The following is a 69,550-nucleotide window of genomic DNA, read 5'->3' as shown; positions in this document are numbered from 1 at the left end:
ATGGCTCTGTATAATGTATAGGGCCCATCTTAGGTTGTGTTTTCACTGTTGTACTGCTATATATATATATTCTATAATATATATTTAATATATTCTCATTCTCATTTTATATTCAAGTTTATATTTTATATTTAAGTATCTTTTTTTAGGTTATGAGTAAGAACATTTCTCGTGGCTAAGTGCAATCATTGATGACCAATGTCCTCTGTGCAATATATATTTTTTACTCTATTTATTGTTACTATAAGCTGCTAAGATGAGATTGCTTCAACAGAATTTCGTTTTATGAATGCATGTAAATGTCTGTCAACCTGTTAATGTGTGTCATGGATCAGTATCCTTGAATGTCTTAGTTACAGTATGTAGGCCGAATTGAGACCTATACCTGAACAGAGACATACTCCACTTCTATATGATCACTTTCTCTCACATGCTAGCTTTGTTTACAAAGACACATGGTGTGGGACACTGCTGCCTCTGTGAGAACTCGCTGTGTTTAAAAAGGTTTGTCTTTGGCATTCTGGACAACCTAGACATGAATGACATAACCACCATATATGGTTGAATATTCCTGTACTGCTATCCCATCTACTTCCTCCAATGGCATAGCAATCATATGTCATGGTAAATTCTACCTGGTCTTATCAGTTATGTACCAGCAGATAAGCAGTGTTATCTTAGGTCGTAACAGTCCTTTCTTTCAAGTATATGTGATGTAGTGAAACCTTCCGACCAGACCTAACTTAATCCTTACTTTCTTTTTCTTTCTTCTTTTCCAGCTGGTACGACACGGGAGCATCTTGGACTTGCCATGGCCTTGAAGGTGCCCATCTTCATTGTCATCAGTAAGGTGGACTTGTGTACGCGGGCCACAGTGGAGCGCACTGTGCGGCAGCTGGAGCGCGTCCTCAAGCAGCCGGGCTGCAACAAGGTGCCCATGGTCATTGGCAGTACGGACGATGCCGTAACTGCAGCACAGCAGTTTGCCCAGTCGCCCAAGTATGAGACCACTACATAATACACGATTGAATGAATGCATGAACAATTTAATGTTTCCCATTTGATGTTTTATAGTTACTCGGGTGCTCCCTCTATAATTTAGAACCCTTATAACAGTAGAAGGTAGAAACTAGCCAGTGATGTCTGTGTGTCCTGATCACGTGCCTGCGCTCTCCCCGGCAGCATCACACCCATCTTCACCTTGTCCAGTGTGTCTGGAGAGAGTCTAGACTTGCTGAAGGTCTTCTTCAATATCATTCCTCCTCTCAGCAACAGCAAGGAGCAGGAAGAGCTTATGCAACAGCTAACTGAGTTTCAGGTAGGTCTTAGATGAAATTTGTGTGTGCATGAGAGTGACCTGTCTGGCACATACACACTCTTTCAGATTACACACAATTTTGATGTGATTGACAGCAGTGTGCATTATTACAGGTGGATGAGATCTACACAGTGCCAGAGGTGGGGACTGTGGTGGGAGGTACTCTGTACAGGTCAGCGAGTTGTAATATTCACTTCATGTTCTTCCATTCAACAAGCATTTTTATTTTTGTTTTGTTTAGCATGGACTCTTTCTGACCCACTAATGTCTTTGATTGTGCAGTGGTATTTGCCGTGAGGGAGATAATCTTGTAGTTGGGCCCACGGACTTGGGCCATTTCCACAAGTTGACCATTGGCAGCATCCAAAGGAACCGCTCTGCATGCAGGGTACTCAGGGCCGGCCAGGCTGCCACACTCGCTCTGGGTGACTTCGACCGGTCGCTGCTACGCAAGGTCAGACACTTAAAGGGCAACTACACACCCACCCAAATTCTGCTAGCTCCCTCCCTCCTAGCATATTTAAAAGACAGAGCAGAGGACTGCACAGGACGACCACTGTAGGGGGTGTGGCCTTGTGGCATTTAGTGTGTGATGCAGGAGGTAAGGAGACACCGACCATAGTGAGCAACACTCTGACAGATTGACCATCGCCCAGTGTAGCAGGAACAGCCATATGGAGCTGGTAGTCAGAGCTAACCAGCCATGAGCAGCTGCTATCATTCATTGCCGTTTGTAAAGGTTTTAGCTGTGTTGTAGTGTCAGTACATAGCCGTAGCCCTGCTGTTTATCATGGGATCATCATCAAGAGAATCAGTGCTTCCAGTGGTGCTTCTACAGCCCTCAAAAGCACAAGTCAGAACCAGTGTGTCAAAATATAAAATACTAAGTAGAGGGTTAGCCAAAAATACTGCAAACTCCTGTGAATGATGTGTCTCAAACAGCATATATTTGAAAATGAATGTGTATTCACAGATCCCCACTCAAGGACGGGAGCTGTGGGGATGTGGGCCTTCCACCTCTGATTAGAGGGCATTGATATTTGTTTTTTTTTAAATATAAATTTCATGCAACGCCCAAACAGTTGACTCTATGTAAGCATTGGTGTGCGAGGTTCAGGATGATTTAAAGACAGTAGATGGCGTGTTGAGTCATTTTCAAACCATGAAATGGCGATTTTTTATAAATGTGGTCAGAAATGTCAATGTTAAAACCACTTTTATGTGTTTAATCACAGTACAGTCATATGCTTTAGTTTACAGCTCAAAAACATGTTTAAGTGTGCAGCACCTCTTTAATGTGTGTGCCAAATTTGTCTCTTACTTTTCCCTTTACTGTTTGTCTGTCTCTGTATTTAGAGGGAGCGTGTGTTCCTCATTTTTTTATGAAAATAAAAATGTCTGATTTGATTTTTTTTTTTTTTTATCGTGTGTGCAATGACCATGTGTTTTCTACTTACAGGGTATGGTGATGGTGAGTCCAGAGATGGATCCTACCATCTGCTGGATGTTTGAAGCTGAGATTGTGCTGCTCTTCCATGCAAAGACCTTCCACAAGGGCTTCCAGGTTACTGTGCACATTGGCAATGTGAGACAGACCGCCACCGTGGAAGCTGTGTATGGCAAGGTTAGTTCATCCTCTGAGCTACAACTGCTCCTGTCTGAAAGTTATATCTCGCTGTGTTACCTTCAGCAGATTATTTCACTCTTCTTGAATTTGGTTTACTCTTAAGGCTGTCTCTCTTTTCATTCTATATTTATGATGCATTGCTGTACCACAGGAGGAGCTGAGGACGGGCGAGAAAGCAGTGGTTCTCTTCAAGTTCATCAAGCACCCAGAATACCTGAAGGTGGGAGCTAAGGTGCTCTTCAGAGAGGGCGTGACCAAAGGTATCGGCCACGTCACCAAGTTGCAGCCCATCGCCCAGTACCGGTCATCCCAAAGCGAGGACGATGAAGCCTAAAGTTTCTCGGAGAACCACAACAGAGAACACCGTCCCACCCAAAAACAAGGTGTTTTTTTTTAAACAACCTCCTGCTTTCTCCAAAGGCCGCCCTGCCCTGTTCCCTGCTCAGTAAATCCCTAACACGGGGTTTTGTTGTTTTATCACCCTGTTCCAAAGCCTTGTCACCATCCTCCTCATTTGTCCCCTTCAGCCTTTTAAATAACTGTTGACGTTTTAGTCTCCTTTGTGGTGTTGGGTGTTGCTCTTTATGGCACTGATGAGAGGATCCCTCTCTGTAACACATTCACTTAGCAACATCTACCGAAGTGTTACTGACTGTCAAGAACACAGAGTTGCAATGGACAGATAAATAAGTGGTAACTAGGAAATTGCTTTCTCACGCCAACGTTGAAGTGCTACTTACACAGTTTACACCTAAATGCACTCCTAACACACCCTTCGAAACAGACTCACGAATACACTTGCACTGAAACATAAACGCCAGTGTTGATATACCTTTGGCAGATAATCGTTTACAAACTCAACAGCTGCAACTTGTATGAGATGCTCGGACATTCAGGTGTAAACCTATCACATCACCGATGTCATTCCTGTCACCACCCTCATGGCAGCTTGTCTGTGTTACCAGCATAATGCCTGAATGAAAAGGACAAGCCTCTGATATCACTGCATTTGAATACTCTTCAATCATACCCCTTTCTTAGTAAGCGCTAATGAATTATGTGAGACAGTAGTAAAAGTATTGAGATACCTTCACAGCTTGTCAGTTGTATACAAGCTAAACCATCTTTCTTCAGGCTATAGTGCCGACAAGGGCATTGCAAGGTATGCAAAGATAGAACTTGACTCAGTTTGTATGTCAGCCTGCCAAGAAAATTCACACTGACAAATCCCTTTGTAACTGGTTTTATGTCACATATGTCTGTGAGAATTCAGTTTCTTTATCCACAAATAATGCCTCACGATAGTGCAGTGAGATGGCAATGATCTTGCTGCCTACGTTTTAAGTGCTTTAGTTACTCAGGTCAGGTGTAGATATCTTATTAGACAGCATTCCACTCTCACATAACTACTCCATTGGAGGTTTCTGTTGCCGACTTAGGGGGCAATGTTTGAGGGACAAAAAGATAAGGGTGTTTCTCCCAAAGAGTATGTGAAGCTACGTACTAAGGCACTTTTGTTTAAAAGCAATTATGTTTGGGGTACTTGATGTCGTCCCTTCACTTAAGTTACTGATGCTACTAACTATTGAAGGGGTTTAACACAGTGCCTCATGGAACTACTGTTTGAGTGGCCTTCCATTACACCCCAGAGTTTTACAACTTGGTAGGTCTAATTAAGGTGGTGCTACTCCTTGAAACAGCTTTTATTTTATATTAAGATGACTTTGAAATTGATTGTTAATCGCTACTCTGTTCAAGGCTGCTGTTGGTCTTATCATGTCTTATAGCATATTGATGTGATTTATACATTGACTGTTGTCCCACTGACTCATATAGCAAGGATATAGAGGACAACGGAAATGTGTGCCCCGTTTAGATGCACCCACGTTGTTGTTATGCACAGTTCGTATGCAAGAGAGGAAAAACTAAGACCACATTTCAACCAAAATATTTTGTAGCCTTTATGAAGAGTTCTATCAGGTGTTTGTTTTAATGCATCTGAGAAGTATTTTATAGCTTTCTTGTAGTTCCAGATTTTACATCATTCAGTTTTCACTGGTTTCGCAGTCTTCTTAATGATTTTTTGAAATCACATTTATGACCCGTTTTCCTTTTTAACTGAAAGTGTACAATTTTGATTAGTTGGGTGAAATGCAATATTTATGTACAGATCTAATTTGTGTATCATGATGTACATGAATAAAACTTTTATTGTGTCTTTCGCAGGTGTTTCATTTTGTTGTCCTTTAACTAAAATATAAAATTGTGCAATGTTTTCAACCATGCACCCAGTGTTCAGTCTGCTGGCTCGCGTGTCAGAGCCAAGACTCACTACACAAAAATGTGTTTTAAAGGTCTTTTGTCGTTTTTATTTCCTGGTACTGCTCCTCAGCTGACAGAAGACAACGCAAGACTAATTTCCTCATTCAGCTTCTTTAGACACTCACACTATGTAACACTACTGTAGTATCACCATTGTAGAAACGTGTAAACAAAACAGGATGACTCAGCTCATACTGGCAATGAGTATGTCAAATATAAACTTGTGTCTTAGAAAAGAAACAATTTCTGTATCTGTGTTCACAAGAACACTTCATAATATTGACACTCAAGTGAGGATTCCTGCTCTTTATTCAACTGGCGCATCAGAGTGCTATAACATAATGTCCACTACTAAAAAATGTAAAAAGTATTAAATATACTCTGGTTTACTAAATTATTGCCTTTCACTTTATAATAAAATGCATGTTAAACAAATTACATATAAAAACTTCCTTTAATTTGTACACATTCTTATTCTTATCATATAAAGCCCAATAACATTGATCATTAGGACATATATTCAATTAAAAAATTCACACGTCTTCATGTCCTCTTGAAAAAAGAATCCAGAGTGCCCGTACTTCCACCCTGGGAGCGATGCCTTTTCGGTTGGGGTCCTGACTGGCCTCTGGTTTTTGTCTTTCCCCGGGAGGACTGGGCTGTGCCTGCTGCTCCTGCTCTGAGAGGAGTTAGAGAGACACTGGAGGAAGATGAAGAGATGTTTGCTGAACCAGCGGATGAAGAGAAGGAATTCTGGAGGTCCAGCGCAAAATGATAGTCATTGTGTTCAGGCATTTCCCAAACAGACACCTCCTGGCCACAACGTTCACAGTTTAACAAGTCTTCTCTGGCCACTATGGAAGGATGGGGATTGACCTCGGGATCAATGTCCAGTTCATCCCCTGACACAGCAGCAACAGTGTCTACAGATTCTTCTTCATTGACAGGCCCAGGTCCTGTTTCAGGCTTGTCCTGAAAGCTTCTTTCAAGAGTCTTCTTGTGGAAGAAAGAGGATAAGCCAGAATGGGGGCTGGCTGAACCATTTTTAGAGTGAAAATGAGTAACGGAAGAAACAGGGAAATTGGTATCTGTCTCCAACTGAGTGTCAGAAGCAGATGTTTTGTGAGAGGAGGAAGATGGGAGAATTCCTGTGCAGCCTACATCATCTTCATCCTCCTCGTCTACGTCATTAGTAACCTTCAGTCTTTGTTTCTCGGCTGCCTTTTGAAAGAAGGACTGGATGGTGCCGGGCTGTTTGCATGTGGAGTCATTTTTCGGTTCAGAGGATGGCTGGGTGGAGGACTGAGTGGCAGAGAAAAGGCACTGGGTTGAACTGACATCACTGGAAAGAAAGCCAGCAATCCCCCCTGCTGATGGAGCGTCGCTAAATTTGCTAGCTGAGAGGTGGAGCAGGGTGAGGGGTGGAGTCCTGGGGACATGATGCAAGACGGGGTGGTAATCACACAGGATTCCTTCAGCCAATGACTTTAAATAGTAAGTGTTATTATGTTTCAATTACCATGCTGCCTGGTGGTTTCCTGCCATGTTGAGGCTCTTGATAATGGCAAAGCTGTCACTTGCTAGTTTGGCTGCGTCGTACCGCACTAAAGCACAGCAGCGAGAGAAGCTACTCGGCCTCTTATCCCCAAGCTGACGTACGCCAACAGTCAACAACTTAGCCGTGCGACCATTCTGTAATGTGGTGAGAAATGGCAGGCACTGACATGAAACCACCTTATATATACTGCATACGGCAACAACAGTGAAACCCAGTGGAGGAAATACTGCTGTAATAAGGGAAAAGAAACAAATTACACAGCCACACATAGCTTTTTCTCACCACTTCTCTGTCCTTGGTCAGTCTCTCCTCCAGCTCAAGGGCCAGTTGATGAAGCCAGTACTGTACCTACACAGAGGTTATTTGTAAATGACAAGGAAATGAAGTAAATGATAACATTACAAGAAAGTGTCTAATACCAGCTTCTTTACACAGCTAGAGGGATCAGCTAGTCTCTCAGAGTTTCAACCCCTTTCAGTCAGTATGAGACTAAAAATAAAAGACAGATTGAGTAATACTTTTCATACCCTGGTGTAACAGTGGGGAAACAGAGACTGATGGCCTGTACCTGCTCTTTTGTAGCCAGTGATGTCTTCCCAGGGAAGTTTTTACTGCACCCGATGGACTTAGGAAGCTGTCTGGGTTTCACTGGTTCAAACTCAATCCCCCGACACAAGTCAAACAGCCACTGGCTGCAAAGTATAGAGGTCCAATGGTAAATGTGCTTGGTAATAAAGTATAGATAAAATGCCCAGAGATCAAGTTTGCTAGTCATCTTATGACACTTTTGACTTTTAAATTAATATTTGTTTTGTCTTACCCTGTCTTTTCTCCAAAGTGCTGTCCCAGCTGGGCCTGAGAGAAGCGAGTAACGTCTCCCATGTTCTCTATTCCCAGAGTTTCTGTGATGGAAGCACCCAGCTTACCCCCCAGGTTACGACTGCACAGGTGAAATAAGCAATACAAGAGTGCATTGTTGGTCGACTTCTGAGTGTATTTTGTGATGAGCAGTGGTGGACGAAGTAGTCAGATGTAACGTAAATACCACACTGTAAAAAATACTCAAGTCATGCACTGAAAATGTTACAACAGTAAAAGTATGTAAGTATAATCAGGAATATGTACTTACTTACTAAAGTATTAAAAGTACTCCTTGCAGGAAGAAAAATGTCCTGTGATTATTATATTATACTTTTAAGTTAGGTTATTATTATTCCTCATGCATTAATGTAAACCAGGGTTTTGCTGTTGTATTTTTTGAAGGGGGGACTCATTTTAACTATTTTGTATCTGAGTGCAGTTGATCATCTTCATTACGGATGAATTATTTTCTCTATTAATTGATTTTTAAAATTCTGAAAATAGTGAAAAACACCGTCACAATTACCCAGAGCCCAAAGTGACACCGTCACAAAGTTTGCTTTGTCTAACAAACAGTACAAAGCTCAAAATTATTATAAATAAATTAAAATAATTAAAAGAAAAAGAAGCAAATCTTCACATGAGTGAAGTATTTTTACATGAAAGATGTCTTAAATGATCAAAGTTGTTGTCAGTTAATATCAATGTTAATCTAATAATGGTGTCAGCAGTACTTGTTTAAAATGTTGATTAGTTTAATTTATATATTTTGTGTGTAGAAATCTCACTTTGTAAAGTAACTAGTAACTGAAGCTGTCAGATAAATGCAGTGAAGTAAAAAGTACAATATTTCCCTCTGAGATGGAAGTAGAAAGTGGTATGAAAAGAAAATACTCAAGTACCATAATTACTGTCCACCACCGGTGATGAGTAATTCTTTATGGCAAAGTAGTACTCACATCTTGCTGATGGGCAGAGAACTGAAAAGTTCTGTCACAGAGTCCAAAGGCAGAACAGTTTGTCGGTTAGGTTTGTTCAGACCACAGGCTAGTTTGGCCAACACCTGGAGAAAGCAGACAGTAAACTATGACTATAGCAACATTCATTACTGCTCTTTAAAGTATCGCACCAGCATTATATTTATAGGAATACAACAGAGAGAGGTCTTTCCTACCTTATTGTGAGATATCCCCGCCGAACAGCGGAAACCTGTGTGTTCCTCCACGGCTGCCCTCATTTCCTCGACAATGAGGGCCCCCACAGTTAGCTGCAGTTCTGCAGAGTTCTGCTCCCCTAATGGAGGGACGGGTAAGGATGCCAGCCACTCCTGGAGACCTCTGGACCTCTGCTCCTCTGTGGACAAACATGGAGCAGTTAGGGACATACATCCTACCATTATTCTTGCCGTTTTTGTCACTTTTCAACCCCAGCTTCCTGTGTCCAGTGCTGAAACAGTTAGTTGAGTGATCGACTGGTCAAAGTTTGGTTACAGCTTACCCTTATCCATGGCAGCATCCTCAGCAGATGCTTCGTGCTCAGGGGAACTTTGTGGGTAGCCCTGGATGTAGGTAGTCCTCAGCAGGCGAGGGTCAATTTCTTTGTCGGTTATGTTTTTCAGCCGCTGCTGGATTGCAGCAGTCAGATCCATGTAGGCCTCATCAATGCTGGCTCTCTCAATCACGGCAAAGCGAGACATCACCTCAATGACCTCCACACTGGCCTCCCTGTAACTACACAGGTGAGTAGGTTTACTTTACAACTGTGGTATTAAAACAACACATTTACTGATCATCTTTTGGGAGGGGGGGGACAACATCCCAGGAACTGTGAATAGGTATAGATCACCAGCACTTACAATGTCAGGTCTGCCTTGCCATGAGACTCGCGCACCCGTGCCACCTGGAGATCAGGGCACCGATTCTTTGCATCATCCACCCACATGTTCCTGGTGACACCTTGGGCCCTGGCCTCGTAGCTCACAGCTATGATACTAACAGAGGATGATATTTAACTGAGAACTGCATAGTTAGATCATGTTTACAAACCGTGAGAATATATGTTTGCAGAAAGTCCAAGGTGGTTATCTGTAGGAGATGTAAGCGGGTGAGTTGCCAACACAAAGACAGCTATTTAAATGGCCCGTGCAACTGAAAAGACACAGTCTATCGATCCAATCCAACAAGTGAGAGAGGGGTTTAGGATCCCCTCTGAGGTCCATACTTAGGTAATGTGATGAGGAAGACTTTGAGATAACTGAAAGGTGTGGGGAAGCTAAGTGAACACTGAGTTTTTCAGTCCAAGGATGAACTTTAACGCTAGTCTTCTCATTCTGGTCAGTTATTTCCTGTAGTGATATTTTAATATCATTTAGGTTCATTTGTCAACTGTATTTTAGGGTAATAAGGGTCGCTATGATCATAACAGTCGAGCCTCAGTGAACTTAGCTGAGAAAAAGAAGTTAGGTTTTTTTTTTTACTTAACTGCACTGCTGTCTCAAGAAGCAGAATAAATAAGCTAACAGGGTAAAAGTACTGTGGAAAACCTACAAACAGAAGGCCAGAAGGCCAGAAGGCTTGACTTCAATGTTAAACCTTCTTTGTGAGGAAGTCTCCTCGTTGTCGCTTTCAGTTGCACTAGCCATAAAAAAAACAACGTCTCTGTGTCAGAAACTCACCTGCCTCCTTTCCACGTCTTGTACTGGGCCACCACACAGGGAGTGTTCCTCAGAGCCGGATTGAGCCTCTGCTCCACCTGCACGTAAAAGCAGTCCATGTCTACTAACGCCACCACTCTCTCCTTCCCGTACTCCATCACCGAAGGGGTGGTCGGATAAAATATAAAACCACTGGTGTATATTTCTCACCAAAGCTCGGGACGGTCACTAAAGTTAAACAGGGTAAATTCCTGTCGCTTTGTATTTCGCGCAGCTATCCGAGATTACATAAAAACGTCAATGAAAGTCGACGAAGACGTCAAGTCCTGCCGCTCTGCTCTGCCTCTGTTGGCAATAACGCGGGTAAAAAGTCTTTTTTGCTTAGGAAGGTTCCTAAGGTTCCTAACCATAGACAGTCTATTACTGGACGAAGCCGCCCCGCAGATTTGAATGGAGAGCAGTGAAGCCAGTTTTGGACCAATAAAATACTACTACAGGGCCACTTCCTATTGGCACTAGCGTCTCCTGCGCATGATCGCGTAGCATAACCGTGGTTTAATGACGTAGAACAACTGCAGAAACACCGTAGCTGTATAAATGCGCCAACAAAAAGTTTCATGGCTCAGTGTGTTTGTCTGACTCGGATCGTCACTGTTTAATCAGCCCACCTACAAGGTTCACCTGTCAAACACCAAAGAAGCGTCTCTGATTGCATGGATCCCTCCATGCAGGCTTTGGGCTGCGTTCTAAAAGTCTTTTTTGCTCAGGAAGGTTCCTAACTGAGTGAAGTGACCCGGAAGTATTTCAGTGGCAGCCATGATAAGAGCTGTTCGAATTCTCTGAAAGCTAAGGAAAGGAGCCTCAATGCTTCCTTTCATATCTCCTTTAGCATAGGGTACACCGGACCATCCTTTACGAAAGGAAAGGAGAGAATGCCGTCCCACAATTCCTTGCGGCGGCAGCATTTAAAGCAGCGCACATTCTCAAACGATAAAATCCATCAACCACATTTAGCAAGGTCCTTGCAATACAGACGCACATTATGATACTTTAATAAGACTCACAATTACCTTCTTTCTTTAGGTTTGTTTTTTTTTTACTTTTTTGTAATCTAATACTGTTTCAACACCGTTTTATGTTTCGGGTTGTTGAAATAAGCCATTTGGTGTGTTTCTAGGATAAAAATAAATAAATCACCAACCATGCCGGATAAAGGAGGTTGATAACCATGTAAGTTACCATTGGCTATTAAGATTTTTCTCTCTTATGCCATAATTTGCTAATATGCATATAGGCCTATCTTACACTGTCAACAATAACTGAGAGCCATGCGAGCTGCCACTAGTCTTGTAACGTGATCGAAGTGAGGATAATGTTGCAGCGTGTAGGCTCACATTATGTTCTGCAGCCTTCAGCAAATTAATTTTACTTCAGTCACAGATGCTGACACCCTCGCCTTAATAAAGGCACAGATAAAGCTTGATAACCTCTACAGTAGGCGTTTCCCACACTAATTTATTTATTTATTTATTTTCGATTGATTTGGTTACTATTTAAAAAGGGTAAAATCGTATTTGATGACAGAGCGCTGCACAGCATTTATTCTCTCAGCATCTCCTCTCACCCCGTCGCACCCTTTCTCTCTCTCAGCACAGTTACGCTGTCATTCTGTGGGAAACACTTTATTTACATACCATTGGGATTCATGTTGATAAATACGCCTATAGGTGGAAAGGAGGGTGAGTGTGAGCAAGCATTCTCAGTGTGACAACCCTGTCCGTTATTTAGTGGTAGGCTACCTTATCTGCCTTTTTGCTATCTTGGTTATTAAGTAATATATTCCACCGTGTTGTCCACCTTCTTAGACGGCCTGCATTACAACAACATGAGGCGCAGTGTCGAAGATGCGCTTTTTGTCCATTTTCAGAACACTGTAGTTTCATCACGGCAGGTCACGTCAGTAAAATCCCCCGTCGCATAATTATGTCGCTTAGAAAAGAGCAGTCGGATTCCTTAGACCCGCTGTCCTCTTTTCCTAAGTCCGTACGGATTCTCCTTCACATCTTTCCTTGACCTCATGACGTTTTCCACCGAGGTCAAGGAAAGGTGGTTAGGAAAGGAGATTTTTTTGACTTTTCGGATTTGTGAGCAGAGTGATACAGAAGCTGTTTCACGTTAAACAAACAAACAAAAAAAGGTATATATCTGTAGGGATTCTTTCCATAATGTTGTCAGACACTTAAGCTATAATAACAATTTTCGATTTCAAAATGGCTTTATTGGCATGAATAATGTTCATGAATATTGCCAAAGCAACAGCATATCAATACATACAAACAAAAGAAATAAACAAACAATATAACAACCATAACGGTAATAACATCTGATCCTGTCAGTGGCAATAACAAACTCGCACTCCCTCAATGCTGGACTTAATTCAAAACATTTTTGTCCCCATTTACAGAAATATGGGCCAAGTTATAGTCCCAAAGTTCCCCTTCAAATTTCCTGCTTTGTTTTTATTCAGATGTAAGGCACAATTGCACCATATTGAACATAAATATTTTTGTATTTATGAATGTGGTACCAGACAAAACTTGAAGCTAATTTTCATCTGCAGTCCCTTTTCAGCAGTACACTGATAAGTCCTGGACAATGTTTAACTAATGTGTCACCAAGAAGTAAATAGAACAATAAATATTTATGAAATGTACTGCAAAATAAACAATTCCCTGTTTTAAAGCTAAAAAAACTGTGAGTAGATTTACAGCCCACTGCTCCCTTCAGGGATGGGTTAAATGCAGAGGATGAACTAAGTGTTGAAGGTTCTCATAAGCATTGATGCAGGTATGCTTTTCCATATATTCCTCTCCTAATACTCACCGGGCTCATGGGTAAGTCAGCTAAGGCTTAATAAGAATGCTATGCACAAATAATAGGATTATAATTAGAAGAATCTTGCTGGTACTCAGTGCAGTTGAGTAATAATAACATTTTGTCTTACACTTAAAGTGACAACGAGCCACTATTATTAATCATTAATATCATGTGTTAATCAAATTCACAGTTAAGTAAATTTATCTATGTGTTATGTAGCTATGTGTAACCTGTAACTGACAGCAACACATTTGAAGCCACCACTATAAAATATTTATCTGCTGTTCTGTCAGGAATTCACAGTAACATTATTACAGTGAGCGAAGTGTCAGTCAAGGCTGGAGGCTCCATCTCAATCCCCCGTCTCTGAGCTGCAGTACAGAAACTATGTGAAATACCTGTGTAGATACCATTCCTGGCAGCCTTGCAAAAAAGAAGTTAAAACAAACCAGCCAGATAATTCAGGAAAGTTTTCAATCTCTGATGACAAAAAGCAAAGAGTCTTCACTGTGACTATTAATGATCTGACGTATAAGGACACTCATTACTTGTGTGCTGTGGAGATTAAAAATGCGCTGGATTTTAAACAACATTTTCAGCTGTCAGTCACCCCAGGTAAAATCCATTAAATGTTTTAAATAGATTTTCTGTGAACTATTTGGTGGAGGAATAAAAGCTTTCTAGCATGAAGGAGGAAGTGTGACTGTCACGCACCTCTATAAATATCAAAAAGTAGCAGAGTGGTGCAGGCTGGGCAGCACCTGTGTGACAGATCAGTCTGGGTCAATAAATGGAACAACAGTTAGCATCAATGCAGGTGTCCAAAACATTTTCACTGTGACTGAACTGAGGACAGACAGCAGTGGCTAGTATTGGTGTGCCAACAAAGTCTACCAGATGTCAGTGCATATAACTGTTCATGAATCAACCTCAACTACCACAACTATGTGCCCCCAGTACAGCAAGTAAGACACGAAGCATTTTCTATTTTCAAAATCTGGGTGTTACAGTATAATCATTCACAAAACACAGTATTAAAAAATCCCTTGATATTATCTAGTATGTGGATTGACATGGGTTTTCACATTTATTTATTCAGACTTTACACGGACACTTCCCACCACTACCCAGAATTTCTCCTGGCTTATGCGTGCAAAGACATGCGGCCTAGGTTGATTGGTGACCCTAAATTGTCCTTAGGTGTGAGCGTGAGTGGTTGTTTGTCAATGTGTGGCCCTGCGATGGACTGGCGACCTGTCCAGGGTGTACCCCGCCTTTTGCCCGATGTCAGCTGGGATTGGCCCCAGCCCCCCGCAACCCTGTACGCAGGATAAGTGGTTGACGATGGATGGATCTTTATGTGTCCTTTGTGTTTCCTAATACAGAATAACTGTATATTGTATCAAGTGTATGACTGTATCAAAACACTAAAGCACATATTTGAGGATTGACATTCAATTTTAGTTTTTTTTATCATTCATTCTTGAGCGCAGATTGTTGTGTTGCATATTGTAAAGTATATCATTTTCTTTCAGCTAAACTCCATAGCTCAGTCAAAATGTGACTGTATTTCATGATTTTTAGTTTTATAAATTAAACACCTTAAAGAAGAATGTATGTATAGTTCATTTACAGACAATATGACTGTACAAATACATTGACATCCTTATTTTTAAATTCAGTTTATTTTACCTGTAATGTACCTCTGATCTGCATTTATCTTCTAGTTCCACTAAAATCACCATTCTCATCACCACCCTCGTCTTGGTTGTTATTGCTGCCTTTATTGGATGGAGGATAACTCGTAGTGAGTCTAAACCTTGCTAATACAAAATCAGGAATAAAGTATCTGTTATTTGAAACTATCATGTTAAAAATATATTTGTATTTAGATAAGACCAAACCTGAGGGGCCTGACATCGTTGTGGTAAGCTATGTATTTTCTTTTTCTTTTTTTTCTTTGTGGTGATAAATATATACGGTATATAAAATATATACCTTCATCACTGGCATATTTCCTCTTTCCTCAGTAAAAAAACACAAAAAGCTGTAATCTAACTAAAAACATAATCTTGATATTTGAAGTGTTGGTAAAAATGAAATGACAAAGTATTTTTATAATCAGAACAGTAATTTAGACTCAGCTGCAGTTCTTCCTTCTTCTTAAACATTTAAATAATTGTTCTTTGCAAGTTTGCTCTTTCCCAAGCAGCCTCTATGTAGCTGTAGTGAAAAAAATGCTAATAAGTCCCAGATAAACTTGTCAAAACGTACCTGGTGTCGGAATAGCAACACCTAGTACACACTTCCGTCTCAGACCATGGGCTAAAAACTCACAACTGCTACTTGGTCTTCTTCTATGTGGCTTGTAATAATGCGACACATACAGCTTACTGTTGTGAATTAATTTGGAGCATTATAGCCTAAATTGTTATCATTAATTACTAGAGCAATGGTGGTCTACACTGTCATAATTTAAAGTGTTATTTTATAGTGTAAAGTTAGGATCACAGTGTGAAAACTCTACAGCTCTGAGTGTGTGTGCTCCTTTCTGTATCTAACTGCCCAGGCACATGTGTGTGTGTGTGAGCAAGTTCGTGTGCTTTGGGAGAAAAGGGAGGGAGCACAGTAAGATAGCATCAAAAATACCTGCAAAGTAAAATATAGAAGCAGATTTTGTGCAAATTGTATAACAAAACATACATCAGTATAGTCCATCACAGTAAGAATGTCCTGTTTCTAGCACAGAGCACAAACAACACCAGTTTATTCCACAAAAGTCAGGTTATGGAAGAAATGGCATGATCAAGCAGAGTTCATGCAGAGGACACAGAGAGGAGGAGCAGGCAGTCAGGGACTTTCCCAGACCCAGGTGCAGTAGGAAAGAGAGCCAAGAGATGATGTAAAGCCAAGAAACAGAGCTATAAAAGGAGGTCCAAAAGGAGGTGAAAGTCAGTCGTTACATGGTTTTCATGTCGACTCGGGTCTCTGTTCTGGTAACAGAATGGGACTCTATTTTGCACCGATCTCTGACACACTCCGGTGGAACTGTTGTGTTCTAATTGGTGTCTGTTTTTGTTGATAATAAAAATGTTGGTAAAAGTTCAAGCTTTCTTATCTGGCCCAAGTCTTGAATTTTTACACGACATTATTACTCTGTCACTTACTGGCAAGTGCTGTGTAAGAACATAAATGTTACTTTATATTGTTAAACATGATGTTAAATTGAAGGAATTGGACAGGTTTAATAAAATCTTTCTATTTGCAGAGTAACAGTAATGACATACAATATATGACCCTGGCAAAATTGACATTGACAGTAAATGTAAAACGAAAAAAGTAATTTCAGTGATAATGTTTCTTCCCTTCCTACAGCTTCTGTTTCATGTTAAAAAGCACTGTTAACCACTCTCCCCCAAGTGCTGTAGGGTAGGGTAAACTAGACCTGTGAGAAACAGCTAGAAACAGGAAATGACACATTCTGAATCTCAATGCTTCTCACATTTAAGTAAGAGCCCAGGCCAGATAAATAGCTTTACTTACTTTTAAAATTTAAATTTACCAAACTATTTTGCAGTTAGACGGGAGAAAACAAACACTTTGAACATAACAGATGATCATAGTAATGTCAAATTTGAAATTCATCCATCACAGGGCTCACAAACTCTGAGTGATCCTGATGATCTCTATGCCACCATCGTTCAAAATCAACATGTAGCAGCCCAGAAGGAGATAAACCGGACAAGAACATTTTTTTGTGTGTAACACAGTTTAAAAACACATTTCTCAACATTTCTATTTGTCTTTCCCCTAAAATTGTATCACTTTGACTGCGAATCTCATCCAGCAGAACCAAATACCCAAAGACAGTGTGACATACAGTACCATTGTAATGAAGGATAATTTGCCACAAATGGTATGTTATTAATTACGCTTAATTACGCTTAATGCTTAGATAGGCATCTTAATATGTCTATCACATAGATTGATATTTGTTATGATTAGTTCATAATTATTCAGTTATTCAAATGTTTGATTCTACGGGGGGCCATGGGAAACATCCTTTGCTGTATACATACATTTGCATGTCTACCATTTGTCTGTGATTTGTACTTGAGGGTATTTAAGGAGGAAAAATGCAGAATGTAGGGAGAATATCTTGTTGAGAATTGATTCATAGCATCTTTGACTCGATACTTCTTTGGGAAGAAATTTTCTTTCACATAACGTCTTGCCATTGAAGACAATCATGAGACTATCCAGACAGAACCTTACTGCACTTCCACTCGTAATCCTCCTCCACACACTGGCTTAACGAGATCCTCCACACTTTGCACCTATATCTGATTATCACATTCATTAATTAGCATTCAATGGACAACCACAAGCTTTGATTGGGGTGTGGTATTATATTGGGCAGATTAAATGAAAATAATTCTCCTTCTGTTTCATTAATGTAAAGCACTCAGGTTTCAATAAAGTTGTGCAAGCAGCTTTACTTGCTTACTGTGTACATTGCTTATACTGAAAGCAAATAACTGTAATGTCCTTAAGAGGAGGAAGAGACATTTTTAACAGTTGTGACTGCATGTGTAGGAAAACAGGAAGTAGAGAATGTGTCTTTCAGTGTATTGGTTTAGTTGTTGGTTTGTTTGACTTTCTTCTCTCTGCAAAATGGATATGCATCTCAGAATTCTTCTCATCCTCCCTGGACTCACAGGTCAGTTACAGGGGTCCTTTTATGAGTCTTTTGCTTGAGCTTGTTATGTCAGATGACGATGGAATGCGTAATTAAATACACAATTCTGTAAAATGTATGTCAGATGAGTAACACACGTGTAGCATGACTACATTTGATCTAATAAATTTATGAGAATTAATACCAAATTATGAATTTTAATATTCAGAAAATATTAATTCACAAAGCTTCTCGTTTCGCGGGGCACCACCGGAGATTTTATTAGAATAAAGAGTCTCCGGACCTCTGGGTAGCTTTTAATAATTATACAATTATTCACTAATGATCAGTTAGTTAATAATCGCTCAATTATCTTAAATCAGTCAGTCAGTCTCATATGGAAGGGGTAAATTCTTGCAGGGACTTGGAGATAGGCAATACACACACAATTCCTTTGATTATGGTGAGATTTATTAACTAACTCAGGTGCGGTTACATATACATCAAAGAAATAATCTATTAACAACTATGGGACATCACTGATCACAGAATGCCGTGTTTTGCCTTACTGTGGATCAGCGGCCTGCCTTGGCCAGTTGCAGGGGTCCCCGATTCCTGGCTTTCTGCTAAGGAATTTTCCGGGTGTTCTCCGTGTCTTGAATGAAGTGTTGATCGTCCTTGGTCTGGGGGTTTTCCATTCATCCCCCAGCCCGAGTTGGCCGCCAGAATACAGAAATCTACCGAGTACTCCGCCACGCTCCAATCACCCTGGCGGAGGGAGAGGAGGCGACATGGCGCCTCTCTTCCTCACACTGGGCGATCGCATACTCTCCGCATCTCCTCAACAAAGGAGGAGTAGGAGGAGAGGACGTGGGGCTGACCCTCACTGACGGCTGCGTACCAGGCCAGGGCCCGGTCGCGGAGTAACCAGCGACATAACAGATCTTAGCCTCATTGGACTGGAAAGACACTGGTTGCCTCTTGAACACCAGGGCGCACTGAACCAAGAAGCCGTCACACGTGTCCAGAACAGCGGAGAACTTATCTGGATGGGAAACTGGAGACTCGCGGGGTGAGTACGCGCCTACTGGGGGGCTCGGGACAAAGTCAGCGGAGAGAAAACGAGGAGGAGACTGAGAGGGGGACAGGGGCGTGTGAAGCAGGGGTCGGGAGCCGCGCGCTGAGACGCCGCACCTCCTCGCCCAGGGAGCAGAGCGCGTCGGACACCGACTGGAGCCGGGCCGCGTGCTGATCGAGAACTGCCCCCTGGGAGGCGACGGCGCGGATGACTTCCAGCGGAGTGGGGTCGGTGGAGGGGGGAGGAGAAGGGGAGCGTGCTCGGTCCATAGTGGCTTGATCGTTCTGTAACGGTAGGAGACAGAACTGACCCAAACGCAACGCTGAGGATTTGCAAAAGAGGTTTATTCAACGCAGGGGACCGAGCAGCTGGAGGAGCGGAAGGAGCTTAGGCTGGAGGTTCGAGGGAGGCTGGCAGAAGTGGAGGAGAGAGCGCGGTGACTGGGGACCCGGCGGGGTGCAAGGGGGGAAGCCGGAGGGCGTCGTGGAGGTGGCGAGAGGAGGAGGCTGGCGAGCAAGCCCGGCTGGCCGAGCTGGGAGGCAGAGGTGAGTGAACCTGGTAGGAGGAAACAGACAGACAGGGTTAGCAGGTAACTAGGGCGTGAAACAAAGGGAAATGTCAAAAGAGCCAGAACGAAGCGGTGACACCAAGTCAGGAGCTGCGACGATCGAGCGAGGATGGAGTGGAAAGCCGGGGTAGAAATACTGGTCGTGATGAGGCTGATGGCTAGCAGGTGCGGTGGCCGGGGATGGAGGTTAACGAGGTGCAGGTGTCGGTAGCCAGCCGGGCTCCGGAGCAGAGAGGGAGAGAGGGCACAGGAAAAAAACAGAATGCGAGGGAAAGGAGAAACAGGACACTCACCAACAGCCGGGCTGTCACCGCAACAGAAAAGTCTCTTATCCCTCTACAGCTACTTTGCTGCTCTACTCAGCACTATCACACACTGTCCAACAACTGGTTTAAAATAGGGTAAAAATACACTTGCTGTAAAAAATAAATAAATAAACCCATACTTTTTACACCAATGGGTCCCCCTGTGGTTTGGGGGTTAAGACGCATACTATGAACTTCAACACCTTTCCCTCATTTCCTATTATCTCTCTATTATCTGTGAGATAAAGACATACAAAGCCCGCCAAAATGCTATATTTGAACTTCCTTTAACTTAACTGTCATCTCTTAAATCAAAGGTTTGGCTTTTTAAGTGGTTGGGACACATTTTGTTGAACAACCAGTTGTGTATTAAAACTTACGTTTGTATGTCATATGTAGAAATGCACAAACAAACAAAAAGAGCTTGATTCTGCAAAACATTAATATGTATTTGCTTAATACAACTCTTCCAAAACAGGATATAATACTGTTTTCTGCTTTTAAACAGCTATTTAATTTTTCATGCCAGTTGGGCATGCTGTGCCCAGTCTGCAAAAACAAGTACTCAAGTAAAAGCAGTCATCAAAGAAAGCACGAGTAGTAGTAGTAGTGGTTTTGAAGCCCTTGAAGTTCCTCATATTCCGGGCAAAACCCCTGGATAATTTCTCTTCTCTCTATTTTTAATTTGTCACAGAAATGATCAGCGTCTGGTAGGGTAGGATTTTATTTTCAAAACTCGTGCTTTCTTTGTGCCCTTATGCAGCCAGGCTTTGGAATGATTATGCAATGATATTTTGAATAGCCACCGACAGAGAAAAGCAAGTCATTTACACCCCACACTTGGCATTAATGCATGTTGTTGACCAGATTGCAATTAGATAGTGCTTGACCACATGAAAGTACAGGTGGAACACTGCTCGATCTGATATCTTGTGAGTGGCAAGTTCTTGCAAGAAGACGCCGGCGGAAACGTGAGTTGGAGAGAGGATTCCTCTCTCGGATTGTCTTTGAGTGAAAATTATTTTTCTGGTTAAAAAAAGGGGTGTTAGCAGGTGTCACTGTTAATGTTGTCAGACACCTGGTATAACAGTCTGAGTCTTGGTATATATAGCTCCACATGTAGAATAAAAAAATATTTTGCACTACCTGAGTGTTTTCCAGTGTGGGCATTTTATTCAAATAATTATAATAATTAGTTCTGTGTTTTGAATAAAAGCTGAAAATGTAATTAAATCTCCAATACTTCACTCGACATCTGAGTCAAATACATATTTATGCAAGCCCACTACTCCAATGGGCTATGCAAACACTTTGTTGCAATACTTAACTTTTATTACTAGAGGGCAGTAGCTATCTGCTGTATGAAAAGTATCAGGCATAGCATACAGACATTCCTTGGCAAGCAACTTCTCCTCTAACTCTGCTGTGTTTCTGCAGCTCCTGTGTTTTCTTAAAGCTCTCCTCCCATGGTGCCAGCTCCAACAATCCTCCAACCATCCTTCAGAGCTTTGTGTTTTGTGTCCCACTGTGTCTTGCTCTAGTGGATCTTAGCCTGTATATATTTTTTTTTTAGCTTGGCCAGGTATCCCCCTACTAGTGCCATAATTTCCTTTCTGACAATGGAGATCACCTCATCATTCTTTTCCTGAATGATAGGGGTTGCCTTCTTCTCACAGTCCTGCTGCAAAGTTACTAACTACTAGCTACTAACCAGCGTTCCCACTCTTCATTGAACTGTATCACAGTTTTGTCAGGAAGGAAAATTTCTTCTCATTGACCTAGTCGTGCTCTGCCTTCCAGGATTTTTTGACCTTCTCAGTCTGTATATTTCATCAAAGAGGCTCAGCTAATCTAGCTAGCTGCCTCTGCCTTGTATCACTATTGGTTTTAGAAACAAATCGTTCCACATTTACTTTGTATTGCAACCATGCAACTGGTCGCATTAGCCGGCAAGCTATTGTCATCTAACTTGAGCCAACTAAACACAAAATCGCAGTGCATTTAACATACTTTGCAGTAACGTTAGTTTACCTGTCCCATAGGTTTTTATATCCACAACAAAGCGGAGGTCTCTCTGTGACCCAAACACCTTTCAGTTGTTGACCATGTTTTCACCCATCATCGATCTGATTCTCATTTGGCTTGACAAGCTTCAGCGCATAAAAGTTTTTTGTTGTTTTTTATCCTAACATGGAATTTGTTTTGCTGGTCATTTCATTAGTCAGTTTGTGTCTGACTAGCTAATGTTAGATAATGCTACTTATGGTTATTTTAAGGCACTGTGGTGGTTATCAAAATGATCAAAAACACTATTAAAAAGATAACAGTACAATCATACTAGGTCTTTATTAATACTCTATTTGTGTTTTTCTCACTTTGGACATTCCTAGTTGATTATTAAAGGTGAACTGAAACCATACCAGAAAACAATTAAGCATATTTGGAAAGTACACTCTAGCTGTATATATTTATACATCATTCAACTAACCAATGTAACGCAACTTCCTTACAATAGGAGGAAGACAGACTGACAAACTGTTGCATAGTCATAATTAGGAAATTAGGAAGTAGCCGTTCACTTTCGCAGAGGTTCATTGTGTTATGTCTGCTCACTTACTGACATGGCTTTGCATCTCAGCTTTCTTCTCATCCTCACTGGACTCACAGGTCAGTTAGATGATTTTTTTTTTTTTTAACTGTGTATGTCTTGTGCTGCTGATGGTTCTGTCAGAAGATGATGATAATCAATAATCTGTTGGGGGGGTTTTCTCCTATTTTTTTTAAACATTGTTTTATTTTTTTAGTACTTTCTCTTGCATGTTCCAAATAAAGAATTAAATTCAAATTCAAATAATGATAACTGTCAATTGGACAAGTAATTCCCTCCAATTTTATATTTCATACCTATGTTTTGAAGACATTAATAACCTAATACTTGAAACAACAGCAAATATAAACTTCCACAACAGGCCGGTCATGTGAAAGAAGATAATAGTGAATATCAACTAAAATAGTGTATTTGTTCTTATTGCAGGAATTTGTAGCATGACTACAATCAGTCAAGTATCAGTGAAGGCTGGAGATTCAGTCACTATCCCATGTCTCTATAACTCACAATACATGAACAACGTGAAATACTTGTGTGAAGGATATTATTGGTCCCACTGCTCATATGCAGTTAGAACAAACCAGCCAAATTCAGGAAGGTTTTCAATCTCTGATGATAAAAGCAGAAGAATCTTCACTGTGACTATAAAAGATCTGACAGAAAGGGACAAATATTACTGGTGTGCTGTGGAGATTGATCAAGGGTCAGACATTGGAGAGTATTTTCATCTGTCAGTCACAACAGGTAAGAACCCTTAAAGCTTTACTATGCACATTTCAAATCCTTCGTGAATTTTTTACCATTTGGACACTGAGGAGGGTCTTATTGTTTGCTGCAGATACTTTTTTTAATAATTACTTTGTCAGTCAAAAGTGATAAGAATAAATGTAAGGGACAAGAAAAGTATTTATTCACCAGTTGTATTGTGACACATTTGAAACATCGCCAACATGTATCAAAATCTGTCCACAAGTTTCTACTTAATACTATTTGTTTTCTCTTAAGGTACACCCAGTCTCTATGTGAATCGTCAGGAGATTGCAGGACTTAATGGACAAAATGTAACCATCAATTGTAACTACAGTAACTCTGGAGAAATAAAGTGGTGCAGGCTGGGCAGATCCTGTGTGACAGATCAGTCTGGATCAATAGATGGAACAAGTGTGACCATCAGTAAAAGTGTCCCTAATGTTTTCACTGTGACTATGAGTGGACTGAGGACAGAGAGCAGCGGCTGGTATTATTGTGTCAAAGGAGACTTTCAGATGCCGGTGCATTTAACTGTTACTGAGCAACCTACCACTAGTAACTACTGTAAGTAATTATACATTCTAAATGTTGTATTATCCAAAAAATTAGAAATAAATTATAAATACTTGTCAAATAGGGCTGGAAGTCATTTGTAAATGTTTTATTTAACACGGATGAGAGAATAGGATTTTGGATTATATTTACAGTAAAAGCGACAAGCCATTTACTGTCATATGACATACTCCTGAGACTGTGAATCTCACCTCTGTTTTGCAGACCAAACACCAACAACAGTCCAGGCTGAGCAGCGCAGGTCAGAAGGCTTTGCATTTGCAACTATATTGTTGGACTGTTTAAACAAGTCTGTTCATCTTAATTAATTTGCACTGTGTGCTTTCAATGTATGCTGCAGTGTTCCATTTGACCTAAAGAGCCTCATCATCCCTTTGAGTGTATTGATCTTCATTGTAATTGTGACCTTGTTCATCTGGTTTATGTTAAACAGACACAGTAAGTTCACGCTAAACTTTGATCAAAACAATTCATGCTAAAACTGTTTTTTATTCATAAATATTGTTACTTTAAATGAAAACTACATTTGAGCTTTGGCTCTGGCATTGAGCTTTGAGTGTCTTAAGTTCACTTTTATTTCCAAATTATAGGGCACACCAAAGCGGAACTGTCAGCCACAACAGTAAGACATGCTGATGCATTTCCCACTCCTTTTTTTTGTTTTATTTTTACAAAATTGCTACACAAAGGAACATAAAACGTAAAAATGGCTGTGACTATGCTGTCCCATTGCAGCTACAGGACTACATAATATCCCAGCAGAATATCTAATAATTATAGTACATAAAAAAAACCCAACATTTCATGTATTGTTTAATAGAAGAATATAGTAAGCACATATGTGATCACAAATGTGGCAATAGGTTTAATTAATGAAGCAGTTATGGTTATTGATTCATACCTGCCATTCTTTTTTTCCATCTGACATTTGGTTTCCTTTTTCAACACAGCCTGAAGCAGAAGTAACATACAGTACCGTTAAGAAAAAGAGAAAAACTTCAGGCCAGGTAAGGGACTGTGTGAAAATGATTGGGGGCGAACCATATGTTTCTTTTTTCTTTTTTTTAACAAGACCTTCCTCATATATATTTATATTTTCTTTTTATCACCATTATCAGAACTCAATTTAACTATGTGATCACAACAAATGTGGCTATTGAATAAGGTTTTAATAAATCCTTATGGTACTTCCTCTTTTTTCATTACTGCATATGAAATGCTTCAAGCTTACTATTTTTCACAAAGGTGGTCATGTTGAACTAATCTAGTCTAACAGTGTGTAAAGTAATAACATTTGGTTTGTTCCTTCATCAGGCTGAAGAGGACGTAACATATAGTAATATTAATTACATGGGAAAAATGTCAAGCAAGGTAGTACTTCCACTAAAACGATAACTTATATTGCGACTACTGATTGTTTCTACTCAGTTTGGGTTGTCTTGACTATAACACTAGTCCCCTGCAATAATTTGATAGAAAAGTTTCCCTTTACATAAATAAACATTTCCACTATAAATGGTTGCCAAAAAGGAAGTCAAAATTAGAACAGAAACAAAATCACCAGAATGCAGGAAATTAAGTGTTCAACGCTAACCCTAACCTATACCCCCAGCTCAATATGCGTCCCCTCCAGTGTTAAGATGAAACCTTGCACCACACACATTTATAATGGAATAAAACAAAAAAAGTTAAAACTGTTCAACTGATCTGTGTTTGCCATCTGTCCCTTCTTTCTTGCCCAGAGATCAGATGCTCAGAGTGACGCGGATGTGACATACAGCTCTGTGGTTATTGTACAACAACAAAATGTCCAAAGGGTAAATTTTAATCCAAACTCACATTGTTAGTGCACCTTTTTTTCCCTAATTTTTTTTGCCACGATGCTAATGCGGCTTTATAGATGGCAATGTCATTCTGGATTTGTCAGTCCACCACCATAGACTATTATACAATTTTGTATAGACATTCCTTGTGTTCAGAGGATGTATCCAAACAGATTTGATGATAGACCTTTTATTCAGTGCCATCATCAGGTCAAAAATTTCATTTGCTTATGACCAAATACCTGCTAAGCTAATGGCATTACCATCAGCCTCAGTTTTGCTTGGTTTTTAGTGCTAATTAGTAAATGTTAGCATGAATATGCTAAAGTAAAATTGTGAACAACGTAAACGTACATGCTAAACATCAGTACGTTAGCATTTTCATTGTGGACATGTTAGCATGCTAAAGTTAACATTTAGCTCAAAACACCACTATGCCTAAGTGCAGCCTCAGAGAGCTGCTAGTGGCTGCAGATTCTTAGTCTGGATTGTCTTTGAACTTTCTTCTCAAATTGTCTTCCTAATTCGTCATTTTATCTGTTTTCCAACAGGTTGAAGCAAAAGCTGTTGATGTAATATAGAGCAGGTTGGCTCAGCATCATCACAACTTGTAAATGTTTCTGCTACTACTACTGCCCTTATATCATATCTCCATGACTGTCATTGGACTCTTTTTGATGATAGTGTTGTAATGTTTTGTAAACTATTATTGTTTGGTTATTCAGTAACTTACTTGAAGTTTCACACATGTTCTCAATTTTTTTTTACCTTCCTCTGCATAGCTGCAAAACATTTCTAACAAGCACTGATCTGGACGTTGTTTCCCAAAAACAACTTTAAGCTCAGATGGTTGTAAAATCCCTCTTTCAAACCTTCTTCTACCTAACAGGTGTTTCCAACCTAAATGGTGTGTGTTATGTCGATAACTTTAATATTTTCTGGAAAAGAGTGTCTCTTTTTAAGACAGACGGATTTCACCCAAACAAACAGGGCTCAGAAATGTTAGCTGCTCACATATATGGATTACGTGAATGACTAATCATTCATGCAGCACATCTGGACACACCACCGGTCACTGATCAGATCTCTACCTCACTGCCACTAACAACTGTCTCCACCTGCTGGCATGTAAAGCCGTCTGCTCCCAGCACTGTTCCAAAGACTTCTATTCCTGTCATCATCACGCATAGACCAGTAAACCGAAATGTGTACATCCCACACAGAAATCATAGTAATCTTATAAGGATTAGGACAACTGCACCAACTCCAGCACCCAAAACAAACTCATTTAAAATGGCTCTCTTCAATGTGAGATCACTGTCAAGTAAGACTTTTATCTTAAATGATTTTATCTTGTCTGCAAATCTAGATATTATGTTTTTAACTGAATCATGGTTGCAAATGAATGACTATAGCCAGCTAGCTGAACTGTGTCCGCCTCAATATGATTGTTTTAGTCAACTGAGGGTCAGTGGTCGTGGTGGTGGGCTTGTGAGCGTGTATAGGAAAAATGTTAAATGTCATCAAGTATGCTGTGATGAATTTAACTCCTTTGAAGTGCTCACTCTTAAACTTGGAGGGCTGCAACTTATATATTAATATTTGTTAATAATAATTGTATTGTATAAATGTATTGTTTTTAGCTGCAATTCGCCTGTTACTCATGCCACCTCTCCAAGCTCCGTGTGTTCTCTCATCTTTAATGAACAAAGTGTTTCAAAGTTTTGCACATTCTTTCAGAGCCAAAGCCAATACCTGTCTGATTCCAACACCAACACCAACAATCTAGTTGATCACTTCAATCATATCTGCTTGTCATCACTAAATATTACTGCTCCTCTAAAGGTTAGGCCTACGTCTAAAGCTAGTAAGCAACCCTGGATAAATGACAGCATTCGTAGCCCAAAAAGGGAATGCAGGAAAGCAGGGCGCAAATGGAAAAAATCCAGTCTCCAAGTCCATTACCTCAGTCTGAAGGATTTATTAATTAACTACAATAACATGACTAAGGATGCGAGAACACACAATTTTTCTGAACTCATTACTACACATAAACACAATCCCAGGTTTCTGTTTAAGACTGTGGATCAGCTGGTAAACCCAACCCCTCCTTGTGCCTCAGCTGGTAGTAGTGGCTAGTAATGATGACTGTGAATTGTTTTTATCTTATTTTACCAATAAGGTGGTGTCAATCAGAGCCTCTATTACCCCCACTGGCTCTTACTGTGAGGTTCCTCACCAGCAACAAGAGAGTTTTAACCAGTTTTATCCCATCGACTTGTCTGAGCTTTTAAAAACAGTACCACAAATGAGAGTGTCCTCCAGCCCACTTGATGTAATACCTACAAAATTTTTAATGAAAGTAATGGATTCTGTTGGGCCCCATTTGATCTCTGTTTTTAACAGCTCCCTATCTACTGGTTGTGTCCCTGATTATTTTAAAACGGCTTACATGAACCCACTTTTAAAGACACCTGGTTTAGATCCCTCCCTCCCACAAAATTTTAAAACAATTTCAAAACTGCCTTTTATAGCAAAGATTTTAGAAAGAATTGTGTCCAAACAGCTGCTCACTGTACTAGAAAATAACAAATTATTTGAAAAGTTTCAGTCTGGTTTCAGAAAGTACCACAGCACTGAGACTGCCCCACTTAAAGTCACTAATGACCTTTTAATGTCTGCTGATGAAGATATGTGCTCAGTCCTGGTACTCCTGGACCTTAGCGCTGCTTTTGACACCATTGATCACAATATCATGTTAGACAGACTGAGGCACTGGGTGGGGATCTGTTAGGAGTGTGGTTTTGTGTTCATGTCTTTCCTGTTTAAGTCCGTTTTTAGTTCTGTGGTTCTCTGTGTAGTCTTGTTTAGTTCTTAGTTCTGTACTTTAGTTCATGTTAATGTTATTCCTGGTCTGTGTATTTCTGTGTTTCATTATTTGATCTTGTCTTAAGGGTTGTAGCTTAGTTTATTCTTTGTTTATCTGCATGTTTTGTACCTGTTTGAGTCCTTAGTCCTATGTCTCCATGTTTTAGTGTAGTCCTCTCTCCTGTTTGGTCCGGTCTCAGTCCATGCCCCTGTCTTTCCATAGTTTGTTTTTTACTTTGGTAGATCTGTCCTGGTGTGTTCCTGTAACTTTACTTCCTGTTTTATTTTGTAATCTTCTGTGCCCGGGTGGTGTTGTCTAGCTTTGCTTCCTGTTCTGTTCTCCTTGAGGTGTTCCACCTGTTTTATGTTCCTGCCCCGATCGTTTGCCTCACTACTTAATGCCTGTGTTCTATTCAGTCTGTGTTGGATCATTGTGGTTAATCTCATAGGTGTGTTTGCTCTGCTCCTGCTCCCTACCTTCTTATGGATTTTTGGTTCTAAATGGATAACCTGGTTTTCGTTGGACTTGTATCTGCTGCTATTTTGAGTACGCCCTCAATTAATTAAATATTGAACTGAACCTGCTCAGCTCTTGTGTCCTGCGTTTGGGTCCTCAACCTTATATACCAAATAGGAAGTTCTGTGTGTCTGTAAACAACTGTGTCTTCGTTCTGTCCAGTTAAATATGGTGTGCCTCAGGGGTCGGTCTTAGGACCCATTTTGTTCTGCTTCCCCTTGGACATATTATCCATAAACATGGTATTTCTTTTTATATTTACACTGATGACACACAAATGTACTTTCTCGTCAGATCTACAGACCCTGGAATGCTGAGTTCACTTAACAACTGCCTTTGTGAAGTTAAAAAATGGATGTTATTTATACAAATTATTTCCTTCAGCTAAACTCAGACAAAACAGAAATCCTGGTCATTGGGTCCCAGCAGATGGCAAAACAAATACTGCCATCTGCTGGTTCCCTAGTAAATCACATTAAGCCTGTTGCAAAGAATCTTGGTGTTTGGTTTTATAGTACTTTAAATTTTGAGCAGCACACCACAAAGCTTGTTCAATCATGTTTTGATCAACAAAAATTCGATCTATCTATGTTCATTTTTAAGGACACCGAGACCATTTTACACACCTTCATCTCATCACGCCTGGATTATTGCAACAGCCTTTTCACTTGTTTAAGCCAAAAATCTACTGATCGACTCCAACTGTCCAGAACTCAGCTACCAGGCTTTTAACCAGAACAAAGAAATATGACCACATCACCCCTATTTTAGCTTCATTACACTGACTCCCAGTATGTTTTACAATTGACTTTAAAATTTTATTGATCAATTTTAAAGCTCTTCATGGCCTCTCGCCTTGTTATATTTCTGACATTTTAGTCCCATACACACCAGCACGTACCTTGAGATCCTCGGGCAGAAGTCTGTTGTCTGTTCCAGAGTCTCGACGGAAAACTAAAGGGGACAGAGCGTTTGCTGTCAGGGCCCCGAGGCTCTGGAACAGCCCTCCCGAGGAAATCAGGTCGGCTGAGTCAGTGAACTATTTGAAGTCCCTTCTTAAAACATACTTTTATAGGAGAACCTTTCCCGATCTTATTTGACTTTATTTTATCCCTTTTATTTTATTCTATATTACTTATTTTATATTTATCTTAAACGTGTATTTTAGTCTTTTCAATGTTTTCTTGCTTTTATCATGTATTGTTTTTGTATTATTGTCTTTTGGGTATTATTGTCTTTATACTTGTTAAAGCACTTTGTAACTTGTTTTTGAAAAGTGCTCTACAAATAAAGATTATTATCATTATTATTATTCCCAAAAACAACAACAAAAGCATTCTACACTCTTAGAAATGACTGTGGACGACTGCCTCGCTCTTACCCACTCATATTACCTAAGAGCATCTAAGAAACTTCAGAACCTGCAGGAGGAATGAAAAAATACGTTTTATTTAAGATTTTAGTGTTTTTGTTGATACTTTATCACAAACGATGATTTTGTCTGTTAAGTGAAGTTTGATGTAAAATGAATGATGTTAAAATTACAAAATAACAAAATAAAATTAAACCAAGACAAATTCATTCATTAATCTTCCCCCTTCTGTTGTTATCTTCCTCCTCTCCCTATACTCTTCTATTGTATTCATCTCTTCCGCAGGGAGCATCACTATCCCATATCTCTATGACTGACAGACATAAGTTACGTTGTATTGTGTATTCAGCATCTTCAACGCTAAACACATCTGACATGCATTTGCTCTTAAATGCTGTTTTGGGAAATATGTAGAAACACTTTAGTAAACACTAAGATTGCAAAGTGTTTGAAAAGACCATTCACTGTTAAAATGGTTAATAATTCAGACTTATATTTTTGGGATGTTGAAAAACGTCTAGTGTATTTTGTCTGTGTTTTAACTAATATATGAATGAATATGAGTGTTCATACCTCAATGCACATTCGGGAATATTGCAGTTTTGTAAATAAATGATTAAATGTAATTGAATGAGGCTAAATGAACAAACTTGGAGTGTATTGTGTCATAAGATGAACAAGAAATCAGTTGAATCCTGCAGTGCTGAAAATAATTTTGTTTCCTCAAGGCTGGAATATAGTGGTAACCGTGGTATTCAAGAGTCAGACTGAGGGGTTGTTTCAGAAATCAAAATCATTTTATTTCACCACTTTTGAGAACCAAAATAAACACTGGACTCTAATTTTTATTTTAAAGCATTAATAACCAATGCTTGAAGTGGGCTGGAATGCACCAGTACACAGTACCGCCACCACAACGTTTTACTCTTACCGGGCGTAGCGGGACATTTTCTTGCGTACCGGAACTTCTCCCAGGCTGCTGGTAATCAACTCTGCCCTCTCCGTATCAGGTTCTCTGGGCACTACGTGACATTCACCTGTTCCCGTTCTCACCTGCCTGCTAATCTCTGTCGGCGGAGATAAACAAGGGAGAAGAGAAGCTCGGGTGCCTCTCAAGCAGCCGTGTGCTGAATGTAGCTCGTCAATGTCACTTGTGGTGAACCGACCAAGCCTGGAGCACAGCCTGGATGGGGCGAAAATGTTTACTAACAAATGAAACAATGCACAATAGGAAAACATGCAATGCAACTGAAATATAGAAGAAACAAATGTGCATTGTCCAAAAGCTGATTACTGCATTGTATTCCATTATATTTTTAATTGTCACCCACCACCTTAATTTTGTTTCCCTTCATATAAATAAAGACATTTCCTCCATAAATTGTGTGCAGAATGCAGGAAATTAAGTGGTAAATGCGCAAAGTCGTTAATGTTATAATATTTACTAGTTTCATCTTCAAGCATTGTTAATATATATATATAATATGCTTGGAGTGCTGGTCTTTTGTTCTAAAATTTTGTATCCACTGAACCTTGCCCCCAAGTCTACTGTAAATTTTATTCTGAAAGTGAGCCATAGCTGGACAAACCATCCAACCAACTGCAACTGTCTGACCACAGTAGGAGGAAGATATATTTTAACTGTTGCAATTGCATATTTGGGGGAAATGAGGAAGTAGAAAATCAGTCTGTGGGTGCCTTGGTTCAGGTCTCAGTCTGCTCACTCACCAACATGACTGTTCATCTCAGCTTTCTTCTCATCCTCACTGGACTCACAGGTCAGTCACAAGGGTCATGTTAGATGATATTAATGACGACAATTATATAACTTCCACACAAGGCAGCTCATGAGAGGAAAGACGAGAGTTAGTGAACATCAACTAAAATACTGTGTTGTTCTTATTGCAGGAATTTGTAGCATGACTACAATCAGTCAAGTATCAGTGAAGGCTGGAGATTCAGTCACTATCCCATTTCTCTATGACTCACAATACATGAACAACGTGAAATACTTGTGTGAAGGATATTATTGGTCCCACTGCTCATATGCAGTTAGAACAAACCAGCCAAATTCAGGAAGGTTTTCAATCTCTGATGATAAAAGCAGAAGAATCTTCACTGTGACTATAAAAGATCTGACAGAAAGGGACAAATATTACTGGTGTGCTGTGGAGATTGATGGAGGGTCAGACGTTGGAGAGTATTTTCATCTGTCAGTCACAACAGGTAAGAACCCTTAAAGCTTCATTATGCACATTTCACATCCTTTGTAAAATTTTTACCATTTAGACACTGAGGAGGGTCTTATTGTTTGCTGCAGATACTTTTTTTAATAATTACTTTGTCAGTCAAAAGTGATAAGAATAAATGTAAGGGACAAGAAAAGTATTTATTCACCAGTTGTATTGTGACACATTTGAAACATCGCCAACATGTATCAAAATCTGTCCACAATTTTTTACTTAATACTATTTGTTTTCTCTTAAGGTACACCCAGTCTCTATGTAAATCATCAGGAGATTGCAGGACTTAATGGACAAAATGTAACCATCAATTGTAACTACAGTCACTCTGGAGAAATAAAGTGGTGCAGGCTGGGCAGATCCTGTGTAGCAGATCAGTCTGGATCAATAGATGGAACAAGAGTGACCATCAGTAAAAGTGTCCCTAATGTTTTCACTGTGACTATGAGTGGACTGAGGACAGAGAGCAGCAGCTGGTATTATTGTGTCAAAGGAGACTTTCAGATGCCGGTGCATTTAACTGTTACTGAGCAACCTACCTTTAGTAAGTACTGTAAGTAATTAGAATGTAGAAATACTTGTCAAGTACAACGAGCATTATTTATTGTCATATTAAAGTGGTAATCATGGTGCTTTTTTGAATTATACACACACCTACAGCAACAAGACATTTAACCACATTGTCACCCACTCCTGAACATGTGAGTCACTCCTCTGTCTTTGCAAGCGACACACACACAGCTCAGGATGGACACCAAAAGTGAGTAGCTTTTGCATTAACATACAGTTTTTAGAGAAATTTTGCAGTCCAGAAAACAGTCTTTGTGTGTTTGCTGAGATTAGATGGTAAGGATGGTTCTAAGATTAAAGAACAATAACATAGGATTTTGTGAAACTAGTGCAGTATATGTTCAGGATGATAACTAGATTTTAGACTATTGTTTAAATAACACTGTTTTTTTCTCCAATTAATTTGCCCTGTATGCTTAACATGCTGCAGCCCTTTCAATTTCTTGAAGAGCTTCATCATCCGTGTGAGCTTGTTGATCTTTGTAATGGTGACCTTGTTCATCTGGTTTATGTTCAAAAGATACAGTAAGTACTTTTATGGTGAACCTATAGATCAAATTCATGTTTTTAAAATGGTTATTCTAAAATATTTTGTTTGAAAAAAGGAATATTAATGCATTATCGTCACTGAGTATTGAGAGTCTAACGGCTGGTTTTACTGTCTCTTATAGAGCAGACCAAGGTAGAATCATCAGCCACAACAATGGTAAAATATGCTTGTACATTTCCCAATATCATTTTTCACAGAGACGACTGCATTACACCATAGAAGTAGAGAGGATATCAACGTATTTTCTGTTTGTTTACTTCAAGACTATACTGTACCTTTTATTGTTAAGAAGCAGCGGTAACTATAATTAGAATTTAATGTCTGAATTAAATTATTTAGTGTTGTTAAGGTGGTCACGTAGATGTAAAATTGTGTAGTCATAAATGAATTTGCTTCTCCTCCTTCAACAGACTGAAGAGGAAGTAAAATACATAAAAAAAACTTCAGGTTAGGTAATTAATCAGTAAAACCTCAATATTATTTTACACACCAGTAACAAAATGATACAAATTTGAAATTATCAAAAAAAATTGAAACTCTCTGTCTCTCTTTCTTTACCCAGTGGTCGCGCATGCAGAGATTGATGTGGAAGGAATATAATATTCTGTGGTAGGCGACAGACAAAGGGACACTTATCACATATTGTAGTTCTATATTTTGTGCAGACCATGTTGTTAGGCGTGTCACCAAGTCAAAATGTGCCCTTTAATTGAGTCACTTCCAAACTTGCAGTATTTTTGCTTTGCAATACATAGTTTCTTTGTTCTTCCTTCCTCATTTTTTTGTTTGTTGTCTAACATGTTGAAAAGATGTAGGTGTTATGTACGCTTGCATGTTGTCTCAGCACCAAGTTTGTTTGTTTAGTTTTTTCACCATGCATTTGTAGCTACCTCTGCATAACTGCAAAACATTACAAAGAAGCACTGACTTGGTTGTTTGACAAGGGCAATAACAAGTCAAGCTTACACCCAATATATGTATATTGGTTTCCTTGTTCTTAATTCACAATAATATAATTCTGATTTCTATTTTCAGGATGCTTATAAACTCAGTATACTAGGCACAGATTATAATTAATATTTTTGATACTGTTTTCATTCCTTTAAAAATCAAGGCACATTTATATTTAACTGAATAAAGATTTTTTTTAAACTTGCAGTAGTGAAGTACTTAATATTTTACACTTGTATATATTAATATTGCACCAACTTTGTGAAGCTACAAACATTTCAATTAGCAATTTGTAAGTTGGTATGACCAACAACTCAGCCAAAGTCAAGAAAAACTACCTTTTTCTTGAAAGCAGATACACTACAATCTACTCAAAAAAAGTAGGCTAGCTTAACACATTAAAGCTACTTTAAGAAACATACTATGATAAATAAATGCTCTCATTATTTTGTGCATTTAAGTATTACCACACATTTTATGAGGTAAACAACAATACTGTACAGATTAGGCACTGAGAAAACAGAACCCAAAGTGTCAAGAGTAGCCTCCTGCCTCCATGCGTTAAAATGAGGAACGTGGGAAACCCCGAACCAACCTTTTAATAGCACGCAGATGTAACCAATGATAGCCTTGCAGTCGACCACTACCAGCCATTTCCTCTTCCACAAAAGAGGCTATATCCTCCAAGTCCGTGTGATTAATTCTTCAGAATAGAGACAGTTTATTGCATAGTTTTTTCAAAGTCCTGATACTTGTGATAATTTGGTGCTGATGTGCCAAAAGATTTAGTATCTCGTTATTTGTCAAACCTATATTAAAGTATAACTTCACAACATTCTCCACGTTCCTCATTTTAACGCATGGAGGCTGCAGGCTGCTCTTCTGATATTTCCCCTAACATGTAGTTTAAAAATACTACTTTATTCTCGTAATAGTACGACTTTATTCTCGTAATATTATGACTTTATTCTCGTAATATTACGACTATATTGTTATAATCTCTGATTTCTTTTACTCCTCAATGTGGCCCTAATAATCCGTCGTAGGTTTCTGCTTTACCGCCTTTTAATTAAAAAAAAAAAGTTTGGTATCGCCCATCCCTAATAAAAGTGTCATTATTGTTATGACCAGAGCCTGAACTGTGACGCAGCCACGGTCGTGACCATAGACTGTATATAAAAAGGCCGTGACAAGCATTTTTATTCAGGCACATATGTGGCTGTCCTGGGTCCTTAGCCGGGATGCGATGGGTCTGGATTTCATTGCAGTGCAGTCTCCTTCAGCTCGCCCTCCAACCGGTGACGCCTACCTCTGCCGTGCGGTGTGAGGAACATCTCTAATAAAGTCACTCTAATTTATCGCTAGGTCCATCTTCTACTGGTAAGAAACACATTTATTAAGTATGACACTGTTAATCAACTCGTTAACAAGCAGTAACTCGTGTTTAAGCGTGCTTTACACACACCGGTACTCTGTAGGCTAGCAAACTTAACTTAGCTAAGCTAGCTCCATGTCTGACACATGTAAAGTGAAAGCTGGGGAGTTTTGCTTTATAATAAACGTCTCATGCTTCTGTTGAAGCGGCAGGTGTTCTGTAAAGCATCTATCAGTAAAAATAAATCACAACTCACCACTTTAACGGTGGCATTATCATCATTTGGATAACCTCACTATGGCCTAGTTAGCAGTAGTGAGGTATGTTAGCTGGCTGATCGTGCAAGCGGACCAGTTAATTAACACACCCGGCTAATTTGCACCGGCATGTGCCGAGGCAAGCCTAGCTGTGGCTGCCAATTCACGTGGAGCGGTAGTTTAATAAAGGCCACGCCTGAGCCACTGTTAGGCACTCCAGTGCGACAAAATGGCTCCCCTCTCACTCAGTAACCTTGTCCATCGATTGTCACACTAGTTCTGATGTGACTACCTGCAATACTGGAATGCTGTTACTGTGCCGGAGGTATGCAAAGTGAAACCATCACTGTTAGTGTCAGTACTCACCATCAACTGGGTAACATGAGACTTAGAAAGGGGTTTGGACAATGTGCCGCAAAGGCTGTATATCCCACAGTGTTGCGTAGCATGAGCTGACAGATACAGTGAATACAGGTGAATCTGTGCAGCAAGAAAGATCCATGCATCTGGTCATCGACCAGATGGTAAGAGTCTGGTTATAAATGCCCACTAATGCACTGTATAGCTTTTGGATTTAACGGGTGTAGGCAGGAAGAACAGATACTGTTGCATGTGAACCAGCCTTGGTTTCTTTTGCTTCAAGAAAAAATGCATCTTCCATACTAGCCAGTGTTTGGCATATTCATATTATGCACAAATAATTCTCACAATGCATTCATAGCTTCTACCAATTGCATACTGTAGCCCCACAATAAAATAAATGCATGTAGTATATTTATGAGACTGCAATCCCTGCTTATAACCTTAAATATTGATGTTCTTTACGTGATATAGAAACTTTGCAGGTAGCTTGCTATGTAACAGTTTCGCTGACAGACATTTGCAACTGTTAAATAAGTGTTACCCGCAAGTCACATTCAATTGTGCAGGAGAGCTAAATTGTTAATTGAAATCTTTCTACATAATTACATTTTGGGTTTCTTTGTAACTATACACAAGCTTATGAAAATATATACTTCATGTCAAAGGAGTAATTTGAGCATTGCGTTTTGCTTCTGTCTACAGATACAATGGCCGTGCCTCCCTGTTATGCTGATCTGGGCAAGTCCGCCAAGGACATCTTCAACAAAGGCTATGGTATGTTTTTTAACCATGTGATGAAGTAGTAGTGTGATGTTAAAACTTCTGTACTGGCAGGTGTACATACTGTTGTAGATTTTAAATCCGCATTTAAATAATTTGAACAAAACAATTGTTTTCTTCAGGATTTGGCTTGGTGAAGCTCGATGTCAAGACAAAGTCGGCCAGTGGAGTGGTAAGCTCATTTCTTTTGTGGATTAAGAACACAAAACTAGAACTTACTTTATAGTCACTATAGTGATGAAACTTCACAGTAAAGTTACAAAGGATGGTGTCAATTTTGTATTGTGAGTTAGCTTACATGTCTTTATGTTTGACACTTCCTGGCTCTGTTCTGGCATTGTCAGCCAATAAAGTCTTATTGGTAGTAAGACGGCATATCCAACCTCCAGTAAATGTGCCAGTCTTCATATTTAACCCCACTCAGCCGTGCAGATTACAAGGTCTGCAGATAATGATAGTTTTATTAACAAATGATAATTTGGTGAACCCATTAAAATAATTTTATATTATTTGGAGTGAACAATGAATCGAAATTTTACTGAAATCGCATCGCAGTTCCCAGAGCCCAAGATAAACGTTAAAATGAAATAAAAAAATTTAAAACAGAAGACTTTGCTCTTCTGTTTGGTATAATTGTCCCACACTTGGAAAAGCTGTAGGAGTTTGAGACTTGAGGAATCATCTAATCGAACATCAAAATTCCTAACTAATTTTCTCTCACAATGGGCAGTTGTTACAGCTTTCTAGATTACACATACTTTTTGTTTTTAACATAAAATAAGGTTGGGTTTAAGGCCAAGAAATTAGAAATATTAATACAAATATAGTATAGTACAATCGGCCTGACTGCCGATTGTACTATAAGAGAGAACTGAATGGGTTTCTTTACATTCAGTTATTTCATCCAGAGTAACTTGTCTTTAAGTTTTTCTTGTGATTGTCATTCCTCTAAAATTGTCCCTTGCAGGAATTCAAAACATCTGGTTCCTCCAACACTGATACCAGCAAAGTAGCAGGCAGCCTGGAAACTAAATACAAGAGGTCAGAATACGGCCTGACCTTCACTGAGAAGTGGAACACTGACAACACCTTGGGGACAGAAATCACTGTGGAAGATCAAGTAAGGGCAATATTCAGACATTTCCTAAACCTGTTATTTAACAAAAATAAATAAAGTTTCTACCCTCTGAGAATGACAGAACAACATTAATTTCTTATGTCAAATGTTTTCTGTTGTGTGTCACAGATTGCCAAGGGACTGAAGCTGACTTTTGACACAACATTCTCTCCAAACACTGGGTAAGATGGTTTTAAAAAATGATTTCTTAGTCATGTGAATTTTACTTGAACTCATTGCTTAACATAGTTTGCTCGGCCTGTTGCCTCTCTACGTGAGTAACTTTGGCAACCTGATCCGTGCTGTTCATGCTTCTGACGAGTGTTGTTGCTGGCCATGTGACCCCAGTCCCAATATGGAGCTAGTCTGTTACTTACTGTGGTTTACTGTCGGGTTCTGCACTTTTGCTTTAATTATGTTTTGTTCTCAGAGGATTTTGTCTTTATGTTTATTATTGAGCCCAGATACTGAGGTGATCCTTAATGTTTTTGCTTTCTATGAGATGTAAATCACATGAAGAATATGGCACATGGCCCAGAGGAAGCGTGTCCTCTCATGTTGAAAGTGGTGAGGGTGGAGATATGTGGCTACATTGATGCAGCGTGTCCAAGGCCCCAGTGTCATGCTCAGGCTGGGAAATAAACACCAGCATTGAGCAAAATGATTTTGGCAGTGACCAGCAAACTAGACTTGAGTCAGCCATGACTCTTAAAGTCCTAGCTGGTGAAATAGTGGCTGATCATTTACTCAGTGTTCCAGCTATGTGGCCTATGAAGAAAAATATTTCTTATGCTTTTTGCTACTTGAGCTGACAGCATGCACAGTGCATAGGTTCAGAATTATCTCTGGGGGAACACAAATCTATGGCAGTGGTTCCCAAAGTGGGTGCTAAAACACCCTTGGGTGCGTTGAGGACGAGGCCAAGGGAGGTAATTACTATTAAGGAATGGGCGCCTTCCTAATATTGTTTCACCACATTAAAAAATTAGGAAACCTTTTACATGAACTTGTGTGTTATGTCTTCAAACCTATCAAAACAGAAGACCCGAAGCATATCAGAATTACACAGAACAATGCTGCCTATCCCTGTTTGTGTCAACACTGTCGAGGATGCAGTCTTGTTTGAACAAAGTAGTACATTAGTACAAATTAGCACATTTAAATGGGCACAGTGCAGGAAATATAACCTGGTCCTAGAAGTGCTTTCTTGGTGCCTATTTTGACTTGATTTCAATTAAGGTTAACCATAGCTGTGTTTCTATTCCACAGCAAGAAGAGTGGCAAAGTTAAGACCGCCTACAAGCGTGAGTACGTTAACTTGGGCTGTGATGTTGACTTTGACTTTGCTGGCCCCACCATCCACGGAGCGGCTGTCGTCGGCTACGAGGGGTGGCTCGCCGGATACCAGATGAGCTTTGACACTGCCAAATCCAAGATGACCCAGAACAACTTTGCCATCGGCTACAAGACGGGAGACTTCCAGTTGCATACCAATGTGTAAGTAAAATACCTTTCACATGAAACTTTCAGTTCACTTGATCTGTAATTTTGTTTTTCCCCTAATCTATGAACAACTATACATGTGATATATTGTGCATCAGAAGGTTGAAAAATATTGAATAACAGATGATTTTTAACTGCCAACACGGTTATGGGATTTTTATGCTATGAATCAAGAAGGCCACATAAAAAGAAATTACAATGAGGCAATAAAAAGATGTAACACAAATTATCTGTGGCTTGCTGTGATGACACACAACTATACAATGTGCCGAGCTTTAACAGCCTGAAGGAATGCGGCAGAGCAGCCTCTTTGTTAAACCCAGCAAGTAACTGAACATAAAGTTTGTTTACTTGTGCTAAAGAGTGCAGTGTGATACATGTGAAAAAATACATGTTGTGTTCTCCGATATCCAGGTTATACATAAACTGTGTGTCCATTTTCGCCATTTGAAATTAAGTATTTCGGTCTGTTCGGAACACCGTTAACCCTAATGAACATCCGTACCCATGCGGAGGAGGTATTTTTCCCCACTTATCTCAAATACTATTGGTTCAAAAGGCATCAAAGAATAAACCATCCAATGGGTATTCCCCCAGGGAATGAGCATACAAACATGCTTGTCAGGCTCTCAATAACAGCATGGTGGTCAGTGGAGTGCAGTCAAGTGCGCAAAGTGTACGGAACATGGTTAGTTTAAGTTAACCTTCTAAATATTTGAATGAAAACAATGTCTGTTAAATCAAGCTGCAGGGAAAACTATGGGCATGTTAATTTAGCAATGCCAACAAGATTAACAAGTTAAATATTTATTTCCAGCAGTCATCCAATAGTTATACGCTCTTGTGGAGGAAAAACTTGACTGTTTCTATGTGCCATAAAATGCCAGAAATTAGAAACACTTTGTCTGGCACTAAATCCTGTTTACCAACCCTGTTGGCTTTCTAGATTTTGATTACTGGCTTAAATGCATAATACAAAAACAACTACAAAACGCTAAATGGCAAGATTCTCAGGTAATGTTCCCTGCACAGCTCAACGCTGCAGGCAAGTCGCCGTTTCTCTGAAGTCTACTTGTCTAATTCATTTATATTTATTGCAAAATTAAAGGTGGTTCCCAGGGAAAGAAGTATTCCATATTTGGAAGCTTTCCCTGTCTTTGGCAAAACAGTCCAGAATTGTTTGGAACTAGTAAACATGAGAAATTTAAAGCACAGGAAGTAGATGCAAATTTTCTGAGGTGCTGGCAAGACCTCCAACACAAACCTTTTTGTAGTTAGAAATTCCAAATTTTGTTTCCTGTATCTTGAGACATGTCCTATGCTTATGATCTTTTAAGTAATGACGGAGCTGAGTTTGGAGGCTCAATCTACCAGAAGGTGAGCGACCAGCTGGAGACGGCAGTCAACCTGGCCTGGACCGCTGGTAGCAACAGCACGCGCTTTGGGATTGCAGCCAAATATCAGCTGGACAAGGATGCCTCCATCAGTGTAAGTATTGCCGCGGAGGCCTTTAGAGAGGAGCAGATGAGGGAAAAGAAAAATGTCACTATTAACTGACTTACTTTTCTCCTTTAGGCTAAAGTGAACAACAACAGCCTTGTTGGTGTTGGATACACCCAGACACTCAGACCAGGTAAGCTGGTTTCCTACCAGATTGTAGGTAGCTGCAGGGTGTTTGCAAAATGTTCACACAGTTCTAGGCTCCACACTAGAGTCCTTGCAAACAACACTTTCGTATTTTGAGCAAATTACTTGAATAAATGACCTAGAATAGAGTCACACAGATGGGTTTCTTGTATACAAACACTACTGGATGCGCACGCAGCCTGTGGGCAAAAGCACTTTAGTAGCCAGTCAGAAGACTAGTCAGCCACTGTAATCAACGTAGATTATGCATTGTTTGTAAATTCTTGTTGACTTAATAATAAACTGCCATTTCAGAGTTAGATCTGTTGTTTCATTTTGTGTTGAGACACCAGCAAAAAGCTTTCAACCGCTAACTATTTTGTATTGAAGCATCTGCTAAGAAATGAGAAACTCCAGGAGCTACTGCCAGTGAAGCATCCACTCGGAAGGACAGAGTACCGTTAATCAACGTTTTGTTTATGCACTGAATACTTCTCCTTTAAGGGCATGTGCAAAACGGTAAAGTTAGTTAAAAAGTCGAGAGCGCGTGCTGTGTGTGTGTGTGTGTGTGTGTGTGCTGGTCATATAATTAGAATATCAAAGTTGATTCATTTCAGTAATTCCATTCAAAAAGTGAAACTTGTATACATTCATTGCACACAGACTGATATATTTCAAGTGTTCATTTAATTGGTGATTAAAACTGACAACTAATGAAAATCGCAAATTCACTATCCGAAAATTAGAATATTAAGACCAATACAAAAAAGGGAATAGAAATGTTGGCCAACTGAAAAGTATGGGCATGTTCAGCACTCAATACTTAGTTGGGGCTCCTTTTGCCTGAATTACTGCAGCAATGCAGCGTGGCATGGAGTCGATCAGTCTGTGGCACTGCTCAGGTCTTATGAGAGCCCAGGTTGCTCTGATAGTGGCCTTCAGCTCTTCTGCATTGTTGGGTCTGGCGTATCGCATCTTCCTCTTCACAATACCCCATAGATTTTCTATAGGTTGAAGGTCAGGCGGGTTTGCTGGCCAATTAAGAACAGGGATACAATGGTCCTTAAACCAGTACTGGTAGCTTTGGCACTGTGTGCAGGTGCCAAGTCCTGTTGGAAAATGAAATCTGCATCTCCATAAAGTTGGTCAGCAGCAGGAAGCATGAAGTGCTCTAAAACTTCCTGGTAGACGGCTGCGTTGACCTTGGACCTCAAAACACCAGCAGATATGGCACCCCAAACCATCACGGACTATGGAAACTTTACACTGGACTTAGAGCAACATGGATTCCGTGCCTCTCCTCTCTTCCTCAGACTCTGGGAAATTGATGCAAAATTTACTTTCATCGGAGAACATAACTTTGGACCACTCAGCAGCAGTCCAGTTTTTTTTTTTTTTTTGCCTTTAGCCCAGGCGAGACGCTTCTGAAGCTGTGTCTTGTACAAGAGTGGCTTGACACAAGGAATGCGGCAGCTGAAACCCATGTCTTGCATACGTCTGTGCGTGGTGGTTCTTGAAGCACTGACTCCAGCAGGAGTAGACTTTTTTTGAATGGATTCTGTCTCACAATCCTCCAAGGTGCGGTTATCCGTATTGCGTATGTATGTCCCTTTGCCTCTCTATTAATGTGCTTGGACACAGAGCTCTGTGAACAGCCAGCCTCTTTAGCAATGACCTTTTGTGTCTTGCCCTCCTTGTGCAAGGTGTCAATGGTCGTCTTTCGGACAGCTGTCAAGTCAGCAGTCTTCCCCATGATTGTGCAGCCTACAGAACTAGACTGAGACTATTTAAAGGCCTTTGCAGGTGTCTTGAGGTAATTGGCTGATTAGAGTGTGGCACCAGGTGTTTTCAATATTCTGAGATACTGATTTTTGGGGTTTCATTAGTTGTTATAATCATCAAAATTAAAAGGAATGAACACTTGAAATATCAGTCTGTGTGGAATGAATGTATACATTATACAAGTTTCACTCTTTGAATGGAATTACTGAAATGAATCAACTTTTTGATTATTCTAATTATATGGTGTGTGTGTGTGTGTGTGTGTATCAAGCAAGAGTCTCGACTTTTGAACTGAACTGTTTTGCACATGCACTTAAAGGACTCCTCAGGTTAATTATTGTTCTGGTAAAGTGGATTAATTTGTAAAATGCCTGCTGAAGGTAGGCAGGTTTCCTGTCACTTTTAAAGATGGGGTGTGGGGGTTGAAAGTAATTGTAGTAAGTAATGTGACTATATTTTTAATACCCAGTAATTAAAGTAATATTACTTTTTAAATGAGTAAAAAGTAAGACATTACAATTTCTGAGTAATTTGCCAACACTGCAGCTAGATGTGCCGCAAGGACAGAATGCTGCTTTCTGCCCCTTGGTGATGACGTTGCACAGAAACCCATCTATAGCAACACTTGGCAGCCTGTGTTTTCCTGTCAACCCTCATTCTGAAAAGTCATTTTGCACGTGTGATGGCTAATGTTGGTCCCTCTTGCCTACGCAGGTGTGAAACTCACCTTGTCTGGCCTGGTCGATGGCAAGAATATCAATGCAGGAGGCCACAAGCTGGGTCTGGGCTTGGAACTGGAAGCCTAAGTTTTCTTCATACTGCAAGGGACTAGGGAATATCAGAAGAATCTGGCCTTAAATGTATGTCCAACTCAAACCAGCAGGGGCATGTCTTGGAGAGATTGGTTCAAAGGCTACGACAACAAACTCTAACTTGTTGAGTACCACTTCAAGTTGGTTCTTCTGCCACTGGTATATTTGACCCTTGCTTTTTATTTTGTAGTTTCATCTATTCAAGAGACAGTGTGTGGCATATTATTTATATATATCATGTCATTGTTCCTGTCCAGCACTGCCATAATAATGACATCCAATACAATCCCTTTGCCTGTCATCTGTGTGGCTTTATTGTGATAATCCCAGACACTTTTTCAGGAGAACATCAATTGACTGTTTTGTGGGGCGTTGGTTGTCATTTCTTCTCTCTGATTTTACTGTCATACCAATCTGATATTCCTTTTGTCATCTATGCAGTTTTCATTTGCAAAACTTAAGTACACTAGGCCTTTCTGCTATTATTTAAATATTGCTGACCCCTTCCTGTTCATGCACACAAGGACAAACTAAACCTCTGATGTTTTTACTCTCTGACTTTGCGTCGGCCATCGGGGTTTGTGACGCTCTATTAAAGCTCCCTTTAACTGGGCAGTTTTTGGGGTTTCTTAAAGGTGGGGCTGTAAGTTTGAGAGAAACCTGCACACTTGGCCGACAAAGCAGAATTAGTTTTTGTTTATTCTGTAATAACTGACAACTGGGGGGCAAGTCATTTAATGTTCACAGTAATGCCAAACTATCATGGTCCGGAAGAGGTTTAACTTAAAAGTTGACACGTGTGCACTCAAAGTTTCTTCCTTGTACTGGGCAGAGACCGAGCCCACAGGAAGTCTTAGAGGTCCTTACGTGTATGTATAAATTTTCAATAAAGTCTTTGAACTCCACAAATGCTTTTTAATATGATATTGAAATGCCACCAAAAACTTATTTGCTGCATTTTAATAGTGTTCCACTTACCTCATTCACTTACACTCAGCCCTTTTATATTGCATAACCATATACAGAGGCCACTTGGTGAGCAGAGTGTAAGTGGGTGGGAGATTTAACTGCCCTTGTATACTTGTTAGCCCAAACTATCATGGATCAGTATAGCCCTTAGTCATCAACTGGTTTAGGCCTATACTGCTTTTTCTGATGGTCAGAAATGCCTGATCATTTCAATGAGACAACAGTGTCTTCTGCATATAATTGCAATATGTAGGCACTTTGCAATTAGCTGCAGATTCTGATTTAGACATTTCTGTTTGATCTTCATGGTGTTTTTTTTTTTTGTTGTTTGTTTGTTTTTTATTGATTCTGTAGGATTTAGCAGGGACAGACGTAAATGCGCTAAATTTAGCCAAATGACTGTTTCATCTGTAATCCCTGGACAGTTGTTACATAATCAATCTAAAAAAAAACCAACTTTGATTTAAGAAATCATAAAAGCAAACCGTACAAGAATCAAAGTAAATATTTACTGCAACTATTTGGGACATTTTTCAGTAAAATATCAAGCTATCAATAAGATTCTCTTAAACTATGCTCCTATATAGCTTACTTTACTGCAACCTAAACATGAATGTTTTTCTTGCACCAAATGCATAACTGCAATGCATTGTTGATATAAACCTTGAGTGACCATTGTTTGACTCCCTCCCTCAACCCTCCCAGGGTTGATCTCACTAAGTTCACTTCAGTTTTTCAGACAAATGGAACGTGATTCCCCTAAGGGGAGGTCAACGAGAGCATGTTGGTTAATGTTAATCTTTTGAGGCCAGTAGCCTATAGAGTGAGAGTGGTTGTAGTTAAATGTGTGCTATTGGACTTTTAAAAGGCAGTAGTATTATGACGTATTGTCTGACATGTTTGCCTTTTATGTTTCACATTTTGCTTTGTACAGTTGATACAAAGTTGTTCTGACTTCTATTCACTCTACACCAAAGAGAAAACATGTTTTAAAAAAATCCTGCAGCCTTTATTAAGGGCTAGACTGTATATTCAGACTATCTACTTACTTATAATAGAAGCTCCACTGACAGCAGTCGCAGTTTTTTCAGTGTCCAGTCTTTCATTCTCTTTGTACACGTGAATTAAAATCCTTGCGCATCAGCTCAAGCTCTGTCAAATTAATGGGGCACGTCAAAACTACCATTTTCAAGTTCTTTTTAAAAAAAAAAATGTGATTGAAGTCAGAGCTATTCAAGTATTTTTAGGAAGTTGCCTTGAAGCCCTAAGTCCTGACTGTGATATTTTTAGAAATTGGATGCATAATTCCATGGATTTTAGGAATATTTGTTTAAACTTATACATTGGGTAGTTAGAGGTGCCTGCACTCTAAAGTCTTTTATGAATTTCTCAGATGTGTACGCTTAAAACCTTGCAAGAATAAAAGGCTGAAAGGAAAAGGAAGCTGTAAAGGACACTCAGGCAAATGGAGACCTACTGAGATGTTTTCTTACAAAGTGGTCCAGAGACACCAGGCAATAAACAAGCTAACGATATAGATAAATGAGCCACCGTTAACAGACATTGGGAGAAAGGAGACCCAAAGACCTTCAGATGATGAACGATACAAAGAGATTGGTTGAACCTCCATTTCTAGATTCATGCATTTAAATAACAGTCCAAGTCATACTTGAGAGGGGATCACCTTTTTTATGCCCAGTTAGTGACTTATCTTGCCTTATAATTGCATTAAGATGATCATGTGTGCGCTAACAAGACTGATTGTTCTACTCGCATATGGAAGATTACAAGGTTACAGGAAATATGGTAATGACATTATTGAAAGAGAAGGCAAAACGAGCATTTATAGGTTAAGCCGACATTGAGTTGTCTGTTGCAGTAACAATTGTATCTACAGTAATACTTGAGTGCTGCTGTCAAGCAAAAACATTCACAGATTTTTTTTTTCTTTGATATTGCATTTATTTGTCAGCACATACCAGAGCGAATAAAGATGAACACAAATTCAGAAGTAACTTTGCATCTTTTACATTCATGATTAAATGAGTTAAGTGGTGAGTCCAAAGATTGGAAAACATCACAAGTTGATTTTCAAGTTCGAAGGCAAAGCTGTTGCAGTAGAAGAATCATGCTCTCTCCTTTTAAAATGACCGTTCTGAAGAGAAGCCACAGCTCTGAGCTTCCTTCTCTTGGCTTGGCTCAGCTTATGCCTTTAATTTGCACCTGCATTAGTTAAGCCATTCTCTATTTTCAGCTTCACTCTCCCTGATATTTGCCTATAAACTGCTGTCTCATCAAATGTAAGGTGTAAATGTCCTTCATCCTCACTTCCTCGTCAGTGGATAGCCCAATCTGTTTGGCTCTTTCCTTATCATTTCCCTAACTTACTACTTTCCACCTTCTCGGTTTTACCTTGAGGATCGTTTATTTTCTCTGTCACTTCAGACAGCTCTGATTTCTGACCCTGGCTGCTCTCCAGTGCCCCCTGAAGTAATTCTTTGATTCCTGAATTGACCGTTGTCTTTTCCTTTGGCAATGTAGTTTGGCCTGTTTGGGTTTTCTCCCCACCGCTTGGCATCTGGTCCTCCTCTATAGGAACATTTTTTACATTACATTTGAGAGATGACTCTTCATCTTGGCCTTTATTGCCGGCATCTTGAAGGCTTTTTACTACTTTATCATCACCTTTTGCTTCGGATTTACGTGTTTCCATTGGCGCTCTTTCACTGTCTTCCTTTTCCTCACTCTTGGGTTTTGTACTTGAAGGTGCTTGAGCCTTTTCTGAAAGCTCCTCTGCCTCTGCGGTTAGAGAGCTCTTTGTCTCTGCTGTCAGATCTGTGGATTCCTCAGCTGTTTCTGAAGCCAAAGTAGGAACCTTGTCTTGCAATTGAACAATGCTGCTTTGCTCTTGAGTTTTGTCTGACACTTGGGTCGAGGTCTCATCAGGCTTCTTTGCTTGAGCTGAGATAAAACAAGCTTTCTCAGCATCTCCTTTTTTACCAGCATCAGATTTTTTCACAAGTCCATCCTCCGCAGGGACCTCTGGCTTTAACTTATCGGGTTTTGCGGAGAGATCTGTCACTGCAGCTTCTTTCTCTTCTGTGTTTTCAGCTACTTTTTGACATTGCTCATTTTCTTCCTCATCAAGGCTCTCACTTAATAAAACTTTGCTTTGAGTATTTCTGTCTTTGCCACTGTCCTCTTCGTTGTCAACTGCTTCACTCTCATCTGACTCGTCTTTACTTTTCTGACCTTTTTCACCATCATCCACCTCCCCAGGACTCCCATCATCGCCTCCATTCACTGAAGTCCCTACTTGATTCTGCTCACTGTCAGACACCAGCTCACCTTCCTCCTCTCGACTGTCTTTATTATCCTTCTCTTCCTCACTGCTCCCTCTCTCTCTTTTGGTAGCCTCCTGCTCGTCCTTTCCCACCTCTGTCTCCTCCGACCCTGTCTCCTCAAATTCTGACATCTCAATTTCCCTGGTGGTCTCCGTTATGATCTCCTCTACAAACTTGTACTGGGGCTCAGCTCGTCTGCGCGGGCCTCCCGGTCGGCTGAGGCAAGGCAGGGTGTAAACGGGGGACTGGTGGTAGATGTAGGGCAAGGACATGTTGGTGTCTGACATCGTGGATAGCCGAGCCTCTTCACCGCAGAGAAGTTTCCTGCAAGACAGGAGAAACAGATTTTATCTGCAGTCACTGATGAACATCAATGATACAGAATTTAATTTAATCCTCATCAATGAGAAAGACTTGAGACAGGTGCAAAAAACTATTACTAAAGGGTATTGGCCTTAACATAAGTTCTAATTAGAGAATATCCACATCTTTAAATTTAGATTGATTAGTGTTTAGCCTTTATGTCACATCAACTTTTAGGCAAGGCCATTTCTGTGATTCCCATAGTGCAACATTGTGATTGTTTGCACAAGACACTGTACTTGTGTTTAATTGTATTGTACTTAAATGCAGCTTTCACACCAGATGATGAAGCCTAAAGTGTGTCAAATAAGGAAAATTGTGAAAAAATAATCATCTTTTCACCCCACAAATGTTTGCCTTTTCAGTCTTTAACTATTTAACGTTAAACCACACCTGGAATCAGCACCTTTACCTGTAAGACAGTATCTCTACATCCAAAGCCATCTTCACATTTAACAGGTCCTGGTATTCCCGCAGGTACCCAGACATGTCAAACTTGCAGTTTATCAGCTCGTTTTCAAGTTCTTTGATTGTGTTCTGGAGCAAGAGAAGGAGACAGGTTGTGTTACTGAACAGCATGTACTCGTGAACACTGAACACGGCTTTATTAAATCGTGCTGAAAATGAAATCCTACCTGGTAATGAATCATTTCTTCCTTGTGGCGATCCTCGACGTCATGAAGTTGCCTCTCCAGCGCTTCCCTTGTGCCTTTAGCGCAGTCCAGTTCGATATTCTTGGCCTGCAAGCGCCTCCTGTACTCCTGAATCTCTTGCTGGGTCGCTTTCAAAGCCTTTCTCTTGGTCTCAGTTGCCTCCGTTAATCTCGCAAACTGAGATCGGAAAGTTTCTCCTACCTGCTGGACGCCGGACGCTGTATGACCTTCCAGTTGTGCCCTGATGTCCCGGAGTGCCGCAGTGACGCCGGGGTTGCCAAATTCATGCTCCTTGGCAGTCACCTGCGCATCCTGGATTTGGTCAAACATTTCTGACACCTCAGCCTTATGTGTTTCCTTCAGGAAGTGGATTTCATCCACGAGAGCCTGGGCTTTCTTGTCCAGCTGTAGTTTAGCCTGATACGCGTCACTGATGTCCTTCTTGAGGACCACAATGTTGCTCTCTGCGTCTGATCTGCTGCGCGCCTCCTGGTCATGTTGTCTTTTCAAGTTGGACAGTTGGTCCTCTAAATTCTGATGCTCAATTTCAATCTGATGCTTCTGATGAGTGATATCCTGAACCAGCTCCCTCAGTTTCCTGAGCTCTGGTCCATATTCCTCCTCCAAACAAGATGCGGGTTTCGCTTTCCCTCTGAGCTCCTCAATTTCTCTCTCTAGCAGATGATTCTGGTACTCCAGGTGGTGCACCTTATCTATGAATCCTGCGAGACGATCGTTTAAGCCATGCATCAATTCCTTCTCATTAAACTTTTCAGATGGCGGGTTTCCAAAATTCATGCCTGTGGACGTCCCCCTAAACACGACACTGGTATCTAACGCCGAACGCTTTGTTTTGTACGGGAAGTCGAGTCTGTTATCCATGCTGTGACTCATGCTGTCGCGGTGGATCTCCGGTGCAGAGACGCTCCATGCGGGGCTTTTATAACCGTCGCCATCTGCTCTGTATGCAGAACGGAGCTGTCCGCGGTGCTGAAAAGGTGTAGCGTCAGCTGATGACTTAATGAGAGCTTACACTACACTTTGTCGCAGACAGCTGTGACGTGGTTTAACGGAATGCAGATGTCAGTTTATAAAATAATCCACCCTCTGTGCATTATTATCATTATTATTAGCCTAATATTACTGTAACTTTGTTGTTACATTCCGTCATTAATACCATGCCACGGTGTTACACGATCAACTTGCTTTACTGCATTTAGCGGATGACGTCATTTAAACAGCACCTACCGGTCCTACCCAGGCACCTCTTACTAACCAGGGAGGCTGATCTTAACTCGCACTTTTTATCGTGTGGTCTTGATATCAGATAGGCATCTAAATCCAGATGAAAAGCCTGAAATCAAGTAACTGTTTTGTTTCCAACATTGTAAAAGTATAAATAGGCTGTTCATGTACATTTGGCTGCTCAAGTACTGTACTTAAGTGTTTACATTGTATGCTATTTTCTTTTAGACAGCTCCACTACATGTTGGAGGGAGATATTGTGCTTTTTTACTCCACTACATCTACTTTAACTACATCTAGCCAACAATACTAATGCATATTTACTTAGGCTAAGTAGCATTTGGAATGCAGGACTTTTACTTGTAATATAGTATTTCTACCCAAGTTTGAGATTGGATCTGAATACTACAGTGAAACATGCTGTATACCACAGCAGATCTTCAACCTGCTTTTAACTTGTAATATATTTGTACACTGTATTTCTATTTTTACTTAATGAATGGATCTGAGTACTTCTTCCACCATTGTTTTAATTTAATGCCAACATCTATTTTCTAGTCAAAGTGTCAAACTTAAATAATCATATTAAGATCATAAAAGTAAATGTGACAATTGTTTTAGGTGTGATAGCTGAAATAGAATTGTCATTGGAGCCTTTATAGTCGGTTTTGTGTTCATCTCATGACGTGTTCTTTGAAAGCATAAAATTAGTGTTTCAGTTTTTCCTGCTGCCATCTCACTGGCAAGTCAGATAAAAAAAACATCAAATCTCATTTAATTATGTGCTCAGGACTATAATCATATGATATGGAGCACAAACAAGACATAACAAAAAGACAAAATGACACAAAATTATCTATTTCTCAGACAACGGAAGAACATTCTGCAAAAAGACACCCAGTTTGCCAGTAACTTTTGGTTTGTATGATTGCTTATACATACATAGATGGGTAACTTACATAATACTTTGGCAGATACCTTTCTCTGAAATTCATTACACTTACATTCTTACAGTCAAACAGAATATGATTCTTGTCTCCCGGACTGTTGTCATTACAAAGATTTGCAAATCCTCTGGTTTCTATCCAGTCCTTTATATCTTATGATGACCTTGAGAATTCTATTATAATTCACCCTGAAATTTCAAATAGGCTGTCTATACTTTTCGTACACCATGTTGTAGGGGACTCCGGAGTGCTTTTCCAGATCCTTCTTGGTTGTGCTCTTCAGACATCTTTAACAGTTTTTTAAAGAAAGGGAGTCCTGCATGTCTTCAGCTAATACTGGAGAAAGAATGTTATGCATTCAAGTTGTAGTGTAGTTAAAGAGGAATGTTTTGTCATTTCAAACCCAGCCTTAAAATATAATAGAAAAAGTGTCTTGTATATAAAAAAAATCTAGATCACAACAGTTGAAAACACTTCAGACTTGAGATAACATACACAAATTAAGGCTGCTGTGTTCATCTCACTATAAATATCATATCTGTAACTTCCTTTAAAGATGTAGTCTTAGTTTCCCATGGCTTTATTCCACTTACATCATTTGTTATTTTGTGTGAGCTGTTGCTGTCACAGTTTAATGTAGCTACAAATAGGGCTGATCATGTCAGCCCATAAACCAAATGAGACATTTCATGTTCTGTTACAAAGAAAAGCATACTATTTTTATGCTTATCTGATCCTGACCTGTAATGCTATGGTATTTATTGATTTTGAAATGTCATTTTGATGCTTGAAAAGTGCACTTTTATGATTGTTGTCCTTATAAGATGGTAAACATAGAAAGGAAGTTGTACTGTTTAATCTTTCCACAACAACATTCACTGGATGATTGCTGTAGCTGCCACAAAAGTGCAGAAGGCAACATATTCCACATATAATATTCTGTACTTATATCAAATAGCAAAACTTAAGCTGAAAGACAAACGTGCAACTTTTCAACTAGTGATGTTAGCGTTTGATTGCAATGGTCAGCCCGTCGGCCACAGTGAGCATGCTCAGATCAATCCTCTGGTCCTTGTGTAGCTTCTTATTGAGAGCGTCCAGAGTCTGGGAGGTGAGGTCATCTGGAGTGGGATTCACAACCTTTCCGCTCCACAGCACCTTCACATACAGTAACAACACAGCTGTTTTATTCACAGTACACGTGCTGTACACCTCTCAATTCCACAGCATACATTGGCATACTTACATTGTCAATCGCAATGATGCCCCCTTTTCGTATGAGCTCCAGGGACTTCTCATAGTATCTGTCATAGTTTTTTTTATCAGCATCTATGAACACAAAGTCATATGTACCAGCTTCCCCGGCTGCTATCAGTTTATCTAATGAAATAGAGATGAAGATTAAAATGCAAGACTTGATAAGTCAATTTTCAATCTGAAAGCGTGACTGACATTTACAAAAGCACTTACCCAGTGTTTTCATGGCTATTTCATGCTGTACATCTATCTTATTTTCAACTCCAGCCTGTAGAAAACATTCAATTGTATGAATTGAGAGTTGTGCAGTGACAGTGTTTTTTTGTTTTTTAAAGAGAGTGTTGGGGAAGACTAAAACAGGAATTGATTTTACTGCTTGTCTTTGCATCTTTACGTGACACAGTTCCCTGAGCAGACACCTTTTCACTCTCCAGTATGCAGCATTTTGTGAAGGTAGATGTACAGTTTGCTGTCTGCTGCACAATTTCGCTCTGACAGAAGCAGCAATCTGTCTTACTAAACTTGCAAAATGCCAAATTCAAATGTTGCGCAAGTGCCAGGTTGTGTAAAGCAACCTGTACTATTATGGGGTTAAAAGGTTTCATGAATACATCCACATTTTTACATTATCTTCTTTTGTCTTGTGTAAGCAGTGTCTTTTTGGATGGTTTGATGTGAGTCATGATGTTTAGAAATAAACGTTCTCACCTCTTTAAAAAACGGTTTGGCAATGTCCACATAGGTGTCTTCTATTTCACAAGCTACCACTCTTCCGTTCTCTGGCATGGCCAAAGCCATGCTCAGTGCATTGTACCCTGTGTACATCCCTGCAGAATAAATATAATGTTAACTGAATCCCTTCAAAATTTGACTTTTAGTCCTTTCCAGATTATTAAAAGTTTAGAAAGTCTTCTATGGGAGCAAAGACTGTATATGGATTTGAGTCCTATAATCAACTGAATCATCTGAATGTTGAAATTTGAATACCGCTTAATGCATAGCAGTGAAACGCCATCTATCAAGATGAACATGGTTTGTAGTGCAAATATTTATTTTCAGGTGTCCAGTATTGAAAACGTTGTATTTTACTGGTCATTTCGAGAATTAATCACTCAAAGTGGATCGGTTAAATTCAGACACCTAAATTTAAGATAATTTAAAATTCAGTCTTAAAAATCAAGGCCTCTCTCAATCAACAACTGAGCCTGAATGGAATCAATCAGATCTCTGTCCTGTCAGGTTATGTGAAAATATTTCAGCAGTATTTGAGTCATAACATTAAGTGTTCAGTAGTGATTTAATTTCACTATTACATAGTCAGGTGCTTTTAAAAAATTCCAGTTACTATGTTATAGTTCAATTACTACTACTACGTTTTTTGCTTCTACAGTCAGTGGGTCACACATAATCTCACCAATTTCAATAGCTTTAGTTGCATTTATCAGTTTGATGAGATTTGCCATGAACTGGGCTTGTTCGCTGGCAACCATCATGATACTGAATGGGTCTTCAAGAGTTCTCTGAAACGAAAAAAAAATTAACATATTTCATTGTGTTGCTTCGCTAAATGGAAACAACATTTATGGCAATCCTCATTACATTTCTTGTAGCTGTGTAGTGTTGTCTGGCGCTGTGCTGCCCTCTAGTGTTCAAGAATTAAGCTGCTCAGATCCTGAAATTATACAGTTATAATTGTGTATTCACACTTAGTTCAGTTATTGTAGTTGAATAGAAAGTAAAGATAATAGAATTGAAATGCGATATCAAATCACAGATTAAACAAACAAAATTCTGAGCAGGTCTGGCTTCAGATGTTTTTCATGTCATTACAAATCCAGTCGTGGCAGTGAGATCCAAAGCAATTACTTCAAAGTCAAACTCATCTTTAGTCTTTAGCCTGGAGCACCAGATGACCAACCAGCCTTCACCTGACCTAAATAACCTGCTGGTGGCTTCAGCATGTTGATAAATGTTGGCAGGTCCCTGCTTACACTAAGCTAAAGGTGATCAAAAGAATCCTGAACTGGGATTTAAAAATATCAGCTTGGAGGTAATGTGATCTTTTGGTTTATCTGGTCAGAGGCAAAGCAGCATCATGCTGAAACACCTCTAAACAATACAGGGGGTTATTTGCTAAGGAATTTACAACGATCAAAGTGCTATGAAGTCAATTCAATGTATAAAGGTATGCTGGTTTTCCTACCAGTCTGAGTTTGGTGAGGACTGGGTTCTCTCTCAGTGAGTTGTTAACAACATACTGCAGCACAGGATCATCCTTCCCTCCGCCGTGGCTCTTCCCAACAAACGCAGACTTTCCCACACCTAATTGATGAGAAACAGAACAGCAGCTTTACACCCAATCAAAAAAATGCCTGTCACCAGCCAGGTTATCCACAAAACCACCATCTCATACCTGTTAGTACAACAGCAAGTCCAATACAAAAAAGCATTTTAATGTCTGTAGCCATTAGGCTCTGGGCTCTGGGCTTTTATGGAAGGTTAAACAGCTTTAGTTTGAATCCACAAAATCTTTCTGTCGGTCCTTTTTGTACCATCTGTGTTTGATTTGCTTAACCTTTAAGAGGGTGGCTCCACTTATTGATTTTAAAAGTGTATTGCAAAAGTAGGGAAATTTTTTCTACCTCTGACAACCATATTTGAACAGGAAGGTTAGTATTTCTGTATTACATAAAACAACAAAAAGTTACATCAATAAGATTAAATCACTGAAAATCACAGTCCCAGGACCAATTACCCCCTTTGTTTTAATAATGGGCACCAACACTTACTCAATTGTTTAGTTCTTTTTATTTGTTGATAGTTGTGCAATCCAAACAAGCACACTTTGAACTGTTTTATCTGTGTTTGTTTACTCACCATGTTCCTGATTATACGCTATTGCTCAGTACTGTGTATCACTGTAAGTCATGTGTAGTATGGGAACTTTTGTATTTTGTATTTCACAAGACAACACTCTTCTCACTGTGTAAATTTCTGTGTGAGTAGGCAAAACTATTAAAGAAACTGATTAAAAAAATTACTATGCGATAAAATTTGTGCAATTGTAGTTTTAAATTGTTTTCAACTGAAGGGAGCAAGACTACATCTCTCCTTTCTGTGTTCAGTCTCCAAAAAGAGTCCCAAATTACAGACAAGCTACTTATCGGCGGACGGTTGCATGGCAGAGTGCAGACCAGACAGAAGTCCAGACAGAGCTATGCCTGATTAATTTTCACTTTACTGTCCATTGCTGCTAAACAATTCTGCCTCCTAGTGGCACAAGAGCTAAAGAGGGTTTGTTTATTCATCTGTTTATTTAGTTTCTGGTGCAGTCCTCTGGCTTACTTGCTTTCGCTGAAAGGTCTATTGACGTGTGGAGTTCCATAGCAAAGCATAGAGAACATCAATAAAGAAGAAGGCCATCGATTTAAGATTTAAATCCTTCAGATTTTAAGAACATTTTAAGAACATTTCTGTGTCATTACAGTTATTATTCGGGAGTGTACAGAAATCTGAGGGAAGCCCCTGAAAACTTTTATCTTGCTCGGATGTAAAATCCTGGTTTGCTTCATAAGCACTCCAGCAATCCAAATCCCTGTTTACCCCGCTGAAATGAAATTTATATTCTAGCATTGTTGAAAGGAAAGTTAACCTCATCTGACTGCAGAATGTCCTGCTGTCCAACACTGACGAGTGGGGAACAGTAAGAAAAATTAAATTAAAAAAACAGGTGATCTTTAAGCAAAGTCACAAGTGATGGTCTCAGCTGATGCTATTTGGACCAGCTACCAGCAATGTTATTTAGACGGTTATCAGACTTTAGGTAGATATTAACTGACATAAGTCGTTTAACTGACTTGATTAGTCTCCTCTGTTTGTCCTACTGTTAGAAAATATACTGTTTTACCAATTTTGGAATGCTCTCACGTTTGAAACAGAAACTGGATTAAGGGAGGATATCAAACTAGGGTGCTTTATCCTGTCATTTTGCCAGTAACAGTGACAAAGACAATAGGAAATCAAGGAGCCATACAGTGGATATGGGTATATGAGTAGTGCATTAAGATAGACAAAGACAAAATCCAAACCTATTGTTTTAGATTTGAAACCAGATTTTCAGGATGTATCCAGTTCCTTCTTTCAAATGTGCTCATCTAACATTTTCTTTGAGCTCATCTGTAAAGTAGGAAAAGTTTAATGAGCAATGTTTTGCAGAACAGGACAGGTGGAGTGTTTTCAGCAGCCACACTTTAGATCATCTCGCTTTGCAACTTCAAAAAATAAATAAAATGGGAACAGGGAGCCAGGAATGTTCAAAAAGGAATTTTGTGGATGTGAGTGGGATGTGAGGTCTCTCCAAGGACACAGAGCTTCCTCTGTCTGTTCCCTAATTAAGAATGCACAGATACAAACAAAAACACGCTGCTGACAAGAGCACATCAATTAAATGAGGCATGACACGAACTGTCTCTGAAAAAAAATATTGAGTTGTGACGAAGAAAGGAATGGGAAGTCTCAGAGTGTGTGAGCACAGTTCTGCTAAGGTCCTCTCGGTGAAAATGAGATGCCGTGTTTTTCCACCATCCTCTCCCTCTCTCTCCCTCTCTCTCCCTCCAGCTGCTTCAGGCCTCTGCTTATGTGACGCTAATTGTTTCTGCTACTTGTGCCAAGTACCTACTCTTCCCCAGCACATTCTACAGACAGGCCCTGGTCCCTCAGCTGCTTTTTGTGTCTGTTTAAGGAATGAAAAAATGTGTGCTGCCATCTGCAACGAGCACACCACTGTTCCTCCTCCCGGCCGTGACTGTCAGAGTGCCACAATGATAGGCTACACATTCACACACACTCTCTCAGAGGTAGAAAAAAAGAAAGAAGAAGAACTATGTGGTAGAGAAACAAGAAAACAAAACTGACACATACAACTGCTAATATGAAACAAAATAATTCAAGAGGTTCCTGTTTTGATGCATTTAGCGTGTGGGAGGGAAGACACGGTACATCTGAAAAAGCCTTTTAAATTTTGCAAACCAATGCGGAGATGAAATGTAGGTATGTAAGTATATTTATTACCAGGCCAGTATAGACATATGTGCTATTTGATTTTCAAGCATTAACTCGATAGACAAAACTCCTGAAATAAGTCCACAAACATATATTTGTAGTTTGTAGGCCTCTCAGCACTTGTGAGTTCATTCTAGTTGAATGTTCCCTTTATTTTGTTGATTAGTACCTAAAAGTGAACAGCAAGTGGCAGTGTTGTTTAGCTTATCCACAGTCTTTCCTATCCAAACACAGGCTGATGGCACAAAGAGACCCGGGCCTTCACTCCCCTGTCTGGGAAGCAATATCACTTTCCTCTTGTTGAACTGACCTTTGACACCGTCACAGAGTACACAGGGCGGCACATATTGACATGCTTGTAATGCCACATGGCTGTTGCATCATCCATGTATTTAACAGGGGAAGGCTGCTTGCGATGCACTCAACAGCAGTCAGTTTGGCACCGTCTCAGCAGGCAGATAAGCACGCATGAATATTAAGTGATGCTAATCACAGTGGAGAGACCCACGTCAAAACGACTGACAGACATTTCTCGGCATTCAATTGACATCCTCAGATTTGTCCTCTGTTTGACAGGACCATCTCTCGACATGACAAGTCTGTTTAAAGCTTCCGGCAGAGGCTCGCACACGTGCGCATGCCCCAGCACACACCACCAGCCATGCATTTACACTGATTTTACTCAAATTGGGCCACTGTGCTGCTGTGCGAGACCCGAACCAGTGTTTCTAGACACACGCACGTGTATACAAAGAGCATGAGTTTATTTAGGCCACATGGAGAGTCGCAGAATGGAGATGAGGATATAGCCTAACCAAATATTTCCCTTAAAAATGCTTTTCAATCATGGGAATCTGGATCGCTGCTGTGTTAAACTACAGTGCATTTTGGAACGTGAATGTCGAGGATAAGCCGTTCAATTCATTATCACCCTCTCTTTGTGCATTCAAGCCATACAGAACAAAACAGGATCAGACTCAGGAAAAAAAAAAAAAAACTGGAATGAATGGCAGGTGTGGTTGTTTGACTTTCAAATCACCTCGGCATCTATACTATTAACCTGGCGTGTAAATAAATACAGAATTCAATTTCCATGAAGTCACGCGGTAAGTTGACAGTCCTCAAAAAGATCAAACAGGTTGCTTCGGGGCACGTGAGCCACGGTGAAAAAGCCTTGGGTATATGAAAGGTGTTGACACCAGGAGCAAGCCAGCAAAATAGACAAATGTCATATCCTCAGAAACAATTACTGGGTGAGCCACTCGTTTTTTAAGCCAGCAGATCTCCCAGCTATATCATCCTGTACACAGAGCTGCTCCTGCAACATCTCACAATAGTCGACAGTGGAAAGATGCTCCGTCTTTATAGCTGTATTGAATACTTATATTTTAACTTTCATTTAATTGGGTTCTTTCCCTAGTGTTTTGTGTACAGAAAGCCTTCATATTTGCTCACCTCCACAAAGACAAACTCAATCTTTGCCTCAGTTCCTGTTCAAAATCACTACATCCTCCCTTCCCATTAGTCTCACTGTCATCTGACTGTCGTGTCCCATTGTGACCATACTTGAGGCGCTAATGATAATGTTATAACCCAGACCAATTTGCCAGGGCGATCAGACTCACTTAATCGAGTTGATTATTATCCCTATGTCTGAGATGACCCCTCTGGACTCGGAAAAAGGGGAACAGAGAGAGACAGAGGGATGCAAGGATAGACGGTTTCTTTGGGCAGTCCATCACTGCGCGGAAGACACATGGGATATGACGGTTTGGAGGCATGAGCAGAGGCATATGTGTGTGTGTGTGTGTGTATGTGTCCATGACAATTCTTCGTGAGGGTTGTTGGGAGATGGCGTGTTGGGAGAGCAGACCTTCAGGGAGGTGTTAAGGAGGAGAGGGGTGGGACACTGGGGGAAGAGGGTTAGCTGATGGGATGGGGGGGTGGGGGGTTTGGGCCCGAGGTTCGAAATCACAACACAGCCTCTGTAATAGACCCGGACACACACCACATCTGAAGTTAATCCAATCAAGACAAGACACACAAACATAAGGTCAAGAGCAGCTTGTATTAGCGCAATGATGTCAGGGAGAAGTGGTGGAGTTAATTGACTTTCAGTATGTTTAAAAGGCTAAGAGGGATGAAGTAAAGCAGGGGGTTTGCAGCAGGTCTGGCCACGCAGATGTAAAAATGAAGGCCAAATGACTCGGTGTTGTATTAGCAGGTTGGAATCAACATTTCAGGGTATCTTTGGCTGTTGTGGGTTATTTAGCGTAGTTGTTTACTTTTTTGCTTGTGAGCCCCTTAATACAAACCAATGTCTACTTGCATGGCTGGGTATCGAACCTCAATACTCTTTACTCTCCGAGTATTGAAAAATGTCTCAAAAGAAAAAATGAAACATAATGTTGTGCAGCTCTTGCTTGTGCTCGTCGAAGTTGGGAACTGCTGATTTAGAGAAATTACAGTACAGAGAGACAAGACTGTACTTACTGTATTTTCTTTATATGAGTCAAAATTAACATAATAATTCAGCTTCTAACTGAGAGCTGCAATTTCCCATTCAATGCCATTCTGCTGAGAGTGATTTGGTTCATTCAGTTCTGCATAATCCCCATACATACATGCCACCCTCTAACTCTGCCACATGACAAACTGCTTTAGCACTTAAACCAAAAGTAAATGGAGTGAACGTAAATGTGGAAGCGCTTGTTTAGAATATAACAATGAGGGACAACCATGGCAGGCCTGCGCTGAGAATTGTACTGTTTTAATTGACAGTAAAACAGGACACACTAATAAGGGACACAGAGCACAGTGCCGTAATATCTGGGGATGGAAAGCAAATGTGCTTTTGAGAGCCAAGTATACGGGTTCCTTTCATAGGCGACTTGGTTCCACCCATGATCGAATGCAACATTCTAAAAGGACTATTTACTCTTTTCATTTCCTCTTGTGTATTACAGACGAAGCAGCGTGTGGCTTGCTGTATGAAAACAGGGCCTGGCCTAATGTTGCATGAAGACCATGGTGAATTCATATTGATGGGAAAGCAGCCTCTGAAGCCCAGCAGCCATGATTTTTTCATAAGCCACCGGGAACAAGAAGTCAGTCAGCTGACAGGTGCTAACGCCGCCAATTGTGGCGTGGATAAGAGATGGAACATGGAGAAAAGAGGGAGAGAGAGAAAGAGAGAGAGAGAGAGAGAAAGCAAAGGCAACAACCAGCTCCTCTTTTCCAAGCACTTCTGTGTGCAGAATGTGTACGTGCTGCGTTGTGTGTGCTCCCTGCACCCTGTTCCCTTCTATAGCTGGAGAGGATTTTACGGAGGAGACCGTGTAAACACCAGAATGCATGTCAAATATGATGAGTCTTGATAGCTGTAAAACATACCCAAGGACTGCTCCTCACTTATTATCTACAACCAGAGCCCTGGAGCTATGTCTGCATCCTTCTGCCTTCCCTCCACGCATGTCGCGCCACAAGTCCCTCTCTGGAAAGCATTGATTATTTTGGCATGAGCCAGGGAGAAAGAGAGGTGTGATTTCTTTTGTGTTTCCTCAAGAAAAAGAAAAAAAAAATCAGCAAAAATAAATATTTTTGTGAGCATGGTGCAGGCACAAGAAAAATATTGGGGAACATTGGGGAAGAAATAAAGATGATGGATTTGCCAGCTGACGTGTGCGTAATGCTTGTATGCCTTGTGTAAGAGTGTGTGCGTGTGTGTTTGGGCTCTACAGAGTTCTTGGCTGCGACGTTCAATTGGTGCATTGTTTTTGCTCACGTGCATGTCGTTTTCCGAACTGTACATCTAGAATAGTATTATCTCCTTGGAGTTGTGCGGCTCTGTTTGCTTTGTCTTTAAGTGTGTGGTGTGTATGTAAAAGAAGCAGCGTGTGCTGGAGACAGCGACCGAACCTGCAGGCAGTGTGAGGCTCCAGGGAACCACTTGAGATTGCAGGCAGAGGGACTGATAAGGCAGCTGGCCATTCATCAGGCCAAATGAATGCAGTAAAGTTGACTGGAGGAACCCGGGCATTGCCCCAGGATGGTAGTTGGTGTCTCAGTGGAGACCTGCGACTAACACATGTGAGCAGGCATGCATGCATGTACATACACACACAAATAGCTGAAGAATGGGGAAAGAAGGCAGGATGAATGGACTGTGAGAGGGTGTAGGATTCAGGATGGGCTCAGGAGAAGAGGGGGATAGAAGTCTAACGGACCTCAAGGAGCAGAGGCCCCATCTCCTCAGAGCTCCAGCCATCGACTGAGGCTCCTGTCTTGGGTACACGTGGCCTGCTCTGCTCAGAAAACATCTATCAGACAGATATTACTGCAATCCAGAGGTGATACATTAGTTTGGGTACCAGGGGGACACTGTGTGCCGGTGATGGAGCTCCCTGCGGTTGTCAGAGGGGCCTCTCAGAGAGAGAACTGCTGCTGCTCAGCTCATTGTAGCTAACGCTTCGCTGCTTTATGTCGCTGTTTGAATTTATTCTGTAGTAATGTTCTTTGTATTTTATTCTTAATCACACTACCCAGAGGATGGAGACATATTTCTACCAAAGAAAGTGCTACAAAGTTGCACACTTATGAAAGCAATACATTACTTAAGCACTTAGGCCAGCCAAAGAGGAGAGATGAAGCTACTTTAGAGTGTTGCTGCTGTGTTTATAAGACTATATTAGTGTCTCACTGGTGCTTTGATAGAGCTTGTACCATCAATTTGCACAAAGACTCTATCTTTGCTTACATAAATCCCACCTCGGGGTTATTATGAATCAGATTTATTTGCTCCGCTTATGTTTATTATTGTGTTTTATGGTTTATATTCCGTGTTAAACGGCATCAATAGGACTGCAGAGCATGTGTGTCTCATCCTGCAAGGGGTGGAAATGGTTTATGGAGCTGTGAGTGCCAATAAACAGGCAGCCACAGCCTTTTGGATGTACATCTTTAATGTTTTATGCATGATGAACTCAATAGTTTAGCACAGGTTCAAGACCAAATGGGAAGTGCTGACAGGACTTCCCAAAGGCCGCTACGCACAACAGGTACAGGACTGGAAATTGAGCTGGGTGCCTGAGTAAGGATCTTGTCATATTTTGTTGATCTGTCTGTACCTGCCAAATGGACAGAGTGAAGCAGCCCACAAGCCAAACGGAATCTAAATGTTTGGCAGCAGAGATCAACACCCCTCCCTCCGCCTTCTGTGTCCAGTTGTGATCTGGTCATCTGGACACAGTCATCCTGATGTTGTCTTGGACCAGTTAAGAGGTGTGGTGTGGGAACTGCAAGTGATCTGTCTCGAACGAGATGAAAAGCAGACAGTCCACCAAGGACAACAAGACAGACTGACGTTATCACCAAAGCAGCGTACAGTAACACGCTCTCTTCAAAATGTTCTGCAGCAAGCAAAGTTAAAAAAAAAATAAAGGCAACCAGTGAGGGGATTTCTTTTAATAGATCACTGCCCAATTGATCATGATATCGACCACTGGAAATACACCACTGAACTGCTCTCTTTTGAAATGTCTCCCCTGCTGAAGTGCTGTGGATGCATGACTAATCTGCCAAACTTATACCGTGGAATGATTTGTCACTCGGAGCTGCTGAAATTGACAAAAGGAAAGAAAAGAAAGCAGAACTTTAAAACCATTGTACTGGGAACAGTTGTGTTTTATATCATGTTTTTTACACGTGCTGTTCTGTAGCATTCTATTATCCATTAGTCACAACTTTAAGTATGCATAATTGGAACGATAGAGAATGCATTCTCAGTCGAATCCTTTTTTCCCAAACATTTACCAATAATCATATGCAATGCACTAACGGGACTCACTTCAACATATTTTGTTTTGTTTTTTTTGCTTCTAGGCCAGGTGAGAACGAGGGGCTCAATCATAATTCACAGACCCAGATTTCACAAAGTTTATGCGCCAGGTGTAAATGAGAGAATGTGTGGATTTCCTCATGTTTCCACCCTAGCGCCTGTCTCTTCTGCGAGTGAGTCTTTGATAGCTGTTACACCGTGAGACAGACAGGCCTGTGCCACGACGATGGCATCAAAAAGCCCACGATTGACAGCTACTGACAGCCATCTTCCTCCTAAACACACTTCAGGTCCCCTGTGCTCCCTCTTCCCCCCCGCCCCCCCCCTGTCTTTTCTCTTTCTGTCAGGGGAAATTGAGAAGACTCAGAGATAAAGAGACGGATGTCGTAAACTGGCTCCTGTCATCATGTTTTGTTTTGGTCAGGGCTAAGAGAACATTCGTAAACTTTTAAAAGACATTTTGAGGGATTTTGTACTTTCACGGCTACAATTTGAATCTCCAGGTGATATACTCACGCTGGTTTATGTCGTTCCTAAGCATAAGCTTAAGCATAAGGTGATGGTTAAATAGAAATGTATGTGTGTGAGAATTCTGATGAGCTCAAAGGCTGAGAAATCTCAACGCAAACAATGGAAGAGTAATTCATTTTTTTGCATCAATCTCGTTATGCTAAGATAAAATATTAACTGGAGATATTTAGACCTCTTAGTTTTGTTTTCCAAGACACGCCACCTCAATGTGAAATGCTGTCACCGTGACGGAGATGCCTGACATGAAACACAAACAAAGAAAGTGAGTTCTTTGGCAGGCAGATGTGTACATGCGAGCATGTGCACAAATGCGCGTTCAAATTCGCACAAATCGCATGCCGCGCTCATGCCTGCATCTGCACAAATACAGAGACAAACATGCACACACCTGGATTTCTCAGGTTGTGTACTGTGTTTCATCAGCTTCAGTCGGCGCCAGTATTTCTTCACCAAATTCAACCTGTGGAGCCATTATCTCCTGACACACTTATCCTCCTCTAAATGATTTCTCTTCATCTTCTGCAAGTCACCTAATCAAAGTTGAAAGCTTAATGCCATTCAGAGATCCCACTGCTTTCAACTGCATTCACTGTCATTATGAAAATGAATGGCGGCAGCTGAGAACTCAGATGTTCTTTCACATCATGACAGAGAGTCTCTCAATGCGTCTTATGATCTTTACTGCCACTTGCCTTTGACTGAAGGCCTTGGTTGGGGACTCAACTAATCACGTTACACATCTTACACATTACCTTTGGTTTCTATATCTGCTTTGTGTCTCCCCTTCTCACCCGCTCTCTGTCTCACTAGCATACGTGTTGCTCATCGAGATCATTAGTGTGCGTTGAAAGGAGCACAGACAGAAGGGAAATATAAAGTTTCGCTCAACTTGAAGCTGGTGGTCTCTTCTCGTAATGACAGAACGTTGGCTCCATGGAGTCTAATAAGGCGGGAATTGTCAGGTTCCTCATTGGACAGAGGAGGGGGAGGACTTGAGGTAAATGTCTCTCTACTCTGAAAACCTGGCTGGCATGGATTTTCACAAATGTTACTGTATTGTTGCATGTCAGTGCTGCAAAAACAAAAACACAGCAGCTGAAAAGAGTGAAGTGACTGACTTATTTCGAGCTATTTTACTATTAACTTCAAGGTATTTCCTTGTTTCCACAAATAAGATGATAATATACTGAAGCATGTAAAATGATCTCAGTGTAAGCTCAGTTTGACACATAATTAGTTTTCAATGTCAGCTTTTCTTTTTCGTTGTTGTTGTTGTTGTTGAGTGTTAACATGTTGACGTTCCTCAGCACAACTCTGTGAGTTTGTCTTTGGGTTGTCTCTGCTGTAACTTCTGCACAGTGGAAATTTATTTGGAGACTTTTTATTGAAAGAACCTATCACCAGCTGTGTTTTTTAGGAGTTATCTTCCAGATGTGCCATCATGAGGACGGGATGACATCTCCATCTCACCCCTAATCCGCAGCCGGCTGCTGCGTGTATTTGCTTAGGTTTTATATGTGTTTACAGAGAATGTAATTACCTCTTTTAGACATGCATCTGTTAGAAAAACTGATTTTATGGATCATGGCCATTGCCAAAAATGTAAGCACCCAGGGCTTAATTTGTCAATTATTAAATCATAATTACATTTTCTTTGAAGCTATTAGCTACAGGGGCTTAACAATCATTTTGTGTTAGGCCACTAACTTTTTCTCTTCTTTTCATAAAGAAAAAATAATAATTTAAATCACAATGATGTGTCTGGATTCTTTCCCCCAATTTAGCTGACAAAGTGCAGAAATGATTCATGGCAGATGAAGGCATACTTCATAATTAGATTACAGCTTGATGGACTAGAATTTATTAATTATGAAGACACATACACAGAGCCTTTAATGCAATTTTTCCCCACACTTCCTCTTTTTCTGCCGACTTCACTGACACATTGCTCACTCATCTGTAGTCAGCCGCTCGGTCGAGTTACCAAGTTGTGGTAACGCAGTGTTACAACAAATTAGAGGCCGGACAGGCTGGCCTCTAAGTGATGGCCACAATATGTATTTGCCTTTAAAACTTAAAGTGGGAATTTAATTTATCGAGGGTGTCACATGGAAGGAGTGAGTAATTATTCCCAACACCCCTGTGGACCACAGTGGTTAATGTATTCCAGGGCCCTAGGGGGAGCTGTCAGGGAGAGGACACCCTCACTGCCGCTCTGCTCACTGACCGTGTTGGATGGTTCAGCATTCAAGATTCTTAATACGCAACCACAAATCACTCTCTGAGGGTGTGTAATTGTGCTTTCTTCCCCCCCAAACCTCTTCCATGGGTTTCAGTTTCTGCAGCGCTGCATCACCACGAATGTGTAGACTTTGTGTTGCATGGGATATGCTTGCTAAAGTTTTTTAGCGATACTAACAACTGCTAGATGGTTTTACATCCCAAGTGCTATAGAGACAATCAGAGAAGTTTCTTTGTTTTTGTACACCTGTTTTTATTTTTAGAGAGGGAAGGTCTTATAGATTTGCTGTTGGTTTTTGAAGTCTGAGCCATCAAACATTTGTGTTATCGCTTGAAAAGACCATTGTTTTGTTGACTTCCTGTCCGCTGTTCAGTGTGACGTTCTGGCAAATAGTCATTTCTTATCTGAGCAGCTGTTGACAATAACTTATCAAGCAGGAGAATACAAACTCTGTCTTTGATGTCAGCATTGTTTGGGGAGATGGTCAGTAACTGGGTCAAACTGTGTTCACAAATAGGTCTGCTTTTCTTGTAACACACTTAGTTTAGTGCTCAGAAAAGAGGTCAGCAATGACTTTTATATGTTTTTGTTAACTTTACCGTGTTGGAGCGCTACAGAGCACCTATAATTTATAATAATCATGCATTTTATTAATTAAGTAGGCTATATAGACAAAGTTGAAACTAGCTGGTGAACATAGTGGAGCATTTAGCTGCTTTAGAGCCAGATTTTTCCCACAGGAGTTGGTGGAGACCAAAGCAGAGCTAAAAGGAGAGTGAATGTTAGTCTTTGTCATGTGACTTTCAATTTAATGGTAATGTTGCTCCATATCTGCTGGATGTGTAAATAGGCAACTTTTTGCATGCCGCATCAACTTAAAAGGTGATAATATGTCAGTGTAGTGTTGAAAGCTTCACTGCCTCCAAGCTGCCAAAAAATTATTTAATTCACCTTTAAAGCATAAATACTTGACACCTAGACCACAATATTGCACAATCATCAAAATATGTTATTTTAATAATAATTTAAAAAGTACAATTAGATAACGACAGGCAATCTTTAGTCATAAGCAGCAGATTTTTTCCTTCAACTACTGTAGTTTCTAAGAAGAAATGTGAAAATATTTAACCCCTTAACACCGATTGTCGCAAATTCGCATGACACCTCTTCCTTTCAGACTGCAGCTGAGATAGCGTTTGTATTCCCCAAATGCCTGTTTGTGCATATTCGATACGTACCAGGGAACCTTTTGCAAGCACTGGTTTCTCGTTTATGCCTGTTGTCATTAATTTGCATCATACATGAATTTATATCTTTTCTATGTTCTACAGACAAATTAACAATTTCCACTTAATTTAACATTAACCTGAAAGCAAATGAAAACAGAAATTATTTTTTTTATTGTAAATAAATTTAGGCGGGTGGCGCGGTGTTGCACAGCAAGAAGGTTGTGGGTTCAAACCCTGGTTGCCCCGGCCTTTCTGTGTGGAGTTTGCATGTTCTCCCCGTGTCCGCGTGGGTTCTCTCCGGGTGCTCCTTGGATGTGAGGGCGAGTTGTTGTGTGTCTATGTGTGGCCCTGCGATGGACTGGCGACCTGTCCGGGGTGTACCCTGCCTTTCGCCCGAAGTCAGCTGGGATTGGCTCCAGCCCCCCCGTGACCCTGTACGCAGGATAAGCGGTTGACGATGGATGGATAAATTTAGGCATCAGGGGGTTAAAAATGTCCTATTTCACAATATCAACAAATCTTTTAAAACATCCTATGTCCAAATTTGATCAACATTTAAATTAAGATTCATTATTATACACACTATTATCCAAGTCCTCCTCCTGTTTCTATTTCATGCACTAATAATAAGGTTTTGTTCATGAAGTTACTGAATGGTCAGTTGTCATGAGTTGACACAGTTTAGAACATGGTGTCTGGGGCTTTTGTCTATAAACACTGAAAAGCAAAGTGTAATTTTTATTTCTAGCCTCCTGACTACTCATGAGTGTAGCTTGAAGACAAATAAGAGGCTTTGCTCACCACTGATAATAAACGTGCCTTTTGCATCCATGAGAAATCTTCCATTATCTCTTGACTCAGTCTCACCCTGTGTCTTGGTGACTTACGCCTCCCTCTAATTCCCATTACCGGGAACACTGTACCCTTATCATGGAAAACAATAAGCCACTTGTCAGTGCAGCAAAGAAAATATGAGGAAGCATCTGCCCGGTCCAGAGGAACTCATGACTCTGTGGTGAAAAAGCGCTCCGCCTCCCTCCTTCTGTCTGCCCTCCCTCGCTTCAGCCCTCCCTCTTTGTCAGCCCTCCCTGTGACCTCTGGGAAGCCGTGGTGGCAGGGTGGCTGCCGTGTTGTGGAGGCAACTAAACAGAAGAGTAAATCTGATCATCAGGGGATAAGTCAGAAATCGATTTTTTCTTCCTCTACGGGGGGCAGGGTTTTCACGTGCTGCAGTTTGGGAACATGTGTGGAATTCACAGGTGGGAGTTAAGGGAGGGGCGATTGGGTGGAAGGGGGACACACACACACTTTCTCATCTTCCACCCCCAAACAGAAGCCCTGCTGCTGAGCTGTAAACCTGTCACAGAGATATGTCTATGTCGATGATGGCATCCGACTTTTTCCAACAGCCCCTGTGTGGGGCTGTTATCTTCTTCCTCCCTGCTATGTCTCCCTGCTCTTTAAGACAAAGGGTAATAAAGCTATAAATTGTGTGTTCTGCGGAAGGTATGGACATTCTGTCTGGGAGACGCTGTAAGAACTGCCATAAAGCACCCTCAAAGTCATAGCTGAAGATTTACAGTTATTT

General features: G+C 40.4%; 7 protein-coding genes across 12 annotated transcripts in view; 4 read left to right on the top strand and 3 right to left on the bottom strand.

The window, feature by feature from the left end:
- gtpbp2a (GTP binding protein 2a) overlaps nt 1–5,167 on the top strand; it is a 10,500-nt gene extending 5,333 nt beyond the window's left edge. The window contains exons 7-12 of the mRNA XM_038737293.1: nt 780–999; nt 1,183–1,318; nt 1,432–1,490; nt 1,601–1,772; nt 2,778–2,942; nt 3,097–5,167. Coding sequence (XP_038593221.1) covers nt 780–999; nt 1,183–1,318; nt 1,432–1,490; nt 1,601–1,772; nt 2,778–2,942; nt 3,097–3,279 — 935 coding nt within the window. The 3' untranslated portion in view covers nt 3,280–5,167. The remainder of the gene's footprint in view (nt 1–779; nt 1,000–1,182; nt 1,319–1,431; nt 1,491–1,600; nt 1,773–2,777; nt 2,943–3,096) is intronic.
- A 391-nt stretch (nt 5,168–5,558) lies between these two features.
- Nucleotides 5,559–10,905, bottom strand: polh (polymerase (DNA directed), eta). The gene is made up of 10 exons (XM_038737292.1): nt 10,361–10,905; nt 9,542–9,676; nt 9,184–9,416; nt 8,861–9,039; nt 8,646–8,749; nt 7,646–7,765; nt 7,394–7,517; nt 7,108–7,173; nt 6,787–6,959; nt 5,559–6,696 (listed from the first exon to the last, which is right to left on the bottom strand). The coding sequence occupies exons 1-10, from the start codon at nt 10,495–10,497 to the stop codon at nt 5,811–5,813; spliced, it is 2,157 nt and encodes a 718-aa protein (XP_038593220.1). The 5' UTR covers nt 10,498–10,905; the 3' UTR covers nt 5,559–5,810.
- Nucleotides 10,906–18,323: 7,418 nt separating this feature from the next.
- Nucleotides 18,324–26,827, top strand: LOC119917590. Of its 2 annotated transcripts, XM_038737972.1 has the most exons (10): nt 18,324–22,512; nt 22,880–23,197; nt 23,459–23,767; nt 23,981–24,017; nt 24,117–24,214; nt 24,367–24,398; nt 24,727–24,783; nt 25,091–25,147; nt 25,519–25,593; nt 26,151–26,827. In XM_038737972.1, the coding sequence occupies exons 1-10, from the start codon at nt 22,467–22,469 to the stop codon at nt 26,178–26,180; spliced, it is 1,059 nt and encodes a 352-aa protein (XP_038593900.1). In that variant the 5' UTR covers nt 18,324–22,466; the 3' UTR covers nt 26,181–26,827. The 2 variants fall into 2 exon arrangements, with proteins under 2 accessions (XP_038593900.1, XP_038593901.1); XM_038737973.1 differs by lacking the exon at nt 25,091–25,147 and having other exon boundaries at nt 18,325–22,512.
- A 5,211-nt stretch (nt 26,828–32,038) lies between these two features.
- On the top strand, nt 32,039–34,875 carry LOC119917588. Of its 5 annotated transcripts, none has more exons than XM_038737969.1 (8): nt 32,039–32,134; nt 32,265–32,582; nt 32,844–33,143; nt 33,260–33,359; nt 33,600–33,694; nt 33,841–33,875; nt 34,130–34,166; nt 34,282–34,875. In XM_038737969.1, the coding sequence occupies exons 1-8, from the start codon at nt 32,089–32,091 to the stop codon at nt 34,317–34,319; spliced, it is 969 nt and encodes a 322-aa protein (XP_038593897.1). In that variant the 5' UTR covers nt 32,039–32,088; the 3' UTR covers nt 34,320–34,875. The 5 variants fall into 5 exon arrangements, 4 of the variants coding, with proteins under 4 accessions (XP_038593897.1, XP_038593896.1, XP_038593899.1 ...); XM_038737968.1 differs by having other exon boundaries at nt 32,844–33,152; XM_038737971.1 differs by having other exon boundaries at nt 32,844–33,152; nt 34,130–34,171.
- Nucleotides 34,876–35,896: 1,021 nt separating this feature from the next.
- vdac2 (voltage-dependent anion channel 2) lies at nt 35,897–45,190 on the top strand. Its single transcript, XM_038737966.1, has 9 exons — nt 35,897–36,050; nt 37,368–37,439; nt 37,568–37,617; nt 38,413–38,565; nt 38,692–38,744; nt 39,832–40,059; nt 41,403–41,553; nt 41,641–41,698; nt 44,188–45,190. Exons 2-9 carry the CDS (start codon nt 37,373–37,375, stop codon nt 44,277–44,279), a joined length of 852 nt encoding a protein of 283 aa, XP_038593894.1. The 5' UTR covers nt 35,897–36,050; nt 37,368–37,372; the 3' UTR covers nt 44,280–45,190.
- Nucleotides 45,191–46,932: 1,742 nt separating this feature from the next.
- LOC119917585 (neurofilament light polypeptide) lies at nt 46,933–50,813 on the bottom strand. The gene is made up of 3 exons (XM_038737965.1): nt 49,597–50,813; nt 49,374–49,498; nt 46,933–48,922 (listed from the first exon to the last, which is right to left on the bottom strand). Exons 1-3 carry the CDS (start codon nt 50,506–50,508, stop codon nt 47,626–47,628), a joined length of 2,334 nt encoding a protein of 777 aa, XP_038593893.1. The 5' UTR covers nt 50,509–50,813; the 3' UTR covers nt 46,933–47,625.
- Nucleotides 50,814–52,748: 1,935 nt separating this feature from the next.
- comtd1 (catechol-O-methyltransferase domain containing 1) lies at nt 52,749–55,616 on the bottom strand. Its single transcript, XM_038737967.1, has 7 exons — nt 55,477–55,616; nt 55,267–55,385; nt 54,478–54,583; nt 53,772–53,890; nt 53,277–53,331; nt 53,053–53,186; nt 52,749–52,964 (listed from the first exon to the last, which is right to left on the bottom strand). The coding sequence occupies exons 1-7, from the start codon at nt 55,529–55,531 to the stop codon at nt 52,812–52,814; spliced, it is 741 nt and encodes a 246-aa protein (XP_038593895.1). The 5' UTR covers nt 55,532–55,616; the 3' UTR covers nt 52,749–52,811.
- Nucleotides 55,617–69,550: the final 13,934 nt, after the last annotated feature.

This window comes from Micropterus salmoides, unplaced genomic scaffold, assembly GCF_014851395.1.
Source record: "Micropterus salmoides isolate LMB-PRFRI ecotype aquatic unplaced genomic scaffold, ASM1485139v1 Ms_hic_scaffold_22, whole genome shotgun sequence".
Taxonomy (NCBI): Eukaryota; Metazoa; Chordata; class Actinopteri; order Centrarchiformes; family Centrarchidae; genus Micropterus; species Micropterus salmoides.
The sequence above is the reverse complement of the archived record's forward strand: the minus strand, read 5'-3'. Positions and strand labels throughout refer to the sequence as shown.

Coding starts and splice junctions, on each gene's coding strand:
- polh (XM_038737292.1), bottom strand. CDS start 10,497: ATGGAGTACGGGAAGGAGAGAGTGGTGGCGTTAGTAGACATGGACTGC. Junction 8,750..8,860: donor CGGGGATATCTCACAATAAG/GTAGGAAAGACC, acceptor TGCTTTCTCCAG/GTGTTGGCCAAACTAGCCTG. Junction 6,697..6,786: donor GGAAACCACCAGGCAGCATG/GTAATTGAAACA, acceptor TCATGTCCCCAG/GACTCCACCCCTCACCCTGC.
- LOC119917590 (XM_038737972.1), top strand. CDS start 22,467: ATGGCTTTGCATCTCAGCTTTCTTCTCATCCTCACTGGACTCACAG. Junction 23,768..23,980: donor ACCTACCACTAGTAACTACT/GTAAGTAATTAT, acceptor TCTGTTTTGCAG/ACCAAACACCAACAACAGTC. Junction 24,018..24,116: donor GTCCAGGCTGAGCAGCGCAG/GTCAGAAGGCTT, acceptor TGTATGCTGCAG/TGTTCCATTTGACCTAAAGA.
- LOC119917588 (XM_038737968.1), top strand. CDS start 32,089: ATGACTGTTCATCTCAGCTTTCTTCTCATCCTCACTGGACTCACAG. Junction 32,135..32,264: donor CATCCTCACTGGACTCACAG/GTCAGTCACAAG, acceptor TTCTTATTGCAG/GAATTTGTAGCATGACTACA. Junction 33,695..33,840: donor GTTTATGTTCAAAAGATACA/GTAAGTACTTTT, acceptor TGTCTCTTATAG/AGCAGACCAAGGTAGAATCA.
- vdac2 (XM_038737966.1), top strand. CDS start 37,373: ATGGCCGTGCCTCCCTGTTATGCTGATCTGGGCAAGTCCGCCAAGGAC. Junction 37,618..38,412: donor CAAAGTCGGCCAGTGGAGTG/GTAAGCTCATTT, acceptor TGTCCCTTGCAG/GAATTCAAAACATCTGGTTC. Junction 41,699..44,187: donor CACCCAGACACTCAGACCAG/GTAAGCTGGTTT, acceptor TTGCCTACGCAG/GTGTGAAACTCACCTTGTCT.
- LOC119917585 (XM_038737965.1), bottom strand. CDS start 50,508: ATGAGTCACAGCATGGATAACAGACTCGACTTCCCGTACAAAACAAAG. Junction 49,499..49,596: donor AAGAAATGATTCATTACCAG/GTAGGATTTCAT, acceptor CTCTTGCTCCAG/AACACAATCAAAGAACTTGA. Junction 48,923..49,373: donor GTAGAGATACTGTCTTACAG/GTAAAGGTGCTG, acceptor CCTGTCTTGCAG/GAAACTTCTCTGCGGTGAAG.
- comtd1 (XM_038737967.1), bottom strand. CDS start 55,531: ATGGCTACAGACATTAAAATGCTTTTTTGTATTGGACTTGCTGTTGTA. Junction 55,386..55,476: donor ACTTGCTGTTGTACTAACAG/GTATGAGATGGT, acceptor CTCATCAATTAG/GTGTGGGAAAGTCTGCGTTT. Junction 53,332..53,771: donor CCAAACCGTTTTTTAAAGAG/GTGAGAACGTTT, acceptor TGTTTTCTACAG/GCTGGAGTTGAAAATAAGAT.